Consider the following 72,089-nt stretch of genomic DNA (forward strand, 5'->3'; position numbering starts at 1 on the left):
AAATCTATAATGCATGCCCTCAACATGTCCTCTAAAGTCTTAATGGTGCGTTCCGCTTGACCCCATCCGTTTGAGGGTGAAAAGTTGTGCTAATCTTCACCTTGGTACCTAGCCCCTTTTGGAAAGACTTCCAAAACTGTGAAGTAAATTTGGGACCTCGATCCGAAATTATAGACAAGGGAACCCCATGTGACCTCACTATCTCTCTCACATACAGTTTAGCATACTCTTCTGTCGAGTAGGACACTTTGATGGGAATGAAATGAGCGGACTTAGTCATCTGGTCCACTATTACCCATGATATCGAGTCATGTTGTCGTCTAGTACGTGGCAAGCCTACAATAAAATCCATGTTCACATCTTTTGACTTCCAAGTAGGAATAGCAATATCTTGTACCAAGCCTCCCGGTCTTTGGTGCTTAACCTTAACTTGTTGACAATTAGGTTATTTGGCCACAAATTCTGCGATGTCCTTTTTCATCCCATTCCACCAATAGACTTCCCGTAGTTCAAGGTACATCTTGGTGGCTCCCGGGTGAATAGAATATCGAGAACTATGGGCTTCTTCTTAAATTTACTCTTTCAAGACACCTTATTGACAAATTAAGCAACTATACCTTATTGACAAATTAACCACGAAAATCTGAGTTGAAACCTTGGAGAGTTGGTCTTCGTCTTGAAGATCCAATCTTCTTCAATCGAGTTCTTGAGGAGAGAAAGAGTAGAGAGAAGGAGGAACTTTAGGTTTTGATCTTTGGGGTTTTGTGTTTGGGTGATAAAAGTGAGGTAAATTGACTTCAAAATCATTATATACACGTCCCCTAAAGTACCCTAAATACCCCTCACTTAGTTGGACTCTTTAATGAAGTAAAAATTGATTTCTGAATTTCTGCATTTTCATCGCGGAACAAGTCTGCGACGCGAAGCTATTCCCTGAAGATATTTGGAATTAAATTTCGAGACAGTAGAGTCCGCAACACGACCGCGTCGTGAACTAAACTTTTTTGCTTCTTGGGGGAGCTAGTCCGCGACGTGAACCTATTCCCTCCAAGTGCATTTTGCAAGCTGCCTTGGCAGCTTGCTTGGCCAAGGTTGGGGTCCTCCTCGGGGTCCCTTAGGGTGGCCCCGGGGTGTCTTATTCGAACGTTTTGACCCTATAAACATATATTTACCTAATTTAAACCTTTTTACAAGATTATACCATCATACGACACTCCCAAACTTGCCCAAAACCTAAGGACATACTAGAACACATTCTTCTCTAGTTTCCGGACGTCGTGGTCGTTTCTTGACGTTTAGACAAACCAAATCAATTGCATTACTTTAGGTTTAGAAACATCATTTAAACTATTTTTGAGTCATTATTCATAAGGTGAGGCTCTAACTTAAGTCATAGAATTTCCGGGGTGTTACATTCAAGCTCTAAGTCTCCTCTAAAGATTTCAAGCTAGGTTTTCATCAAGGTATGTGGTAAATTCATCAATGGGTTCCTCTTCACCCATTGAGTCCCAAAGATATATCAAATTCTCTTTATTATTCTTACCCAAATTCTAGGTTTTTATAATTTATATGTGGGTTCAATTGATTTAAAGCTTATTCATCATAATTGATCTTATTATTCACCATTTGATCATATTTGAAAGATTTTAAAGATATTTACATGAATCTTTGTTATACAAGTGATTTTGATATGAAATCAAGTTTCGAATATATGCATATGAATTGAAGGATTTATAAATCAATGATGCTTTTAGATAAAGTATCAAACATGTTTTACAAAATTAGGTTGTTTCCGAATGAACTATTCTCATTAGGAAAGATTAACATGATTTAGATACTTTCAATTACGTGTCTATTATTAATTGATTATGTTAATAAATTATGATATTTTAAAAGAGTTATTCTTATGATTATGAGTCTTCATGAATGATTTGGTACTACTAGATTCTTACCATTTCAAAAACTATGAATGATATGATTATGCATGTTTTCCATTGGGAGTTTACTTAGCATTGAGCGAAAGGTTCACCCGTTTGTTGCGGTATGAAACCTGTAGTAGCAATCCCTTTTTTTCGAAAACTATGTCCCACCGTAGGATGAGAAGGATCTCCTATTAGTTGAGGCTTGACTCCTTAGTGTGTCACCCGTTAGTAGAGAATTGACTTTAGCTAGTGGATTCACCTAAGCTTAAAATTATGGTCCTTACCTTGGTAAGTAGGACACTCTCTTTTTGGAATGGAATTAGTACACTAAACTTCATGTTATATCTAACATGGTTTATGTCGCTTAACGGTATCTCCCATATATCTTATGCCTTCTACTTATGATATGATTTTCAAAATATTACATTGTCCTTGTACTATGTTTTACGATTTCAACTTATCAAATTATGTCATGCTTTACTTCATCATGCATTATCATATTTTATGACTTTTCACCTGATTATGCTTATACTCATGCACGTTTCCTCATATGCAGTACCTTCCAAGTACAGATTGCATACATCTCTTGTTCCTGTATTGCTTTATAATATAGGTTCTGAAGTTCCATATCCAGCTTGCAGTAGCACAAATTCTGATCCATTTTTCAAGACTTGGTGAATTGTCATGCTTCGAGGACATGAAAACTTTTATACTTTCTTGAAGTCATTTCAGACTTGACCTTTAGTTTTTAGAATATTTTGTAGGTTAGGACTTGTCCTAGGCACACCTATGTAGTAGACGCTCATGTCAGACTTAGTATGTTTACAAATTTATGGTCTTTGTACTCAGATTTTCTTTTATGTATCGAGATTTCCATTTTAGATTTATCTTCCGTTAATCTCTTTCTTTCATTCTTGTTGTTATCTTAGGTCATGCTATGTCAAGTGGTTCGTGTAGAATTTTTCAAATTCTATTCGCCATGTCACGTATTGGGGGTAGTTTTGGGTCGTGACAGATAGTTTGTTCATCAATGAATAATTGTATAGAAATAATAGTATTATCCTATATTTTATTATTCTACTATTTAATAAATGGAAGTTGAAATTACTATGAAGGGATATGTCGACATTAGAAGACACATTTGATGCTTTTTCACTATTATAGATGATATTTCTTGACCAACAATTATGTTATTTAATAGTTTTTAGGGAAAATGGTTGTATTTTCTCTTGTAATATCATAAACAAATTATATTTACCTTTCTTTATACTTTTTTGATATATTTGTCTTTCTCATCATATTTGTAACACCCCAAAATCAAAAGAGGTAAAGTAGTAGCTTTTCAGACCTTCCAGGTGTCATCCACGATGACCCAATCCCGGCCCGTGGTGTGGGCCACGGACCGTAGGTGGGTCCATGGATGGACCCCTTAGAAAAGGTGCGAGCATGGACCACGGTGGCACCTATGGACCGTAGGTGGGACCATGCCCCGTAGTCCAGTGGTTGTTGTTTCACCCAAAACTCTCTGACAAGGAACCACGGCTGACCAGGACAGACAGTAGGTCAGTTGGGGGTCCATGGATCTAGAGCTAGCAGTTAGTTAAGGGGCACATGGGTCTTTTCCGGTTTTAATTAAATCAATGTGGTGTCGTTTTGCCTAAACCTAGACAACCTATATAAGTATTTTAGACCCCTAAACTCAATAAATTAATTCATTCTCTCAATTCCCAACAGAAAACCCAAACCCTCTCTCAAATATTCTCTCTCTAAAAGGTGGAAGAAGAAGAAGGAGGTTGAAGCTAGGTCAAGTTTAAGTCTCCCAATATTCAAGATTTTGGTAGGCTTTGTGACTAATATATGATGGCTTTTCATCCATGGGATCCTTCCTCCTATGGAGTCCCCTAGAATTCCACAATTTGAAGAAGAATTTCCCCAATTCTATGGAGTACCCATGATCCTTATGAAATGATGTGGAGGCGAGTACTCGTGTCATGTGATGTGATTGTGGAGGCGAGTACCTATAATCTTAAAGTAAGTAAGGCAAGAGGTGAATACTCATTAGCCTTTATAATCTAGGCATAGAGGCGAATCTCCATGTCTTTAAAAGTAAGTATGAATAATATGATTATGTTATGAAGATGATTTGCTTGGAGTGTTGCTAGATATGTCTTCCATGATGTAAGCTTGACTAGAGGCGGATGGCCGAAGTCTTGGCTAAGGTTAAGTGAGGTTACTTAAGGAAGTGTTTCTCTTTCATTATGATTCTTATTATGTCTTTATTATGCTTATGCCTTATGTCTTATGTTGACTAATGTTTATGTTATGTTGTTTATGCAGGCTATCATATTTAGTACATTCTTGTACTAATGCATACTCTTGATTACATTTCTTATCAAAATGTACGGTCCGGCGCTCTTGATTCACACACTTGTGGCTAGGTTCTTAGTTGATCAAGGAAGTGAAGATTTGGTGAGTCCTCAAAGCATTCGAGGATTGTATCACCCCTTTTCTCTTTTATGTCTTTCTTTTCATGTTGGACTATTGTATGGGCTGCGTCCTAAGATTTTATCTCTTCTGTTAGATGGTTTGAGACAATGTTGTTAGACTTCTGCTCGTTTTATGAAAGACTTTGATTTTTTGAATTTTTTTAAATTTCCGCACCTTTTCTATTATTTTATGTTATGATATGCTAAGTGGCTTGTATGAGACTCCTGGGAGTCTCATACGCCTTGTTACATCTAATGGGTTACCCCTGGGCCGTGACAAAACTTTTGGTACATATTTCTCCTTGGTTGTTAAGTCTCATGTCAACACATTTATTAACCTAAGTGGCACCTTCGTGGATACATTTTTTACGTCAATTGGAAATATGTTTCCTAATTAAATATTCTACCACTCAGCTATCTGATTTGAAATTTTAAAAAACAAAATCCCATTCATGAGCTTGGATCTCAGTTTACACATTGATTTTTTTAAATTAAAATTGAGATTACTTATTTTTTTATTTCTGTAGAAGAGTTTAATCATTTAAAAGGGGTTGGAATACAATAGTGAAACCTCATCTAGGTTTTCTCTAATTAAAATTCTGAAGTATTATTCTGATGCATATGGCCTAATTACATGATTCTTAAATTGGGTTTTGGAATTTACTTTTAATATAATAGTGAGAAACTATTGTGATTTCTTAAGTTTCTAGGGTGTTTGATAAGCCACATTTAGTAGAGTTTTGTTTATGGATGTGAAGCGTGATATATTTATGAATAGGATGCTACGAGACGTTGAAGACATATGTTACTTCTTTCATACTCTTAAGTTGTCAGATAGAATTGAACTCTATAAAGTTCCCTTCAAAAACTTGTTCTTTGCGTTTCAGAACAAATGCCTCCAAGAAGAAGAGCACCATTCAGAATAAACTTAAATGTGGTGCCTGAATCTCGATAAGTTCCAATTGTACTGCCTTAAATTGCCGATATTTCTAATGCAAAGTTTCGTGATGACATCTAGCCATTGGCTCGGGATATGACCGCTTAATTGAATAAAAAATGGTAGTCCCTGCAAATCCTTGTGGCAAGAAGAGAAAATGAGAGAAAAAAAGAATGGTGTTGGGAAATAGTAACTCTAAGAGTTAAAAGGTCCTTTGGAGAAATGATCTATTGGGCCCCAAAAGTTAGGAGGGTTAGGATCATCATCTACTAGTACTTTGTCTCTGACTTCTAAGTATCGTTTTGATTGTAAGGGGGAAGCATTTGACTCTTATTTTTGGAAGGGAATTGAAAAGGGAAAGTCTCACCTCTTTACAACAAATGTGACAAGCACCATCTGAGAGATTGCTTAACCAGTACGGGTATATTCTTTGGATATGGAAAGACAAAACATAAAAAGAGGGATTTCTGTGAGGGTTCTAGCCGAGGAAAAGATATCCATTAGCAAGTTAAGCATAACACTCCTTAAGGTTGCTCGGCTCAACAAGGTACTCCATCTGATTTTTGTGGTCAACATTAATTAGAACATGTTTTATGCTCCTCAGACTCGACTTGATCAAGATTTTTCCCCTAATATGGTCACTAGTATGTTAAGAGTCTTTTAGTTTGATGTTTATGCATTGCTCGACCCAGGTGCTACATGAACTTATGTGACTATTTTTGTTTTTATGGAGTTTGATGTTAATCCTAAAATCCTTTGTGAACCTTTATTAGTTTCTAGCCTTGTCGATGATTTTATTGTTGCAAAATAGGACTATAGGAGTTGCCCAGTCTCAGTTCATTACAAAATCACCTCAGTCGATTAGTAGAGTTAGATATGATTGATTTCTATGTTATTCTTAGTCACTAAAAATTCATAGTAATGTCATTTGGTCGAACAAATGCTCATACATCTTTCATAGACCTTATGAACAGAGTGTTCAAGCAATACTTGGATATGTTCATGATTGTATTAATCAATGATATATTGATCTATTCTTGTAGTGAGGATGAGCGTACCAATCATCTAAGGATCATCTTGCAAGTTCTCAAGGATCGTTCATTATTTGATAAGTTTAGCAAGTGTGAATTCATATTGAGGTTGGTTGCATTCCTTGGCCATATTATTTTCAATGAAGGTATTTAGGTTGATCTTAAGAAGTCCGAGTCAAGTGAAGAGTTGTCCTAGACCCCTCTCTCCTTCAGATATGTAAAGTTTCTTGAGTTTATCTAGTTACTATAATAGGTTTTTGGAAGTATTTTCCTCTATTTCTTTGACTTTGAATACTTTGACTCAGAAAAAGGTAAAATACCAATGGTCAAAAATATGTGAGAAGAGTTTTCAAGAATTGAATACTCGACTAACTTCTACCCCATTTTTGAAGTTGCTAGAGGCTTCGATGCTTTTATGGTATATTACAATGACTCACAGATTGATCTTAGTTTTGTTATGATGCAACACGGTACGGTGATTGCATATGCGTTGAGGAAACTTAAAATACATAAAAAGGACTACCTATTCATGATTAGGAGTTGGCAGCGGTATTTTTTGCTTTGAAGATATGGATACACTATTTTTACTGTGTTCATGTGGATGTGCACTGATCATAAGAGCCTTTAATATGTGTTTAAACAAAAGGATTTGAATCGTCATCAAATGAGGTGGCTATGAATTCTTGAAGGATTATAATATGAGTGTTCTTTACCAACTAAGTAAGGTAAATGTGGTTGTCGACACTCTTAGTAGATTGTCAATGAACAACACCACTCACATTGAGAAAACGAGAAATAGTTAGCTAGTGATGTACATAGACTATCTTGTTTTAGTGTTTGTTTGGTTGATTCAGAGGATAATCGGGTCATTGTTCAAAATGGTTCAAAATCATATCTTGTGTCAGATATTAAGGCAAAGTAAAGTAATAATCCAACTTTGGTTGAGTTGAAGAAAGTGGTTCTTGAAAGAGCTGTTGAGGACTCACAAAGAAGAGATGGTGTGCTTCGCTACCAAGTTCGGTTGTGTATCCTCAATATTGATGAGTTGAGGCAACAAATATTATCAAAAGCTCATTGTTCTCGTTATTCTATTCACCCGAGAGCCACAAAGATGTATTGTGATCTACGGGAAGTCTATTGGTGGAATGGAATGCCGAAGGATATTGCAGAATTTGTGGATAACTATCCAAATTGCCAACAAGTGAAGGTTGAGCATCAGAAACTAGAAGGTATGACTCAAGATATTAGTATTCCTATGTGCAAGTGGGAAGATTTGAATATGTATTTCATAAGGGTTCACATCGCACCCATCGACAACACGATTCTATTTGGGTTGTTGTGGACCGAATGGCTAAGTTGACATATTTCTTCTCGTGAAAACTTATTATTCAGCAAAGGACTATGGTATGCTCTATATTGACAGATGGTAAATTGCATTCTGTGCCCTTATCCATCATATCAGACTGACGAACTCAGTTTACTTCTCAATTTTAGAGGTCATTACTCAAGTGAAGCCTAGTAGGACCCTCAATCTGTAGACTAATGGTCATGCGAAATGAATTATTCACACCTTGGATCATATGTTGATACCTGTATAATTTATTTTAACGGTAATTAAGATAATCATTTTCTTTGATTGAATCTGCTTATAATAATAATTATCACACAAGTATTCAGATGGCTCAATTTAAGGATCTCTATGGTAGGAGTTGTAGATATCCTATTAGTTGGTTTGTAGTTGGTGAGTTCGCTTCTATAGGGACCGAGTAAGTTCATGAGGCTAGGGAAAAGTTTCAACTTATTATAGAGAGGTTGAGAACAACTCAAAGTCGACAGAAATCATATGTGGATATGAGAAAAAAAGATCTTCAATTTGTTGTTGATGGTTGGATTTATTTGAAATTATCACCCATGAAGGGTGTAATGATATTCAGGAAGAAAGGGAATCTTAGTCCCCATTTTATAGGCCCATATCAGATTTTTAAGGGTTTTAGTAATGTAGCTTATGAATAGAATTTGCCTTTAGATTTGGTGGAGGTGCATCCGGTGTTTCATGTTTCTTTGTTGAAAAAGTGTATTGGTAATCCTTCTGCAGTTGTGCCATTAGAAAGTGTTGGTGTGAAGTAAAGTATGTCTAATGAAGAGGTTCCAATAGAGATTATCGATCGCCAAGTCTGGAAGTTGAGGACTAAAGAAGTTTCTTCCATAAAAGTTCTTCGGAGAAATCAGCTACTTGAGTTTCTGAGGGCTATGAGTCTAGATACTCTATCCATCCGGGCACAGCGAAGATGTATCGTGATTTGAGGCAGCATTACTGGTGGAGTGTCATAAGAAAAAATATTGCTGACTTTGTTTCCCGTTGCTTGTGCTGCCAACAAGTAAAGGCCGAGCATTTGAGGCCTGGGGGTGAGTTTCAGAGATTACCCATTCCGGAGTGGAAGTGGGAGTGTATAACTATGGACTTCATTGTGGGGTTGCCTCAGACTTCTAGAGGTGTTGACAACATTTGGGTCATCGTTGATCGATCGACCAAGTCAGCACAATTCCTTCATGTTCAGTGTTCATTTAGCATCGAGAGGTTGTCTCGTATCTACATTCGGGAGGTGGTTAGACTTCATGGGGTGCTAGTTTCTATTATATCAGATCGGGGTTCTCAGTTCACGTCCAGCTTTTGGAGGACATTTCAGGATGAGTTGGGCACTCGAGTTGAAGAATTGTTTATTAGTTGTCACAATTAAACTAAGATTTTGGAGAACTAAAGAACTAATAAGTAATCTAGAGATGCGGGGATTAGAAATTAATGTCACATAGGGGTAATTGTACTGCACTGTAGTGATGAACATTTATGAATAAGCACATTCATGAATATGCTAGGTCATCTTCTATGATGCTAATCTTCTTTCAATTTCATAGATTCCTTTCATAGAATATCCTTTCGGTCTCATCCATGTGTTATACTTAAAGAACCCAATACCTTACTCTACTCTCTCCTTGGATGCAGAAGTAGGGAAAATGGATATGATCCATAACCTCTATTTTCAAGCAAGTTAGAGACATCAAATCTAAATTGCTAGTATCAAACTAATTACCCACTCCAATCAATCTCTTTTGAGCATCGACCGGAGATCGGAAGTAGGATTTAAGTTTGTAACCTTAACTCATAAGTTAACCCCATGCTAATTATCCCAACTTCATGTATGAACAACATCAAAACATAGCATGACACAATATCCACTACATTAAATCAACACCATATTCCATACTTGCACCCCTAGATCTTGGGGTTTTAGCCACCCATTAGAAAAATCAAAGAAATTATACCTTTCATGAAAGCAACCATGGGTAACATAAAATATTGCAATTACAAGCAAACTCAATTCAAATTCAACTTCAATTTTTCTATTTCAAGAACAAAGTGAAAAAACCCCAAAAACTAGAAAGTGTTCTTCACAAGGTAAAGATGTTTCTTCAATAAAATCTCTCACTATCCAATTCTAAACTCGCCAAAAACTCTTTTTTCTCTCTCCTATGAGCTATTTATTATTTCCAAAAAATTGGCCCAAATCTCAACACGCTACTCTTTGGGCAATGTTTGTCGGGTTTTGTCAAAATCATTCGGTGAGTAGTCATTCATGTTTCAGTTCGCCTTTTCATTATCTAGGCTTCAGGTGTTTGAACCTCAGTCGCCGAGCTCATTCTAGTCTGCCTGTCACATTCGGCGTATCACTGAGTACCACCTTAGTTTGCCTTTCATGCCTTCAATTTTTCTCCTTGCGCTGTCGCTTTCAGCGATGGTCAACAAGGTCACCCTTCTCATTCAGTGAGTTTCCTTTTATTTTGGAGTTCACCAACTTGCCTCGATAAACAGATGTGTTGTGCACTATCACATTGGGTGAGGTCATGCTCACCAGGCGATCCGTCTTTCTTTTTGGTGATCATCAATTTATAGTTTGCACTTCTTTTTACGTTTTTGGTCATTCTTTCAAACATCTATCCTCGCCTTCTGAATTAGCCTTCATAGTTGCAAATCATCAAAATATCATCATAATAGGACATATTTAGGCATTCAGGACACTAATTATTGAGCTAAATTAGCCTCAAATGAGTGCATATCTACCACTCATTACTTTCAAAATTTATTGAAGGAATTTTTTCTAATTAATGGATACAAACTGAAATAGATAATGGGTAACTGCGGTGTTTTAAAAGGCTGGGGCGTGAGGCGAGGAGTTTTATACAGTATAGAGCGAGGCATAAGCCCCAAGACACGGGGCATAAGTTCTATGGATCTACAGGGTGTAGCCTCATGTATATTCAATTTTATAGTTTTATTACTAATAAAATAAGCAGAAGTAAACATTTTAATGATTTTATGAATAATATTTTATAAATAACCTATAATTTATAGAAGTTATATTATTATTTTATTTTTGATAATTATAAACAATCAATAATGAAGAAAAAAAGTATTATATTTACTATTTCAGAAATATCATTACACCAATAATAAAAAATATTATTTAAAGTAAGAAAGGCTAAAAAATAACTTAGAAATGCCTGAGCCTACGTTTTTACGCCCATGACTTACATTTTTATGCTTGAGGCTTATGCCTCAAATTTTAGAACTTATGACTTAGGGATCTACATCTTTAATTTATGCCCCGAATCATTTTTGGTACGCCCCGCCCCGAGACTCGCCCTGGGACTCGTCCCAAAAATGTTTTTGAAGACACTGGGTAAGAGAAAGAGATGGAGGTCTCATATCAATAGTGTGACAGGCATTGTTATGAGTACAAGTGTTATAAAGGAAAAAAAAACTACTAAGTAATAATGGCATTTAATCTTAGAATTTCAAAGCATGCATGCATTAACTGATATATTATTTACTTGATTTGTTTTGTGTTGTTGTGTTCTTATTTGACCTCTATATTTGTGATAGTTGATGTGATTTTATGTCATACTAACATTTGATTGATTGATATATATTATCATCCTCTATTGTGTTGAGATTATATTATGCACATGCATTGACATGAGATTGAGTATGAGTTGAGGTCTAACAAGTGGAGATTGTCCATGTTGAGATCAAATTATTATTATAAGTTGGGCACATGGAGATCATCCATGCTGAGGATTGTGTGACTTTATGATAGTGTGTTGAGATCATCCACAGAGACACATGGAGATCATCCATGTCAATATATCGACCTCGTGAGTCCCAATGGGTCACAAACTCTCGATGTATTTTTGAGAGGTATCATATATATATATATATATATATATGATTTATAGAGTACTTGTCATCTGATGAATATCATTTCATGGTGTTGCATTGCATCTCATTATATCTTTGTTGTTTAATTATGTGATTGATAGGTGGTTGGACATTAGGTGACATTTGATTATCCATATTTGATTAAATTTTACTAATAAGTATAATGTAGACTTGTAAGATTAAGAATGATTTTCTTATATACTCGTGTCACTACTTTTTCATTGTCGGTCCATGAGACATATTGGGTACACATGGTTTCGTACTCATACTACACTTGTTGCACTTTTATTGTGGTATAGATCCTATTCTGAATATGAGCACATCTCGTGGAACTTTTTGAGTATAATCATGGATTATCTTGGAGTTGTGGTGAGATGCTTGGTTGTTCTGCGGATCACACCTTCCTCTATTCCATTATTTATTCTATTGTTTTAGTATAAATGCATGATATTTCTTATGTTTAGACTTGTCATTTTAGTTTCAGACTTGCAGTATTTTTTTGATGATCTTGTACTTATGAAACAAAATTCTTTGGTGGTATTTTAGCTTTTCGCATTTCATACTTTGAAATATTCTACTTGTTGTTTATCTTTTCACCTTATTTATTTAGTTAAATTGGTAAAACTACTAAGTTGTCTTACCTATCGGTTAGGAACATAGTTTCTATTAGGATATTTGAATTTTGGTTAAGATAATTTAGTATCCGACTAGGAAAAAGAGTTATGCAGATCGAACGGTTCGTGATTGGAGTTCATGGTTGGAGAATACATTTTATTGAAGGTTTCACTCACGTAGGGCGTCATAAGATTTGGAAAGAAGGGCAAGTTGAGTCCCAGGTATATTGGTCCTTTTGAGATTGTTGAACGTATAGGTAAGGTGGATTACGACTTGGTTTGCCACCTGGTTTATCAGGGGTTCATCATGTATCTTATATTTCAGTGCTAAAGAGGAACCATCGGGATGGTGCTCGTGTGGCTCAATGGGACTCAATGTTACTTGATCAGAATTTGACTTTTGAGGAGGAACTAGTAACCATCTTGGATAGAAAAATTCAAAAGTTGAGGTCGAAAGAGAAGGCTTCTGTAAAGGTTCAACGGAAGAAACTTCCAGTGTTGGAGGCTACATGGGAGAACGAGTCAGACATGAGAATCAAATATTCTCAGATTTTTGAGCGTTCAGGTACTTCCCATTATTTTATTGTTCAAGGATGAGTATTTGTTTAAGTGGTAGATGATGTAATGACATGTTAGGTCATTTTGAGCAGTAGAACTATTTTGACTCTTCCAGTAAAACTTTAGATTAAATTTTGAACTATTCATTTAACTAAGATTATTAAGTTTACTAGAAATTTAAATTATTAATATAAATAGTAATTAATGAGCCAAGTCTAAAATTGTTTAATACCTTATGTCACTTGACCTATATACATTAGACTAAGTTAGTGAGGATTTTCAGTTTTAGTACATAATTAAAAGAGGGGGAAAAGAGGAATGGCTGAAAGCATTTTGCGGCATCATCAAGTTAAGAGTGAGTTGGTACCCGTTTTATCAAATTTCTCCAAATCTTATTTACCCAGATAACTTGCTTGAATAGTGGATAAAATTAAAAATTATATATATATATGAGAGATAGAGAGAGGGGGAGAAATTTATTACTAATTTACTATAAACAAATTGAATGAAAGTTATTGTCGATAATTTACTGCTGTAAGCTGGGGCAGGAAATTGCTGCAGATTAATGAGTTAACCATTAGCTATCATTCGCTAATGATTACTACTATGATATTTAGGTTTGGGGAGAAAAAAAATCAAATTTTAGAGCACTCTTGCTGCTGCAATTGCAATGTGTAGGTTTTCTTTCTTTCTTTGGGATAAATAAATGGTTAATTAGGAGTACTAATCATACAAATGATCAGATGTTTATTAGAAGGGTAGAAAGGAGCTAAAGTTTGATTGAAATTTTTTAATTTTGTTAGAATTTGTTTTTGTTTATGTTAGATTTATTTTGGTTAGAAAAACTGAGACCTAATCCTAATCTTGAATTTTAAGAAATATGAGGCTTGACATATTAATTGGCATCAAGATTAGGGACTTGATTATCGATTTGGGAGATTTATTTTATCAATTCTAGACATATAATAATATGGGTGTCTACATACACATTTACTTACGAATATTGCATATTTGATAGATTGGGAATGTTCTGAAGCTTTACAAAAGGGAAAATCAAAATTTTGAGGATTCGTGACACATGTTCGCCATTCAAGGTTTGTTAAGAATTTCAAATTTCGTTGAAAGGAATTTTTCGCATTAAATATTAAAGTTGGAATAGATATTTAATGACCCTCCTTGTAATTTATATGTTTATGCTTTCTATTTGTTGTTTAGAGAGTTCCTATAGTGACCTCAAGTCATTTACGACTTGCCATGGGACTAATAGTTCAGTCACCTACTTGTTTGTTTGGTTTTTGTTCGAGTTTCTGTGTTTTGGAACTTTAGATCCTTGAACGGATATTTTTTATAAAAAGTTCAAGAAGATGACCTCAAAATCAAATGTTGATGATTCCATCAGCTCCGGAAGAGTCAATTTAGGCTAGTAACATAGTCAACATGTATCATGACCAAAAGAACACCCTAGATACGACATGGCGTATAAGACCCCAAGAGACCCTACACAAGACACTTGAAATACATATACACATAGTAATATACAAAAGTAAAGCATTAAATTTCATGAAAAAGAGTTTCAACATGAAGCGGGAACCTAACATAGTATTGAGAAGCTTTTCTACCACATCAATAGAAGTGGTTGGGACATAAATCGTACACCACGTACAACATCTGAAAAGATAATAGACAAATGAAAGAAATAAAGTGACATAGTCCTCGAAACATGAGTACTCACCACGTCTTTGAATCTCTATGTACTCACTAGCCAATAATGGAGAGAGGAGTCGACAAGCCCTACATTAGTTAAACATTGTAGGCACAAGTATGCATTAGTACAAGGAATATACTAAGTATGAGGGGCATGCATGAAAACGTAAAACATGATCATAAGGGTAAATACTCAAAAATATGTAATGCATGACCAAGCTAAATGATAATGCTCAAATGTCCTCCTAAAACCAATTAAAAGGGATAGCGGTCGTAGTCAATAAAAAACTCAATGAAGAGTCGGTGTCGAATCCCGCAGAGAATGGTATATCATAGAGAATTCCTATCAAGAAATTTTGATTTTAAGATTTCTCATTTGTAAGAGTAAGAACAAGTGGGCAGATAATTTCACAAATTTAATGTAAAGCTTTGGTTATCAATTATCGCAATTAAACTAAATTATCGAAGAAATCAAGAGTTAACAAGTTATCTGGGGGTACGGGGATTGGAAATCGATGTCACATATGGGTAATTGTGTTTCTCTATAGTGTTGAACATTCATTAGTAGGCTAAATCATCTTCATTGATGCTAATCATCTTTCGATCTCAAAACATCTATGCATAAAATCTCCTTTTGGTCTCATTTAAATGTAAACCTAAAAAACCCAATACCTTACTCTATTCTCTCTTTCAATAATAGGGAAAATAGATCTAACCAATAACGTCTATTTGTAAGAAAGTTACTGACATCAATCCTAAATTGCTAGTATCGAACTAATTACCCACTTTTATCAATTTCTTTTGAGTTTCAACCAGAGATCGGAAGTAGTAATTAAGTTTAAAACCTTAAACCATAAATTAACCCCATGATAATTAGACTGAATTCATATATGAAGAGCAACAAAATATAACATACCACAATACCCACTATATTAAATCAACACCCTACCCCATAATCGAACCACTAGATCTTGGGGTTTAAGCCACCTATCAAAAAAAGTAAAGAGATTATACCTTCAATGAGAGAAGCCATGGGTAACATGAAATTAAGCAATGAAAATAAAACTCACTTTGGATTCAACTACAATTTGTCTATTTCAAGCACAAAGTAGTAAAACCCCAAAAGCTAGAAAAAGTGTTCTTCAAAAGTAAAGTGTTCTCTCTCTAAACTCTTCACACACTCTCTAATTTGATATTTTATTTTTGAACTATCTATATTCTCTCTCCTTTGGGCTATTTATATTTTCCCAAAATTTGGTCCCAAAATCCAATACGCGACTCTATCAGCAACATTAATCGGGCTCTATGAGCTCGTTCGATGAATCTCCAATTGCTCCTCAGCTTGCGTTTTAGTGCTCTAGGCTTTAGGTTTTTGAACCTCAGTTGGCAAACTCGATTGAGTCAGCCTTTCAGGTTCGGTGAATTGCTAAATTCTACCTTGGTTTGCCTTTCTAGCTTTCATTCTTTTCTTTTCACACTATCATTTTTGGGCGAAGTTCATTAAGGCGGACTATCGCATTCGGCGTACCGCCTTCTCTACTGTAGTTGGCCAACTTGATTTGATAGATACAAGTGTTATGCACTGTCATTTTTGGTGAGGTCGTTCTCAATTGGTGATATGCCCTTCCTGTTAGGCGATCAACAATATATAGTTTGCACTTCTTTTTACATTTTTTGTCATTCTTTCAAACATCAACCCTTGCCTTTTCTAATTGCCTTCATAGCTACAAATCATCAATATTTTATCAGAATTGGAAAAAATTAGGCTGCGAGGATATTAATTATTGAGCTAGATAGACCTGAAATGAGTGCAAATCTACCACTCATCACTAAAAATAGTAACACTTTAGAGAGATATCATAAATCATAAGCATGGTCAATGCATCCTAAAATTATCATGCAAGCTTCTTAAATCATTTGAAAGCAACTTAGTTCATTTTGTGGGATATTTACTATTAGCGGGCATAGACCATGTGAGCTATAACATGGAATTTGGTGCCTTGCTCCCACATCGAAAAAAATGTCCTTACTTGCCAAGTCAAGGACCATAAACTTCTAGCTTAGGTGGATCCACTAGTTATGTCACCTTAGACAACCTATAGGGTGACGTAGTTAAGGGCAAGGAAACTACTACTAGATACCCGACATCTACTAATAGGAGAGCCTCCATCTCAATATCTTCTCGATGCTAAGTAAAAATCCCAATGGAATTAGTCATAAAAATAAGCATGTAATCATCCATGGTAAAGTATAATTAAGTTACTAATCCAAGCTAAAAATATCATATAATAGCTCCTTAAATCTTTGAATCATGCATGAGTGAGACAACCTTTCACCAATCCATGATCCCATAAATGTGAGAAAACCTTTCATAACTTCATTGATTGCATTCTTATAGAAACCTAGATCATAAGACAATTATTTTTCTTAAACATGCGTGTCTTTCATGAAAATACCAATCATAGATTCATAACTTGTTCATAAATTCATATTCCTATAGGGTTCATAGTCAAAATCATAGATCATGCGTGGGTTCATATGAAATTAATTGAAAAGCATGTAATTGAGTTAAAACAATCATAATATGATTAAATTCATTCAATTTAATTCATACAAATAAAATTCATGAGGAATTAAATGAAACATAACCAATTTAGAGATACTGAATTGGAGAATCTTTGGGGATTAAATGGGTGAATGGAACCCAATGATTAACTCTCTACATACCTTGGTCTTGAATCCCTAAGTACTTGATGAAGAAGGGAGACATAAACTTGAAGAACCCGAGAATCGCTTTTCTTTTTCATTGAGATTGAGAGAAAAACTGGGGGGGATGAATTTTGTCAGAATTTGTGAATTAAGGGAATGAATTTAGAGTCGGCAGATTTAGGACTTAAAATCTTATATAAGGCATATGATTAGGGTCAAAACAACATAGTTTAGGTACAAAGTTGTCATGCCCCAAAATAGGGAGCTGTAATTGGCACTCGATAACATATCTGATCGAGTTGGCCACTGAAGCATACTAACCAAACTATGAGACAAATATATCAAGCAACACAACATCTAGAATGTGAAGACTGGACAATGAATGTCCTGACCCGTATAACAATTACCCATACGAACAATGGTAGACAAGCCAAAAAAATAAAGGTGTACTAGCTAGCCGACGAGGCCGCAACTGAAGTTATACCTACATACACACACATATAGACATGACAAGTGTATCGACTGGAGATTGAAACTTACAAAAGAAAACTCAGAATACTGTGTCCACAATAGCCTCTATGAGTGACATAAGCACTATCGAGAAAAGGTGTCACGCCCCGAGGCTACCCCTTAGACGTAACACGGGACCTAGAATCATGAGTGACCCCACGCTAACCCCTACGTCTGGCATATCACAAGCATACTGCATATATAACAAAGATAAGTGGAAGCATAACTAATTACTGAGTCAAAACTAAGGACTTCAAATGAGAATAAATCTAAACATGTCAAGGGTAAATAACGCCAAACAATCGAATACTGACTCTATGCCTGAAAGACTCTACTACTGATGAGCTATTGGGACAAGTCCCTAGCCAACTCTAAACATACCGAAAGGAGTGAAAGTAACTAATTAAATCAAGCATAATGAAATGTCCTCGAACTATGAGAACTCACCACGAAAGTTGTTGAGTATAAGTTGAGAGTCGAACTATGCTTGATATGGATGCTGAGTGCCTGCACCTACATCATCAAAATGATGTAGCGCAAAGTATACGTCAGTACTTGGAATGTACTGAGCATTCAAGATATAGATACTAGCTTGAACAATGATATAACTGAGCAACATAATAATTAATATGGAAATAAACTGTAAGAAAGTTTAACTGAAATCTGAGCAAAATGCAATGACCAAGTACTAATCATGTAAATAATATCTTGAACTGAATACTGAAGTGAATGCTAATAACATGGTCAATGCAATAAGAGTATGATTGTGGGAGCTACAATTAACTGACATAAACCACTTAGAAGAAAACCCTAACTCAAATTGGGGAATTTCTACTTTTCTATTGGAGAACTTAGGGGCTCCATGGATGCAAGGATTCCATGGATTAATAAAGTTGTCATACCTTGATATCAAAGCCCACAAGCAATTGGAGAATGGATCCTTGACCTTGAGCCTTAGCTTCACCCTTCTTCTTCTTCAAGTTTCTAGAGAGAAAAATATTTGGGAAACGAAGAACCCAATTTCTTTTGGTGGATTTAAGAGAATGACTTGAATGGGTATGTTTTGGGGTTAAAATCAGTTATATAGGGGTCCTAGGCATGGGCAAAACGACATATCTTTGTATTAAATAAATCTGGAAAAGACCCAACTGCCCCATAACTTAAAACAGACGCAGCCTCATGATGGAGGCCCACACGAGCTGTCAAGGACTTCACGGCCCGTAGTGGAAGTCGTGGTCCTTGACCGGTGGCTAGGCTTGCCTCCCCTGAAACTACCTTCCCCTCACAACCCTTCCCATGACCCATCTTAGCTTTCACGAGATGTCATGTGGATCGTGTGGAAAGTCTGCCTCAGAGTGGCTACTGCCTCCCTGTTCATGGGCATCACCACATGCGGTGGTGCCCACCACGAGCCGTCTTGATGCTTGTGGGAGGTGGCCTTCCCTTGGCTAGGTTATGTGAGCCACCATAGGCAACCCCACACCTCGTGGTCCCCTTCACGGTCCTTCTGGGCCCTCGTGAAGGGTGCCTAGGCTCCAAAATGTTGGCTTGTTACTTGTTACCTCACCCCTTGCTTATTCTACTAGATTCCAAGGTGTTACATTATCTCCCGCTTGGTAACTTTCATCCTCGAATGGGATTCTCATCATCTTATGAAAGAAAAGACACAAAACTAGCAACCCATCATGCATGCAACTTCATCTAAATTCACACAACCAAGCAGGAACTTCGACTCCAAGGTAGAACATATTCAAAGCATCATAAGGAAGATAGGAACTAGACCTAATAGCCCAATATGCATGCAATCACATAAATGCACATATCGAGGAGAAAACATATACTCCAAGCTAACATTCGAGGAGGAAACATCAACTCCAAGCTAAAACATGCTCATATCATCATATCATGTAGTGTATATGTAATTCATACTCAAATGCACATAAACATGTACAAATCAATCAAATTGACTCTTTTCTCAAAACTTAGGCTTTTCATGACCATGCACAAATAAGGAAATCATGGGAATATCTAAAACACATAATACCAACACAAAGAGTAAACCATGAGGAACTAATTACCTCAAGCTAGAGTAGGAGTAGCACGAAAGATATGAGGATATCAGGACATCATAACGGCCTCGGCCTTGGCCTCCCAAGTAGCACCTTCAGCTAACTGGTTCCTCCACAACACTTTCACGTAAGTAACTTCTTTGTTTCTCAACTTCTTGATTTGCCGGTCTAAAATTTCAACCGGAACTTCTTTATAAGAAAGATTCTCCTTAACTCCCAAACCTTCTAAGGGAACTATAGATATCAGATCTCCAACACATTTCTTTCAGATAGAGACATGGAAAATCGGATGCACCGATGCCAACTCATTAGGCAAATATAGTTCATAAGCAACCTTACCAACACGTCTCAAAATCTGATATGGGCCTATATAATGGGCACTAAGCTTCCCTTTCTTACCAAATCTCATTACACCTTTCATGGGTGAAATTTTCAAATAAACCCAATCATGAACATCAAATTCAAGATCTCTTCTTCTAACATCGGCATATGACTTTTGTCGACTTTGGGTTGTTTTAAATCTTTATCTAATAAGTCAAAATTTATCTAGGTCCTCATGTACCAATTCAGAACCTATTAGGGCAACTTCACCATCCTCAAACCAGCCTATAGGAGATCTACACATCCTACCATATATTGCCTCAAAAGGAGCCATACCAATACTTGAGTGATAGCCATTGTTATAGGCAAATGATCATCCTCATTACCCTTGAAGTCAATCCCACAAGCTCTTAACATATCTTTCAAAGTTTGGATAGTACGCTTCGCTTGTCAATCAGTTTGGGGATGAAAAGATGTGCTCAACTTAACACGAGTACCAAGGCCCATTTGGAAAGATTTCCAAAACTGAGAAGTGAATTGAGTACCTCGATCGGAGATAATGGCCAATGACACTCCATGCAACCTTACCATTTCCTTCAAATACAACTTAGCATAATCTTCTGCCAAATAACAAACTTTGATGGGAATAAAATGAGCGGATTTCGTCAATCGGTCTACTATAACAAAACTTGAATCATATTGTTGCCATACGAGGCAACCGTACTATGACGTCCATATTCAAATCTTTTCACTTCCAAGTAGGAATGCTAAAGTCTTGAGAAAACACCTCCCGGTTTCTAATGCTCAACCTTCACTTGTAGGCATGTAGGACACTTGGCCACAAATCCCTCAATATCTTTCTTCATCATGATCCACCAATAGATCTCCCGCAAATCACGGTACATCTTGGTGGCTCCCAAGTAAATGGAATGCCAAGAACTATGGGTTTCTGACAATATTTGTTCCAGTCACGACCCGTTCCTACACCCCGGACATGACATGGCGTACAAGACTACGAAGAGCCTCATACAAGACTAATAACATTCATAACATAAGACATATGAAATAGTGCGGAATTTAAAACTTTTCATTAAATCCACACCATCAAAACCATCATTTAAAACAGTGGAAGTCTACTATTCTCACATGGCCATCTATAAATATCTTGAGTCAAAACTAGGGTCACGGCCCTTACAATAGAGAGTTCTAATAAGTGTCTAGTACAATGAGGAAATAAACTAACAATAAAGCACTTTTCCTCGGATCCATGAGGACATACCACAAGCTTTGGAAGAACTCAATCCAAGCCCTTTGAACTAGAAGGAATAAACTCAAATGCCGAAACCTACACTTTGTAGAAAAATATAAGAAATATGGGTTAGCACACAAAAATGTACGAAGTATGATAGCCATGCAAAAACCATGCTTAAAAAGGACATTTTGGTTAAAACCATGCATTATGCCACTTTCTTTAGAAACGTTATGAACATTAGTATAAGAGGCATAAGATACAAGTATAATCATCATATAAGTCATTACATTACATTAGAACATTCACCTTAAATAACCCTAAGCTATACTTGTGCAATGTAAGAATACCATCCCATACTACTATTCCTACTAAGTACCACTTTGAGGCCACTTTAGATGAACTTACCATTCTTCATTAGTCATTTTTAATCAATACTCATGCATAAGGAACATATACATTTCATAAGACATGACAAGTAAAGAAACACATAATACAATCCAAGTAAAGCATGCATCATTACATTAAGCATTTAAGTCATCTTTCTCATTAGCTTCATTAAGAGCACTTTCATTCTTTAGAAATTAAGACATTGGAGAATCAAACCATAGCCCTCTCAAAGCATACTCATGCAATGCATGGATGAAATCCCATACTACCACCCACACTTCATAGAACTTCTCAAGTAACCATAAAACGTCTCTCACATGATGGGAATAAGCATTAATTGACATAGACCATGAGAGAAAACCATGGAATCCGGTGTCATACCCCTACACCGTAAAGAGGTGGTCTACTTTTCTAAGGTAGAACTGGTAACATTTTACCTTAGGTGGATCCACTAGATGATATCCTATGTGGACACATAGTTATGGGATAAGAAATAAGTTCATTGAAACCCGGCCTAACGTAGGGAGAGCTTCCCTCTTACCATATCCGCTTGGTACTTAGCCTCTATTCCCATAGAGTAGTTCATTAACATTAACATTATAGTACTTAAGAGGGCTACCAACATTAGGTCTACCGACCCAAAGTACATTACCCATGAAAGGGCCACCACCATTAGGACTACCGATTCAAGGTAGATTATGAGGATAGCTCATTGAATCTTCAAGAAAGGACCAGTGCCATTAGGTCTACCGATTCAAGGTTTGTCATTATATTAGTTCCTAAACTAATCATGAATGGCCACCACCATTATGTATACCGGTTCAAGATATGGCCTTAGGATACTTCATTAACAATTATGAAAGGGCTACCAACACTAGCTCTACCAATTCAATGTACATTAAGTCAAGATACATTAGTCACAGAAGAAGAGAATGCCCTAATCCTACCAATTCAAGAGGTAACATTACATTGGAGAAACCTTTCACATATAACATCATCATTCTTAAGTGTATAATTGAGAAAAACCTTTTGATAATAACACAATTTCATTATAGACATGATCACATTGCATTCATTGAATTCATATGCATATTCATAACATCATAATCATACATCAATCCTTCATACATTGCCCTTCAAGGCCATGAATAACAACTCACCAACACACCTAGAATACTACAATTTAGGCATGAATAATGACATAATTCAATACACTAAATTAATATAGACTAAAGCTCTTTAGATGCTTCCATAATCAATCAATCCCAAATCACAATTCACAATTTAGTATTTTGGGGAAATCAAGGGTTCATAGGGAAATTTCATCTTAAAATAACATTAATTAATGAATTCAATCACAATGCATCATAATTCTACCTTTGAAAACGTTTAGAAATTGAACCCATGACTAAGAGTGAAAACCCTAACTTTTGGGGGATTTTGGAAACTTTGAAATCATCTTTTGAAGATGTTCCATGGATGCAAACTAACCAAGGATGAAAACTACCATATCTTGATGGAGTTTTCCTAGAAATTTGAGAATAAACACCTTGGTTCTGCAGGCCCTAGCCGCCACTCCTTCTTCTTCTTCAATGGAGGTTTTTAGAGAGGGAAATATTGTGAGGGATGAACTCTTTTGGGTGTTTGGGAATAATGAAGTAAATGGGGTGTTTAAAGACTTAAAATCATTTATATATGTGAACTAAAACAATTAAAATCGACCACATAAAATAACTAATTAAATAGGAAATTACCAATTGACACTCGACAAGGTAGCCCACTCCCAGGCACCACGAGAGGGCCTCACGAGTCGTGGTCCTGCCCGTGGTCCTTGGGCAATGGCTATGACTTGGGGTCTTGGCCTTTAAAAATAGGAGGCATGACCACGATACCTTCCACGATCGGTGGTCTAGACCACGAGTCGTGGTCTTGAGGCAGTACCTAGGCTTCATAGCCTTGCCTCCACACGCCGAAGAGGTCTTCACGAACACCCTTCAGGATTCGTCAAGTGTACCACGGCTCGTTGTCGTGACCGTGGTCCCTTGACCAGTAGCTCCTTCAATCTGACACAACTCCCATGAGGCTAGGGCAACCCCACGAGCCTTCCCATGGCCCGTGGCCATGACCACGAGCAATGAAGTGGTTCGTGAAGGGAAGCCTTGGCTTGGCCAATTTTTGGGGCATACTGCCTCACCAACCATGGGTGGCACCCTAATTCAAGGTGGCCACCACGGGTCGTGAAGTCCCTCCTGGTCATGGTAGGCAGCGACTAGTCTTAGTTTTAGGCAGCCTTGTCCCCCTAGCCATGGCCTTCACCCAAAACCCTTGGCCTTTGCCCTTAACTCTTGACGTTAACCCCTACGTTTACGCTCTAGTTCAACGTACTCATTTCTGAGGGGTTACATTATCTCCCCCTTGGGAACATTCATCCTCAAATGACACATTAGACACCTTACGAAATTATAGACTCAAGACTAGCAGACCATCATACATGACACATCAATATAATGTAGAAATCATAGGAGGAAATATCAACTCCACATCAATAAGCTCAATGCAACACAAGGAAGTAGGAACTACATCTACAAACTCATTAGGCACGAAAACATCAATATTTCTGATTTCATTGGAGGAATTTCCTTCTCCAACTCACATCATGCTCATCACAACATCATTAAGTAAAGTATGCAACTCTTATCAAATACACATTTAAGAATGTTCAACAATTCAACTCATGAAGCATTTAGGCAACTCATTATAGATGCATATCAGCATGAGGAATAAAAATTATGAAAACTCAATTTCTCATTAAACATAGATTCATCAAGAACATCATATCATAAGGAGATGATGTAAACACATAAATCACATATGACTCCAAAACATGATACAAGTCATAAGGAACTCTTGGTCTCAAGCTTGAATAGGAATAGAAGAAAGTGATAAGGATATCGGAGCTCTCAACAACCTTACTATCCAAATATAACATCTCCATTTTGGGAGTAGAGCCATACTAAGATTAACATCAAAATAGCATGGGGACCTCAATAAAAAATTTACAACTTTAAGAAACTATCAACATATCAGTGACTTCATCCGGAAGGGCTCCTTTGTCATCTCTAGACCAAAGTGCATAGAAACGACTATTCTTTGGAGCATTAGGATCCGGGCCATTAAGAGAAGCTTGCTTGGCCTCCCTTTCTTTGGCTATGAGAGTAGGGAAATCTTTCACTTGATGATCAACCTTTCCACAACAATAACACCCATTTGTACCGGCTAGGCACTTCACATGGTGCTTCTTTCCACAATTGTGGCAAGTAGGTTTAGAAAATGGAGGTCCAACACCTTTATCTTGGCTAACCCTAGGAGTGCTTGAAGTATCTTGGTTTGGAGCTATTTTTTTGAACCTTGGTTGAATAACTCTCTTCATCTCCCTATTCTTCCTTTTAAGTTTGGACTCCTCAATCAATTGAGCGTAAACCATAAGCCTAGAGATGTTCATGTCTTCATGGAGCATTGACGTACGACACTCTTCCTCAACTAGGTCGGAAACACCCGTCTCATATCTACTCATCTCATCCCTTGGGTTAGACACCAAAGCTGAAGCATACTTAGACAAAAGGGTAAATTTCATAGAATACTCTTGAACATTTGTGTTACCTTGCCTAAGGTTGATAAACTCCTCCACCTTAGCTTCCCTCTTTTCATAGGGAAAGAACCTACCAAGGAATGCTTGCTTGAACACTTCCCAATCTATAGGCCCCGCTTCTACCAGCCTATTACTCTTCCGTTGAGTGAACCAAACTTGTGCAACATCCTTCAATTGATAAGCGGATAGTTCCACTTTTTTTTTTTATAGAAGTCACCTCTATAGCATTAACTACCTTATACACCTAATCCAAAAACTCTTGGGGATCTTCTCCCACCTTGGAACCAAGACACACCGGAGGGTTCATCCTCACAAAGTTCTTCAACCTAGAAGCCATGGTGCTTACAATAGGGTTCATATGAGTTTCAACATCCCTTTTGGCTTGGGCCGTCATTGCTTGGGATTGAGTAGTTACGGCTTGAGCTATCATTAAATGAGCTAACCTAACATTCTCAATTGTCATGGCCAGAGGATCAACTGGAACTTGATTGCCTTGAGGACCTTGAGGCTCTTGGGGACCTTGGGGTCCTTGGGGAGGAACTCCCTCATTCACATTCTCCTCTTACATCCTTCTTGCAGTCGCCCTTCTTGTATTCATATCCTATAAACAGAAGAGCAGGGTTAGGAACAGACTACATAAAGTTAAAACTCCAAGGCACGACTTAAAGAGTAATGAAAGAAGTGAAGTTTCCTAATGTCTTATAGCCTATCATTCATAAATGTGGCGTGCTTCACACTATGAACAAGATTCTACTCGACGTGGCTTGTGAGACATCAATCCTAAAAACCATCCCAACATCTTGTGCTCTGATACCATGTTTGTCACGACATGAGCCTACACTCCGGACGTGACACGGCGTACAAGACTCCAAAGATCGTCATACAAGCCTCATAGCATTCATAACATAAGACATATGAAATAGTGCGGAAATTAAGAGTTTTCTTTAAATCCATACAATCGAAAACATCATTTAAAACAATAGAAATCTACTAGTCTCACATGGCCATCTATAAACATCTTGAGTAAAAAATAGGGTCACGACCCTTACAATAGATAGTGTAATAAGTGTCTAGTACAATGAAGAAATGAAATGGCAATAAAACACTTGTCCTCGGATCCATGAGGACATACCACAAGCTTTTGAAGAACTCAATGCATGCCGTTTGAACTAGAAGGAATAAACTCAAATGTCGTAACCTACACTTTGTAGAAAAATATAAGAAATATGGGTTAGCACACAAAAATATACTAAGTATGATAGCCACGCAAAAACTATGCTTAAAAAGGACATTTTCGTTAAAACCATGCATTATGCCAATTTCTTTAGAAACATCATGAACATTAGTATAAGAGGCATAATATACAAGTATAATCATCATATAAGTCATTACATCACATTAGAACATTCACCTTAACTAACCCTAAGCTATACTTGTGCAATGTAAGAATAGCATCCCATACTACTTTTCCTACTAGGGACCACTTTGAGGCCACTTTAAATGAACTTACCATTCTTCATTAGTCATCTTTAATCAATACTCATACATAAGGAACACATACATTTCATAAGTCATGAAAAGGAAATAAACTCATAATACAATCCAAGTAAAGCATGCATCATTACATTAAGCATTTAAGTCATCTTTCTCATTAGCTTCATTAAGAGCACTTTCATTCTTTAGAAATTAAGACATTGGAGAATCAAACCATAGCCCTCTCAAAGCCTACTCATGCAATGCATGGATGGAATCTCATACTACCACCCACACTTCATAGAACTTCTCAAGTAACCATAGAACGTCTCTCACATGATGGGAATAAGCATTAATTGACATAGACCATGACAGAAAACCATGGAATCCGGTGTCATACCCCCACACCGTAAAGAGGTGGTCTACTTTTCTAAGGTAGAACCGGTAACATTTTACCTTAGGTGGATCCACTAGCTAATATTATATGTGGACACATAGTTATGGGATAATAAAGATGTTCATTGAAACCTGGTGTAACGTAGAGAGAGCTTCCATCTTACCATATCCGCTTGGTACTTAGTCTCTATTCCCATAGAGTAGTTCATTAACATTAACACTATTGTACTTGAGAGGGCTACCAACATTAGGTCTACCGACCCAAGGTACATTACCCATGAAAGGGCCACCACCATTAGGTCTACCGATTCAAGGTATATTATGAGGATAGCTCATTGAATCTTCAAGAAAGGGCCAGTGCCATTAGGTCTACCGATTCAAGGTTTGTCATTATATTAGTTCCTAAACTCATCATGAATGGCCACCGCAATTAGGGCTACTGGTTTAAGATATGGCCTTATGATACTTCAATAACATTCATGAAAGGGCTACCAACATTAGGTCTACCAATTCAATGTTCATTAAGTCCAGATACATTAGTCACACAAGAAGAGGATGCCGTAAGCCTACTAATTCAAGAGGTAACAATACATTGGAGAAACCTTTCACATATAACATCATCATTCTTAACTGTATAATTGAGAAAAGGCTTTCAATAATAACACAATTGCATTGTAGACATGATCACATTGCATTCATCGAATTGACATGCATATTCATAACATCATAATCATACATCAATCCTTCATACTTTGCCCTTTAAGGCCATGAATCACAACTCATCAACACAACTAGAATACTACAATTTAGGAATGAATAATGACATAATTCAATACACTAAATCAATATAGACTAAAGCTCTTCACATGCTTTCATAATCAATCAATCCCAAATCACAATGCAAAATTTAATATTTTGGGGAAATCATGGGTTCATAGGGAAATTTCATCTTAAAATAACATTAATTCATGAATTCAATCACAATTCATCATAAATCTACCTTTGAAAACATTTAGAAATTGAACCCATGACTAAGAGTGAAAACCCTAACTTTTGGGGGATTTTGGAAACTTTGAAATCAACTTTTGAAGGGGCTCCTTGGATGCAAACTAACCAATGATATAAACTACCATACCTTAATGGAGTTTTCCTCGAAATTTGAGAATAAACACCTTGGTTCTGCAGGCCCTAGCCGCCACTCCTTCTTCTTCTTCAATGGAGGTTTTTAGAGAGGGAAATATTGTGAGGGATGAACTCTTTTGGGTGTTTGGGAATAATGAAGTAAATGGGGTGTTTAAAGACTTAAAATCATTTATATATGTGAACTAAAGCAATTAAAATCGACCACATAAAATAACTAATTAAATAGGAAATTACCAATTGACCCTCGACAAGGCAGCCCACTTCCAGGCACCACGAGAGGGCCTCACGAGTAGTGATCCTGCCCGTGGTCCTTGGGCAATGGCTATGACTTGGGGTCTTGGCCTTTAAAATTTAGAGGCATGACCACAATACCTCCCATGATCGGTGGTCAAGACCACGAGTCGTGGTCTTGAGGCAGTACCTAGGCTTCATAGCCTTGCCTACACACGCATAAGAGGTCTTCACGAACACCCTTCAAGATTCGTCAAGTGTACCACGACTCATGGTGGTGACCTTGGTCCCTTGACCAGTAGCTCCTTTAACATTACACAACTCCCATGAGGCTAGGGCAACCCCACGAGCCTTCCCATTGTCCATGGTCATGACCATGAGCAATGAAGTGGTTCGTGAAGGGAAGCCTTGGTTTGGCCAATTTTTGGGGCACATAGACTCACCAACCACGGGTGGAACCACGATTCAAGGTGGCCACCAGGGGTCGTGAAGTCCCTCATGGTCATGGTAGGCAGTGGCTAGTCTTAGTTTTAGGCAGCCTTCTCCCCCTAGCCGTGGCCTTCATCCAAAACCCTTGGCCCTTGCCCGTAACTCTTGACGTTAACCCATACGTTTACGCTATAGTTCAACATACTCATTTCCGAGGTGTTACATAATCTCCCCCTTGGGAACATTCATCCTCGAATGACACATTAGACACCTTACGAAATTATAGACTCAAGACTAGCAGACCATCATACATGACACATCAGTATAATGCAGAAATCATAGGAGGAAATATCAACTCCACATCAATAAGCTCAATGAAACACAAGGAAGCAGGAACTACAACTACAAACTAATTATGGACGAAAACATCAATATTTCTCATTTCATTGGAGGAATTTCCTTCTCCAACTCACATCATGCTCATCACAACATCATTAAGAAAATTATGCAACTCTTATCAAATACACATTTAAGAATGTTCAACAATTCAACTCATGAAGCATTTAGGCAACTCATTATAGATGCAAATCAGCATGAGGAATTAAAATCATGAAAACTCCACACCGTAAATAGGTGGTCAACTTGCCTAATGTAGAACTGGTAACATTTAGCTTAGGTGGATCCACTAGCTAATATCCTATGTGGGTACATAGTTATGGGATAATAACGATGTTCATTGAAACCCGGCCTAACATAGAGAGGGCATCCATCTTACCATATCCCCTCGGGACTTAGCCTCTATTCCCATAGAGTAGTTCATTAACATTAACATTATTGTACTTGAGAGGGATACCAACATTAGGTCTACCTATCCAGAGTATATTACACATGAAACGGCCACCACCATTAGGTCTACCGATTCAAGGTTCGTCATTATATTAGTTCGTAGACACATCATGATTGGCCACCACCATTAGGTCTACCGGTTCAATACATGGCCTTAGGATACTTCATTAACATTTATTTAAGGGCTACCAACATTAGGTCTACCAATTCAATGTTTATTAAGTCAAGATACATTAGTCACATAAGAAGAGGATGCCCTAAGCCTACCACTTCAAGAGGTAACATTACATTGGAGAAACCTTTCACATATAACATCATCATCATAAGTGTATAATTGAGAAAAGCCATCCAATAATAACACAATTACACTGTAGACATGATCATATTGCTTTCATTGAATTCACATACATATACATAACATCATAATCATACATCAATCCTTCATACTTTGCCCTTCAAGGCCATGAATCACTACTCACCAACACACCTAGCATACTATAATTTAGGCATGAATAATGACATAATTCAATAAACTAGATGAATATAGACTAAATCTATTCACATGCTTCCATAATCAATCAATCCCAAATCACAATTCCCAATTTAGTATTTTGGGGGAATCATGGGTTCATAGGGAAATTCCATCTTAAAACAAAACTACTTCATGAATATAATGACAATGAATCATAATTCTACCTTTGAAAACGATTAGAAATTGAACCCATGACTAAGAGTGAAAACCCTAACTTTTGGGGGATTTTGGAAACTTTGAAATCATCTTTTGAAGCGGCTCCATGGATGGAAACTAACCAAGGATGAAAACTACCATACCTTGATGGAGTTTTCCTCAAAATTTGAGAATAAACATCTTGGTTCTGCAGGCCCTAGCCTCCACTCCTTCTTCTTCTTCAATGGAGGGGTTTAGAGAGAGAAATATTGTGAGCGATGAACTATTTTGGGTTTTTGGGAATAATAAAGTAAATGGGGGTGTTTAAAGACTTAAAATACTTTTTATATGTGAACTAAAAATATTAATATTGACCCCGTAAATTAACTAATTAAATTGGAAATTACTAATTGAACCTCGACTAGGCAGCCCACTCCCAGCCACCACGAGAGGGCCTCACGAGTTGTGGTCCTGCCCGTGGTCTTTGGGCAGTGGCTATGACTTGGGTCTTGGCCTTTAAAAATTGGAGGCATGACTACGAGACCTCCCACGATCCATTGTCAAGACCACGAATCGTGGTGAAGGTCGTGGTCTTGAGGCAGTACCTAGGCATCAAAGCCTTGCCTCCACACGCCTAAGGGGTCTTCACGAACACCCTTCACGATTCGTAAAGGGCACCACGGCTCGTGGTGGTGCTCGTGGTCCCTTGACCAGTAGCTCCTTCAACCTTACACAACTCGCATGAGGCTCAGGCAACCGCACGAGCATTCCCATGGCCCGTGGGCATGACCACGAGCCGTGAAGTGGCTCGTGAAGGGAATCCTTGGCTTGGCCACTTTTGGGGGCACACTGCATCACCAACCACAGGTAGCACCACGAATCGGGGTTGACACCACAGTTTGTGAAGTCCCTCACGGTCATGGTAGGCAGTGGCTAGGCTTAGCTTTTGGCAGCCTTGCCCCCTTAGCCACGACCTTCACCCCAAACCCTTTTCCCTTGCCCTTAACCCCCGATATTTACCCCCATGTTTAGGCTCTAGTTCAACCTACTCATTTCCGATGTATTACAGTTTCCTCAAGCCATCAACATTAGGAACACACAACGACCTTGATATCTAAGTACACCATCTCCCCTCGAGAGAAAGCCTGAACGGAATTTCTAAGCACCGCTTCTTTCAAGTCTACTAAGGTCGGATCAAGACATTGCTTGGCTTTCACAGCTGCCAAAAAAGACGATTCTGAACCATAACACAAACCTTGGTGGATTCCATTAACTGAACACCCATTTGGGCCAATCTGTGTACATCTCGTATATATTTTCTTTTACCTTCCTCTATATGGGCAAAATTACCCACTGATAATCTGCTAAGAGCATCCTTTACTACATTTGCCTTACCGGGGTGATAGAGCACACTCATATCATAGTCCTTAAGTACCTCAAGCCACCTTCCTTGGGGAAGATTAATATCTTTATGATTAAACACATATTACAAAGTCTTATGGTCGGTGAAAATATCAACATGAACATTGTACAAATAATGCCTCAAAATCTTTAAGGCAAAAACTACCGCCGCTAGTTCAAGATCATGGGTAGGATATTTCTTCTCATAGATCTTAAGTTTTCTTGAAGCATAAGCAATAACTTTTCCATTTTACATAAGTACACATCCTAACCCAATTCTCGAGGCATCACAATAAAAAACAAAGCCATTTTTCCCTTCCGCTAAAGTCAACACCGGAGCGGAAGTAAGCCTATCATTCAATTCTTGAAAACTCTTCTCATATGCTTCAGACCATATGAACTTAGCCTTCTTTTGAGTCAATGTAGGAAATAGAGAGGCAATCGAATAAAATCCCTCAACAAACCTACTATAGTAACCGGCTAAAGCCAATAAACTTCTGATATCTGAAGGTGATAAAGGTCTAGACAAACTCTTGACTGCATCCGTATTCTTAGGATCTACCTCAATACCCTTACTTGAAACAATATGCCCAAGAAAAGCTATGGACCTTAGCCAAAACTCACATTTGCTAAACTTTACAAAGAGTTGTTGGTCCTTGTGAATTTGCAATACAATCCTCAAATGATTGATGTGATCATCCTCACTTCTAGAATAAATCATTCTGTCATCAATGAACACAATCACAAACATGTCAAGGTGTTTTCTAAAGAGTCTATTCATCAAATCAATAAATGCCTCCGGGGTATTAGTCAACCCAAAAGACATCACTAAAAACTCAAAATAACCATACCGGGTTCTAAAATCCGTTTTCAGAATATCATCTTCCTTCACCCTCAATTGGGGATAACCCGACCTAAGGTCAATCTTAGAAAAGTAACTCACCCCTTGAAGTTGGTCAAACAATTCATATATCCTTGGGAGAGGATACTTATTCTTAATGGTCACCTTGTTCTATTGCCGGTAGTCTATACACAATTGGAGAGAACCATCTTTCTTTCTAACAAACAAAACAGGAGCACCCCACGAAGAGATACTCGGTCGGATGAAACCCTTATCCAACAAATCTTTCAATTGTATCTTTAATTTCTTAAGTTCTATCGGAGCCATTCGGTAAGGAGTAATAGAGATAGGTTACATATTTGGTAGATAGTCTATACTGAAGTCTATTTCCCTTTAGGGAGGAATACCCGGTAGATCATCTGGGAACAGTTCCAGAAACTCACTAACAACTGGGACCGACTCAAAAGTAGGGGCTAGAATCCATATCCCTTACCCTAACTAGATTGTACATGCAACCATTTGATATTATATTTCTAGCTTTAAGACAAGAAAGAATGTCGTCCAATTTTGTTGGTGTTGTGGGTCTTAGTCTTCTAATGTTTAGTTCTATGGATACCGACCTTTCGGCATACAATTTCCCCCATTCCACTCTAGACAGGCTTATTTGGGAACTGAAACTTGACTACATGAGTTCTACAATCAATAGAAGTATAACATGAATATAACCAATCCATCCCAGGAATGACATCAAAAATCTAACATATCAAGCTCTACCAAGTCAAAAAGAGTAACTCTATGGGACAAGGAAAAGGACACTTTCTATAGACCCTCTTAGCCCCAACAGAATCACCCACAGGGGTAGAGACAGAGAAAAGATCTAACAACACAATAACAAGCACATCAAATCTCATAGCCACATATGACGTCAGAAAAGACGAGGTAGTACCGGGACCAAGTGAAGCATAAACATCATGTTGAAAGACTTTCAACATATCAGTAACCACATCGGGAGAACCCTCTTGTTCATCACGAATTTGAAGTACATAGAGCCTATTTCGTTTGGGAGCATTCAATCCCAAACCACTTGGACCGGATGTAGGATAGGGTTGAGCTCTACTACTATTATCTCCTTCATTCTTAGCAACTGAAGGGAAATCTCTTATATTGTGGTCCATCTTACCAGAACCAATCAATCATTGGAACCCGCTAGACATTTACCCTCATGCTTCATTCCACACTTAGCATAATTTGGCAATGAAGACCTATAACCACCTCCTTGAGGTTTAGGGTCAGACACCCTATCTTTGTAGAACTTACAAGAATGTGAGGAACCTTGACTGGAAAACCTTTGTCAAAACCTTGAACGACCACGTCCACCGAACCTTGAATATGAAGAGTTAGCATCATCGGTTCTTGTCCTCTTTGTCTCCCTAGACTTCTCCTTAAGTTTTTCCTCTTCAATCTATTGGGCATGAACCATAAGACGAAAGATATCCATGTCATGTACAAGCAAAGCAGTACGAGATTCATTCACCACCAATTCGGACACACCCGAAATGAACTTGCTCATCCTTGCCCTAGAATCGACAACTATAGAGGGAGCATATTTTGAAAACTGTGTGAATCTCAAAGCATATTCTTTCACACTCATGTTCCCTTGTCGGAGGTTGATAAACTCAAGCACTTTTGCCTCCCTCTTCTCAAGAGGAAAGAACCTATCAAGGAAATCAGACTTGAACCTTTCCCATTCTAGGGGACCTGCATATTCCGGTCTTGCTTCCTTCTATTGGTTGAACCAAATTTGAGCAACACCCTTAAGTTGATAAGCAGCCAATTCCTCCTTTTCCACCATCGTCACTCCCATGATAGCCAACACCTTGTAAACCTCATCAATGAATTGTTGAGGATCTTCCTCAACCTTAGAACCATAGAATTTTGAAGGATTCATCCTAGTAAAATCCCTCACTCTAGATGCCGTCGTACCAACATTTAGGTTCACGGGGACCACAACCTCCCTATTGGCTTGGGCCATCACGTCTTCAGCTAACACTTGGAAAGCAATCCTAAACTTTGCATTTGTCACTTAATTGACCAATGGGTCAACCGGAGCTTTAGGAGGAGCTTCTCGAGTCATATTCTCTCCCTCATTCCTTCTAGCAAAAGCTCTTCAAGTAGTCATATCTTGTAGACCATCGGGTAAGGATTAAGAGAGAGCCCTTATAGAGTTGAACTCTATCGCATGACTTAGAGTGAAGAAAGAAGTGAAAATTCCTAAGCATCTTGTAGCCTCTCATTCATAAATGTGGTGTACTTCACACTCATGAATGAGACTCTACTTGACGTGGGTTTGAGACATCCTAGAACCTTTCTAAACATTGTGCTCTGGTTATCAAGTTTGTCAAGACCCAGTGGTACCCCTATATGTAACATGGCGTACCAGACCCCGAGAGTCCTCATACAAGCCACTTATCTCTCATAGTCAAGATAATATAAATTGGTAAGATTTAAAAGATTTTCAACAAAATAAAAGTTTTATAAGCAAAGTGGAAGTCTAATACACTTTTCTGGAAAACCATCTAATACAATAGAATGTCAGGACATAGCCCATACATCAATGTTCAAAACTCAAACTGAGGAGAAAATAAGGAAAGTAGTGGCCATATCCTCAGATGAATGAGGACTCACAAATCTTCAACTCTTCTTCTACTATAGATCCTAGCCATGGGGATGAGAATCGGGAACACCGAACCCTATATTTGGATATGAAATATAGGGAAGAGTATGCGTTATTACAAAAATGTACAAATATGATAGCTTGTATAAACATAACATAACATAAACGTTATACAACCTAAGTCATAAAGTATAAATAATACACATCATAGATCATCTCAACATATAAGGAATACTTCGTGAAGTAACCTTGATTCATACTTAGTCAAGACTTGGGTAACCACCTCTAGTTTTACCCATCATTGAAGGCAAACTCAAGCAACAATCCAAGTTCATCACCTACAATAACATATTCTAGCTTATCTTTTAAAGACATGGGGAATCACCTCTTTTCTTACTATAAAGGATCATGGGTAATCGCTTCTTATCCTTCTTAATAAGGGTCATGGACTGTCGCCTCTAGCCCTTTTTACTTTAGGATCATGGGTACTCGCCTCTAGTCTAACATTGTGTGACACACGTATTCACCTCCTGTCTTTCTATAAAGGATCATGGGTATTTGCCTCTTGTCCAACTTGCATTATAGGAACATGGATAGTCGCCTCTTGTTCAACTTAAAGGAATAAGGGTAATCACCTTTTATTTTATTCTAAGGAATATGGGTAATCTCCTCATATCCTTTTCATTTGGAGGTCATGGTTAATCGCCTCTAGCCTCATCATTTTCCTAGTTTCGTAGCTTAGATTCATTATGGGTGACAAATCCTTTAAACCTTGAATCATTCAATGGAGAAAGCATTTCGCATTCATACATAAGAAAATCATGTGGGTAAATCCCTTCCGCAACAATCATATCAATAATCAACAATTAACAATATATGGTTCACTCTCAAAACAATTCATATCATAAATCGTCGCATATGCTTCAATCTCAAAGAAACTACTATTGTCTCTTATTTATCCTATAAATATACACATAAATCCATAAATTCTACTTTCATAGAGTAAAACCCATTTTCATGCAATATCATCTTAGAAATATGGGTCACGCATGTATACATGGAGTTTCATCATAAAAAGCATAGAATCCTCTCAATTCATGCCTAATCCATCATAATTCAATAAATTGAACCAACATTCATAAAGACCCATTACTTAGAAGAAAACCCTAACTCAGATAGGGGAATTTCTACATTTCTTTTGGAGAACTTATGGGCTCCATGGATGCAAGGATTCCATGAATGAATAAAGCTATCATACTTTGCTATCAAAGCCCAAAAACAATTGGAGAATAGAGACTTGACCTTGAGCCTTAGCTTCACCCTTCGTCTTCTTCCTGTTTCTAGAGAGAGAAATATTTGGGAGAGGAAGAACCCAATTTCTTTTGGTGAATTTAATAGATTGACTTGAATGGGTATATTTTGGGGTTCAAATCACTTATATAGGGGTCTTAGGCATGGACAAAATGACATATCTTCGTTTTAAAGAAATATGGAAAAGACCCAACTGCCCCTTAACTTAAAACTGACGCAACCTCATGATTGAGGCCCACACGAGATGTCAAGGACTTCACCGGCCCGTAGTGGCAGCCGTTTTCCTTACCCAGTGGCTTGGCTTGCCTCCCCTTAAACTCCCTTCCCCTCACGACCCTTTTCACGATCCATTTTACACTTCATGAGTCGTCATGTGGCTCGTGTGGAGGTTCTGCCTCATAGGGGATATTGCCTCCCTCTTCATAGGCATCACCACGTGTCATGGTGCCCACCTTGAGCCGTATTGGTGCTTGTCGGAGGTGAGCTTCCCCTGGCTAGGTTTTGTGAGCTAATGCGGGAAACACCACGCCTCTTGGTGCCCTTAAGCGTCTGCCTGGGCCCTCGTGAAGGGTGCCCAGGCTCCAAAACCTTGGCTTGTGACTTCTCACCTAAACCCTTGCTTAGTCTACTAGATTCTGAGGTGTTACACTCTATTAGTTTTGGTGGCAACTTTAACTCATAAGTCACATTACCAACCCTTTTTCAGGATTCTGTAAGGACCTACTTACTTGGGACTTAGCTTCCCTTTCTTGAAAAATCTCATCACCCCTTTTATGGATGACACTTTTAGGAAAACCCAATCATCAATTTCAAACTCTAAGTTCTTTCTCCTCACATCTGCATAGGACATCTGACGACTCTAAGCTCTCTTTAGTCTATCTATGATGAGCTGAACTTTCTCCATATCCTAATGAACTGAACCTGGCCTAATCAAGGCTGCTTCACCTACTTCGAACCAACCAATCGGAGACCTGCATCTACTCCCATACAGTGCCTCATAAGGGGCCATCTCAACACTGGAATGGAATTTGTTATTATAGGCGAACTCTATGAGAGGTAGGTGATCATCCCAACTACCCTTGAAATTGATCACACAAGCTCTCAACATGTCCTCTAAAGTCTGAATGGTACGCTATTCCTGACTATCTGTCTATGGATGAAATGTTATTCTGAGATTTACTTGAGTACCAAGACCTTTGTGAAACGATTTCCAAAATAAGATGTTAAATGAGGACCTCTATCAGAGATGATTTACAAGTGTCACTACCCAGGGGTACACCCTACATGTAACATGGCATACTTGACCCCGAAGGGGTCTCTTACAAGCCACCTAGTATATCATAACATAAGATAATAGAAAAGTGCGGAAATTTAAAACATTTTTCCATACAATCAAAGTATTTCAATTCTAGCAAGCGGAAGTCTATAACTCTTTGTCTAAAACCATCCAATACAACTTTGAATAGCTCTTGGGATATAGTCCATACAATAGTCGTAAAACATAAAAGAAAGATATAAAGGAAATGTGATGAATCCACAATGCTATGAGGACTCACCAAGTCTTCAACTCCTTGCACTTCTAGAAACCTATCCTCAAGAATGGAACTCAAAATTGCCGAACCCTTCATTTGATGAGAATGTAGGCAAGAGTATGTGTTAGTACAAAAGTACTAAATATGATAGCTAGCATAACATCATAAGAGCATAACATAAGGGTTAGTCAACATAATACATAAGCCACAATCATAAGAGATAATAACATACTCAAAAGAGTAATTTCCAACATAGACATGATGTAAGTATTAGTCATCATAAAGCATAGTCCATATACATAGTCAATACATTGACCTTCATATCATAAGAAAATCACTTCATGAGTAACCTCCAAGTATACTTGTACAAATCATGGATAGGATCCCATAATCCCATATGCTAAGTATCCCCTTTGGTCATGATAATCATACTTACGATCTTATAGTCTCCTTAGCTTAATTCTTAATAGACAGGGTAATCTTCACCTTTAGTTAACATATCAAGGAAGACAACTATGGCAACAAATTATATCTAAGCATATATCATAACCATATTTCATAAGCATATTAAACATATAGATCATCATAACATAAGAGGAACATACCATGAATAAACTCAAAGCATACTTGTGCAATGCATGAATAAGATCCTATAATCTTACCCATACAAAGTAAAGCTTCTTGAGTAACCATAATTCATAATTCATATTCTTGTTGTGGGAATTAGCCTTAACCGACATAGACCATGTGAGCTAACATGGAATCCAGTGTCTACCCGACACCGAAAAGGGGTTGTTCTACTTTTCTAAGGTAGAACAATCTTTTTTGCTTAGGTGGATCCAATAGCTAAGTAACCTACGAGGGCACGTAGTTTATGGTATAAGGAGATTGCTACTAGAAACCTGGACTCAACTATCGTAGAAGGTTTCTATCTCATGAGATATCCTTTGGGAACTCGGACTCAACTAGCGTAAACCCATTGGGAAAGGCAAACTCAACTAGTGTAAAAGCTTTCATTGGGAAGCCGGACTCAATTAGCATAAAAGCTTCCATCTCATATTCATATACACTCGGTGCTAAGCGTATTCCCATTTGAGTTCATATTAAGTCTTGACTTAAGTTCATAATTATGGAAGAATATCTTGACACGCAATCCAACATAATTCATACTATATCTCATTGATTCAAGGGGTGAGAATAGTCTTTCAACCCTAGAATCATCATATTGTAAGGGAACTACTCACATCATATTATATTCATGCATGTCACACTCCTTTTGCGCACGGCGGGAGGGTTTTTCCAATTTAAGTGACGATATTGATTTAGGGATTATTTCATATTTTTCAGAGTTGTCACTTGGAATTGAGTTATGTTGTTCCAAGTCACATTTTTGTTTAATCCCTAATCAAAAGGAAATGAATCTTTGTTTGGTCTGCGAACTAGAAATTTGGGTAAGGAATTATGTTGACTGAGGGGAAGGTATTAGGCCTCCCTCGAGTCCCGTGGTTCCAGCACAGTCGCTTTTATTAACTTTTACTTATTTTAAATAATGTTTGGATATATTTTTTGTACTCCATGATTTACTTATTTTTATTTGTTGAACTTTTACTTGGTCTCAACCTAGATGTGTAACCGCATTCTTGGTCTTGACATTTAGAGGCATAACTGCCTTCTTCCCATCACACTTAATAATGTTGTCTCTGAGTCTCTACTTTAAATTAATGAAGTTAGTTATATTATTGGACACGGTACGTCACCGTATCCTTGAGTTTATATTTTAATGTCTCAAAAAAAGATGTGTTCCCACATTCTTAATTGAAACAAATATTTTTAACATGCCTAAAGTTCATCTAGTATTAAAGATACTTACTCTTATTTTTGTGAACTGAAAACTAATCTTTTATTTCATTATTTTATTAATCGATGATATTTTTAATCAAATAGTCCTCATAACAAAGAATTCAACAAATCTGAAATAGAGTAAATTCTAGTTTAACAACATAACATATTTGTTCGTATAATGGGTAATGACCCGTTTATTATACGTAAATTAAATAGGCAATGATATAAACATTAATCTATGACAATGCTATAAAAAACAATAGGTTAGGAACGATAAAATTAAACAACAACAAAAATTCTTACATAATGGTAGGATTTTATTCATCTTATAGGTATTTTCACTAAGAAATAACTTAAATATAACTCAAGATGTCAATATTCATTTCAATCAAATTATGAATGTAACAAAATATAAGAAAACATATCATATAGTTACAGCAAATTCCATGAATAAATTAAAGATTTAAGGCAAAGTTATACGTCAAATGAAGAAAATAAGTACCGAAAAACCTTGATCGAAGCTCGATTAAAACAACCACAAATCTTTGTTTGTGTGGATGTGTATTGTTTTCTCTTTTCTTTGGTTGCCGATGGTTGTGTATTTGGAGTATGTTATTGTATGTTGTGGATATTTTTCCAGAATGTTATGCGTGTGTGTTGCTTTTTTCTGATTTTTCTTTTTCTTTCCTTTGTTGTGTGTCGTATATATATGTTGTTCTTTGGTATTGTGTTAATATATATATAAGGTGTGTGGTACGTATTGGTAGTATATGGGTGTATGTGTGTGTTGTATCTCTGGTCGTCCCTCTGTGCTTATATGATGGATGTAATTTATAGTGTAGAGGCATTCTTTTGTAGGCTTTTTCGTGGGTGTGTAGTTGCTAGTGAGTAGGAATGTGTTGTTGCTAGTGAGTAGGAATGTGTGTAGTGAGTGGAGTGGTGTGAGGGTAATGTGAGGTGAGTATGGGTAGTGGGGTAAATGTGGGTAAAAATGGGTAGATTAATAAGGTTTATCGGTTAGTTTAAGTTACTAATTGTTTTTTAATTAAATTATATAAAAAATATTAACTTACTTTCTTGAAATAATAGTTAAATATAAGATAAGTTAAATAGTTAATTAAAAATAAGAAATACTAGCTTATTTGTTAAATTTAAATTAAATTAAAACATATAGTTTTTTTTTTGTAGTTTTCAAATGTTTTAAAATAAACTTAATAAAATAAGATAAACGTAAAAAATATTTAATTTAAAATTTTAAAATATTTAAACTCTAAAAATGGTGTAAACGTTTAGGTTCGGTCAAAAATTATGTGTGTACAGTTTGCCCCTCTTTGACTGAAAACACGAAGTGTTTGTCAGACTAAACAAATCGACAAGTTATGACCGACTCTTATTTGAGAAGAGAAATTTGTGTGGCCGAGTCTTGGTTTTGGACATCCTACATATCCCAGGTTATAAGGGAATCATGTCACGTGTAGTTCAAAGGATGAGGTTATGAGTTTGAAGTTGATTGAGGTTCCATCCAGGCTCCAGGTCGCAACTGCTATCCTTACATAAAAAAAATGAAAGTTAATTGTCAAACGGAAAATAAAAGTACAAGCTCCTATATATGCAGTTTCTCTTGAGTCTTCACTTGAGTCTTGAGTTTGAGATATCACCTTGATTTTAGTGAGTATCTTGATCTTGAATGGATTCGATACTTAATTTGCCACTTCGAGTGAGTTTTTGACACTCTTCAAAATGACAATTTGAATATGTTCTTGAATGACTGCATGTTTTCTTGCTCGGAAGCTGAATTGAAATAAATGTCAGGAAGTCAGGCTGCTACATGCATTGAAGAAGTTGATTCTGGCTATCATGGGATTGATTATTCTGAAAAAAGTTGAAACATTGTTTTTGAATTTCAAATCCATATTTCGCTTGAAGAAACCTGAACACCATCACAAACAAAAGAAATAAACAAAAAATTTTGCCCCAGTTTTCACTGGTAAATTTTTGTGAGTTATTAGCAAATGTGAATTTTCAAAAAAATAAACTCAGACTAGGAAGTGTTTATCCTAGGAGAAAATAAAAAATAAAAGTCTCAGACTAGAAAGTGTTTATCCTAGGAGAAAAATAAAATATAAAAGTCTCAAACTAGGAAGTGTTTATCCTAGGAGAAAATGAAAAATAACAGTCTCAAACTAGGAATTGCTTATCCAAGATAAAATAAAAATACCATCTCAGACTAGGAAATGTTTATCCTAGGAGAAAATAAAAAAATGACGGTCTCAGACTAGAAAGTGTTTATCCTAGGAGAAAATAAAAAATAACGGTCTCAGACTAGAAAGTGTTTATCCTTGGAGAAATTAACTAAATCCCATTATATAAGGGGGTCCTGATAATCCCATTGTCCAAGAGGGTCCTGCTAATCTAAATCTTATTATACCTGAGACCAAAGCAAATTACAAAAATATGACAAATTTTTTCCCTAGTTAAGTAAAAAAAAATTGTTAATAAGAATCAAAGATGGTGCTTAGATTGTGTATTGAGACTTTTAACAACACTCGAGCTTTATAGCAACGTATCCACATGGCTTTTGATGATTGAAAGTAAACTCCATTTTCATGCAAGTTATGTTAAACTAAATCCTATTAATTAGGAGGGTCCTGCTAATCTAAATCCAATTATGTAGGAGGGTCCTGCTAATCTCATAATGTAGGAGGGTCATGCTAAACTAAATCCCATTATGTAGGAGGGTCCTCCTAATCTAAATCCCATTGTGTAGGAGGGTCCTGCTAGTCCCATTGTCCAGGAGGGTCCTGCTAAACTAAATCCCATTATGTATTAGGGTCATGATAATCCCATTGTCCAGGAAAGTCCTGCTATACTAATTTTCATTGTCCATGAGGGTCCTGCTACTCTTATTCCCATTGTTTAGGAGGGTCCTTCTACACTAATTCCCATTGTCCAGGAGGATCCTACTACACTAATTCACATTGTTTAGGAGGGTCCGTGCTTTACTACGTCCAATTGTTAGAAAGTGTTTATCCTAGGAGAAAATCCATATTGTCAGGATGGTCCTTGCTATACTACGTCCCAATTGTTCAGAAGGGTCCTTGCTATACTACGTCCCATTGTTCAGGAGGGTCCTTGCCATACTAGGTCCCATTATTTATGAGGGTCCTTGATATACTATAGCCCATTGTTCAGGAGGGTCCTTGCTATACTACATCCCATGATTCAGCAGGGTCCTTGCTATGCTACGTCCCATTATTCATGAGGGTCCTTGCTATACTACGTCCCATTATTTAGAAGGGTCCTTGCTATACTAAGTCCCATTATTCAGGAGTGTCCTTGCTATACTACGTCGCATTATTCAGGAGGGTCCTTGCTATACTACGTCCTCTTATTCAGGAGGGTCTTTGCTATACGATGTCCTATTGTTCAAGATGGTCCTTGCTATACTACGTCCCATTGTTCAGGAGGGTCATTTCTATACTACGTCCCATTATTCAGGAGGGTCCTTGCTATACTATGTCCCATTGTTCAGGAGGGTCCTTGCTATACTACGTTCCATTTTTAAAGAGGGTCATCCTATTGTTCAAGATGGTCCTTGCTATACTACGTCCCATTGTTCAGGAGGGTCATTTCTATACTACGTCCCATTATTCAGGAGGGTCCTTGCTATACTACGTCCTCTTATTCAGGAGGGTCTTTGCTATACGATGTCCTATTGTTCAAGATGGTCCTTGCTATACTACGTCCCATTGTTTAGGAGGATCTTGGTTAACAAAATCATCAAATAAAATCACCACAATATTTATTTATTTTTCCTAGTTTACACCAAAAAAATATCATTTAAGCTATTAGCATAAATAAGAAATGCTTATACCTAAAGAAAAATGTAAGACATCATTGCAATTGGGGTGTTTGTTCCCTAGAAATAGAAATGAAAGATTTTTTTTGACAACTAAAAATATGCCCCAGTTTTTAAATTGAGAAACTTTGAAACTCTTTTTAATTTATCATTTTTTCGATAATTTTTTTTTAAAACAAAAAATTATCCAATTTCATTCCTTCAAGGATTTAAAAATTTATTATGTGAGACCGAGTCCATTGTAGGACTGCCTACGTATCTTGTATAGAAAGAATCAGGTCAAACGTAGTTCATATGAATAAGAAATTATTTTTCTTTTTTTAAAAAATAAAATCTTTTGTGAAAGGAATCGGTTCATGTTCGATAATGCGTTGACTTTAGTTGGTACCAACAATTAGTATTATGCATATGAACCACATTCAACTACTTTCAAACAAATATGAGGTCAACTATGAGTAATCCATATAATTTCAAATGGTATCTCAAACATATTTAAGTATTTGATCAGTTCATGTTGCAGAAATTAAGGGATTAGAATTATTCATATCCTCATATTTCAAGTGCTCTCGCAACAAATGAAGTCCTACTTTACACAATAGAAGATCTTAGGACGATTTAGAAGTCACTCACGCTCGAAAAGATATTCAATGCATGAGATTGAGATACCATATGTTTGGCCCTTATGTAAGTATCCACTAATGTGAGAACACCAAAAATGAGATCAAATAGGACTTGTCATTGGCTTGTAATGTAGGCTTAGGGAAAGGTTGGATATTTTTTTGTGATAAAGTGACTATTTCCTCCTTAAATATTGTCCAATGCTCTCAAATGTTTTCATTTTCGCATTTGACCTTTGTTTTTTTTAAAGCTCCTCCTCATTTATTTGCCTATTCTTTTTTTCTCATTTTCTCTTCCTTTCGTTGGATTTTTTTTCATTCTTCTTTCTAGCTTTGTTTTTGTCATTTTTTTTAACTTTCACATAATTGGCCATTTCACTTTGTTACCCAACTTAGGTCTTTGGTGTTGTGTAGCTAATTGATAGTGCGCTCAGAGGGGTGGGACAAAGGAATAGTGCATTTATGCACTCAAAAGGATATATACTGAAATACAATTATTCAAATAAAAATGTTTCAGGCTCAAAATGAAAGTTCTATGGATAACATGTCATTTGGTAGGCTTGAAAGGCACAATCGGATCAAAGGAAGCCTATAATGATTTCTCAAGTTAAATGTTGCTCAAAATTTCTCCTCAACCAAAATTTAGGCCAAGTTCTAGATCAAAAGTCATTCCATTGAATTTTATATGTAAAACTCACCACACAATGCACAGGAAACAATGAGGTCAAATATGTTTTAACCTTAACTTTAAGCAAAATAGTTTCTCAATTATTAGATAAATATATCAAGAGATACCAAAAGAAGTCTATAGGTCACAACAAAGTTGGTATGTCTTGTCAAATAATTTAACATCTTTCTTTCTTATGCACACTTCTAAGAATGTTGGTAACAACCAAGCCATTTTTTTCTAAATTAAAAAAAATCCCAAAAATTTTCCATACTTTTTATTTTTAGGTTGCCCCAATTTTTGTGACGAGGACTTTTTAGATTTTTCCTTGGTTGGACCGAACCTCAAAATAAGGTTGCCTACGTATCTTGTCAAAACAAAAATTAGGTCAAACATAGTTAAGGAAGATTATGAACACAACATTATATTTAACAAGAAAATAATTTAATTTTTTAAATTTTATTTAATAAGTATCACCGAACCAGAGTAGGGTTGCCTACGTATCACATCGAGTTGAGAATTAGGTGTGCGTAGTTCCTTCAGTTTGTACAGTTAAAAAAACTTTAAGATATTAAGACTTTACTTGGAAAATGCATTATTATTCAATACTTTCTAAACAAATACATTTTTCATGTAGCACATAAAATGAGCTAATTGGGCAAGTAAGAGAGGGATACTTGTCTTGGGTGGACCCAACTCTTATTTTGAGGTTCATTAAGTCAGATACAAATGATGCAAATAAGGGGAGTCTTATAGATAACCATGTCTATGCTTTAGTTTTACTAGGTTCAAACCTGAATAAGATAGGTATCTAGACTGGCTTACCCGAACGGACAACTCGAGCCAAGGAGGGGCAACTTAACGATAGCAACGCTTTTCCGACTTCATTGTTGATCCAACCTCGTCTAACATGTGCTACTAATAATCCTTCACCAGGTGCCAAAACACTCTAGCTTTATCTCAAGGTAAAATAGGATGCACAATGATGAGTCCACAGTTTGGACTCATTTAGGGCTTTATTTTGATAGAAATAGTGTCCCTCGAATACTTATTTTTTTCTCAATATCTGATGAAAACTCTTAAGTTTCAGGTATTTGAAGATTTAGTAGAAGCATGGACACTTAGGCGCAAAAAGGAACAAAAAGGCAGGAAAGAACGAAGAAGTTGAAGCTTGAGCATCGCCAAACATCTTTGGCGATGCACAATTATGCCATCCCAAAATGACTCGATCCTTCGCCTTGCCAAGGCAGCCTGTCTGGGTTGCATCATAGAGGATACTCAGATAAACTTGGGTACAATTACTGCTTCAGAGATATTCATGCGTGCAAGACAAAGCCGAACCTCACTTCCATTCCCAGTCTTGAGCACAGAATTGTGCAAATGAGCCCAAGTGCCTCAAGATGTCAAGAAGGATGTAGAAGTGATGCCCACAACATGTACTGATATCCGTAGGATCGAAGTCGAGTATCTTAAGGATAAGGCAGAAAGAAAAAAGGCAGCATCGATGAAGCTAGTAAACACATAATCATCACCTGTAGAGACACATCTATCTACTCCGACCCCTGGACCTTCAGGTATATCTATTGCCACTGTTACTCACGCTGATTCTCCAGGTTTTTCTATAGCTGAACGATTGCCAAGACCCAACACTGTTGCTAATGATTCCCGACGTCCACTCACCCTGGCGTCTCTACTTTGGATGGGACAGTTGGCTCTTTCTGCTGATCGTCAAGCTGCTAACCTAGAGGCCTCTGTTCCAGACATTATCCAAATTGACTTGACTGATGCTGTGACACATTTGAACACTACCGTTGATGCCCTAGCGGCCAAAATAGCGGTGTGCGACATAACCAATGGTCCATAAGGGAGGTGAAAACTTTAAAATATGCCATTCCTGAACTACGAAATGATATAGACCACATGAAGTCCACCGCTGTATCCATGGTCTTTCGAATAGTAGAAACTCCATATATGCCCAAAATACCTCAGATATTCGTAGGGTATGGAGATGGAAGACAGCATACAACCGATCCTGAACCAAAGGCAGAAACTGACGAAGAGCTATTTGAGGAAGCTATAGTGGATGACATAGCCTAGACTGAAGAAATCATGATAAATGCTGATATACAAGCTTCTTTAGCAAAGTCTCCTACTACGGGATCAAGTGGAGTTGGTCCTTCTGGAGGTCACTCCGGATACTGATGCCATGATAGATGAAGCAACCTATTAGCCAGGATCACCTCTTTACCTCCCTCTCTGTCTTATTATATTTTCCAGTTTGGATTCCGTAATACCTGTATTAGAGGACAAATTGCTTTTTATTTGTGGTGGGGTGAGACCCATACTTTTGTGTGTTGTTTATGATTCGTGTTTTGAATACATTTGGGTTGTCTGTTTATAATTGTGTTACTAACTGCTTTTCTGTGGATGTATGAGCTCGTGGCTCCGTTTACTTTTAATTGCAAAATGATTTTGACCATTCCAAAAAAATTTAAAATTTGTCACACATTTTTTTTACCACCCCTTGTGAGTTGAATGTGGATGTTCTTTTGCAAAAAATTGAGCCTCGATTTCAATCAATACCGATGACTTGAATAGTGCTCTCAATTAAACGAACATGAATGTATGGCTACGATGAGGCCAAATGAAGTTGCATAGACAATATGTGAACTCTTTGTATCATTTTGTGTTTAGCCATTTATCAAATTGATTCTCTTGTTATGACCGTTGCGCACTAGCGAAAGTGTGTAGTCTTGTTTGACTTAAGTGTCGATGCCTTGTATGATTGGCTTGCTTTGAACCATTCATGAATAAACCTAGAATTTGCCGTAAATTTGCCATGTTAGTCTGATTGATTTAGAAAAGTGTGCTCTTGAAATGATCTTAGGCAACTTTAAAGAGTGTGACCCAATTTGACATATACCTCTTTTGTGGCCTACTCGTGAGCGTGTGAAACTCTTTTGAACACCATTTTAGCCTTACCTTTCTTTGAAAGAACCTTGGTGAACCCTAGACCTTACTTGACCCACTACCTATAATCCTCTTGATTTGTGGTTTAGCGAATAGCCAACTTAGGCCAAAAACCTAAGTTAGGGGTGTGGTGAAAAGGAAAAGGAAAAGGAGAAGTCAAGAAGTGCAAGAAAAGCCCCCCTAACCCATGGTATTTCATGAAAATGGAACCCCTTCAATTCAAAAAAAAAAATTACGAAGGAGATCGGGTTCCAACCAATCCATGAAGGTAAATAAAAAGGTGACTTGGAAGCACTAGAAAAAGAATTGATAGAAGAAAAGAATGGAATGCCTTGAGAATACCACATCCCACGAGAACAAAGTCACTGAGCATAAATGACCATACCTTTGCACTCAGTTCCATTAAAATCCTTAGAAAGACCTTTTTGATCTTGAGTAAGCCAAATCGAAAGTCGATTGGAAAATAAGGGCAAACCTATGGGTGAAAACATGCATTGTGTTCCTCTTTTTGAGTGTGAGCATTGCATCTGATTCCTGATCTTGAATTGATTAACCTCTATGTGTGAATATGGAATCATTCTTTATGTGAGGGAATTTAGATACTTTTTGTTGAACTTGAACTTGCACAGGTAGCAAGTATTGCGAGCATGAGAATCTTCGGTAATGGTGTGTCACAACTTGAATCTTTTAGTACACAGGTGATCTTTGCATAAGTAATGTGAATCTTGTTGTGTATGTTCATTATTGAGCCTTGTGTAGCACTGTTTGAGACACCCTTTTTGAATAGCTGAACTTGAGTTTGCTTGAGGACAAGCAAACGTTTAAGTTGGGGGTGTTGATGAGTCCACAATTTGGACTCATTTAGGGCTTTATTTTGATAGAAATAGTGTCCTCGAATGGTTATTTTGTCTCAATATCTGATGAAAACTCTTAAGTTTCAGGAATTTGAATTAGTAGAACCATGGACACTTAGGCGCAAAAAGGATGGAAAGAACGAAGAAGCTGAAGCCTGAGCATCGCCAAACATCTTTGGCGAATCGCCGAAACGACAGACTCCGCCCTTTGTTCCAGTTTGCTAAGACCCTGAAGGAAGAGGATCAAGAAGGCGATGAGATGAGCAGTCGACGCTTCGCCGAATAGTTCCGCGAAGCACTACTATACCGCCCAACGGTCCAGAACGTGAAGACGCTGAAGGCAAGCACTAAACAGCGATGAGAGAGAAGATGGGCGAGTCGCTGAGTCACTCGCCGAGCTATCCGCTAGCACTAATTTCTTATGCCTATTAATACTAAACTTGTTATTAATTTTAGAAGTTTTTGAACCATTATTATATTGTTCACAATAGAATAGTACTTTTTAGATAATTTTTCTCTCAAGTTTGGAGAGGATTTTGTGAGAGACTTGAAGAGAGAAGGATTTCATCTTCCCCAAAATTGGAAGTGGGTCTTCTCCATTATTTTTCCTTTGCCTAAATCAAGGTTTAATTTCTTATACCCATTTGATTTTAGTATCATTTTAGGTGTATTTTGTTATTTCTTGATGTGTGGTTAAAAACCCCCTTCTTGGGGTGTAATTAGCAAATATGTGTTGATATTGTTGTTGGGTTTTGCTTGCTGATAGGCTAGATGTATTTTAATGGTGATTTCACCTAGTGGTTGTGTTTAATTATGGGTTTTGTAGATGCAAATACAAAACCGCCATGTGTTTCGCTTTCCCGAGGAGGGAGGTCGCGAAACCAAGAACACTAGACTGATGGCCTAAGGAGTGGGTCACCATGAGGTTCAGCCCGAGAGGGTGAGCCCTAGTCCCATATCCTAACACTCAGCTCGAGAGAGTGAGTGGGGTAAGCCGTAGGCTGGTCTTCATGCGGCAAATGGGTGTCCGAGAGGAACCCATTTGAAATGGGGTAAGTTGCCCGAGAGGGAACTTATTTCCATTTAAAGCTTAGCCTAGTCACTATTATTTGCAAATTTCCTATCGAAAGCATGTACCCAACGATTTATCTCAACTTGTATTGCGGTCACACCCCAAGAACGTCTCTTTATACTTGATTTGTTTGTTTATTTTGTTGTTTTAGTACTTGTTACAAAACCCCCATTTGATATTTGACACTTTCGTGTCTCCCCCTTTAATTTACTATGTTTTTGTTCGTTAATATCTTTATCTATGACTAGTTAGAATGTAATTTTATTTTTCTATCATTTCTTAAAACTGCTCCCTTGGGACACGACCCCAACCCTTGGTTGGGTTACTATATTATTGACGATCGTAGACACTCATACCGTAGGATAGTGTCGTTGATCACGATAAGCATCACATAACTGCATTCATGTGAATGTGTGTAAGTGTATTCAAAGACTCATAAGATATGCACGAAAGAAAGAATTTTAGTATAGTTCAACAATATAAGTATAAAAAACAATAAATGAGGAACAAGTAGAATATTAGGCCATCAAACACAATATAACCAATAAAATAAAATATTAAAATCAAGTATCAGCAGAGTTGCCAAATATGTCAAACCCCTTTTTCGCACGGTGGGAGAGTTTTTCAAATTTAAGTGATAGTATTGATTTAGGGATTATTATATATTTTTTCAGAGTCGCCACTTGGAATTGAGTTATGGTGTTCCAAGTCACCTTTCTGTTTAATCCCTAATAAAAAAGAAATGACTCTTTGTTTGGTCTGCGAACTAGAAATTCGGGTAAAGAATTATGTTGACCGAGGGGAAGGTATTAGGCATCCCTCGAGTCCCGTGGTTCCAGCATGATCGCTTTTATTAACTTTTACTTATTTTAACTATTTTTTGGATATATTTTTTGTAGGCCATGATTTACTTATTTTTATTTGTTGAACTTTTACTTAGTCTCAACCTAGATGCGTAATCGCATTCTTGGTCTTGACATTTAGAGGAACAACTGCCTTCTTCCCATCACACTTAATAATGTTGTCTCACAGTCTCTACTTTAAATTAATGAAGTTAGTTATATTATTGGAAAAGGTACGTCACCATATCCTTGAGTTTAATTTTTAATGTCTCAAAAAAAGATGTGTAACCACATTCTTAATTGAAATAAATATTTTTAACATGCCTAAAGTTCATTTAGTATGAAAGCTGCTTACTCTTATTTTTGTGAATTCTCGACAACTAATCTTTTATTTCATTATTTTATTAATCGATGATATTTTTAATTCAATAGTCCTCATAACAAAGAATTCAACAAATTTGAAATAGAGTAAATTATAGTTTAACAACATAACATATTTGTGCGTTTATTGGGTAATGACCCATATATTACACGTAAATTAAATAGGCAATTGATATAAACATTAAGCTATGACAATGCTATAAAAAACAATAGCTTAGGCACGACAAAATTAAACAACAACAAAAATTCTTACATAATGATAGGATTTTATTCATCTTATAGGTATTTGCACTAAGAAATAACATAAATATAACTCAAGATGTCAATATTCATTTCAATCAAATTATGAATGTAAAAAAATATAAGAAAACATATCACATAGTTACATTAAATTGCATGAATAAATTAAATATTTAAGGCAAACTTATACCTCAAATGAAGAAAATAAGTACTACAAAACCTTGATTGAAGCTCGATTAAAACACCCACAAATCTTTGTTTGAATGGATGTGTATTGTTTTTTTCTTTTCTTTGGTTGCCGATGGTTGTGTATTTGGAGTATATGATTGTATGTTGTGGATATTTTTTCCAGAATGTTGTGCATGTGTGTGGTGCTTTTTTCTGATTTTTCTTTTTCTTTCTTTTGTTGTGTGTCGTGTATATATGTTGTTCTTTGGTATTGTGTTAATATATATAGGGTGTGTGGTACGTATTGGTAGTATATGGGTGTATGTGTGTGTTGTGTCTCTGGTCGTCCCTCTGTGCATATATGATGGATGTAATTTATAGTGTAGAGGTGTTCTTTTGTAGGCTTTTTCGTGGGTGTGTTGTTTCTAGTGAGTAGGAATGTGTTGTAGTAGTGGGTGCAGATGGTGTGTAGTGAGTGGAGTGGTGTGGGTAATGTGAGGTGAGTATGGGTAGTGGGGTAAATGTGGATGAAAATGGGTAGATTAATAAGGTTTATGGGTTAGTTTAAGTTAGTAATTGTTTTTTAATTAAATTATATAAAAAATATTAAATTACTTTTTTGAACTAATAGTTAAATATAAGATAAGTTAAATAGTTAATTAAAAATAATAAACACTAACTTATTTGTTAAATTTAAATTAAATTAAAACATACAGTTTTTTTTGTAGTTTTCATATCTTTTAAAATAAACTTAATAAAATAAGATAAAAGTAAAAATATTTGATTTAAAATTTCAAAATATTTAAACTCTAAAAATGGTGTAAAGGTTTAGGTTCGGTAAAAAATTACGTGTCTACAATGCATAAGTGTGTATATGAGAATAGCCTTTCCACAACACAAGAACTAGATCATGAGCATATTCATTTTACTCTCAAAGTGTTTCTAAAGCATGTACTAAACTTCATAAAACATGCATAATATCATATCTTAGACTTTTTAAGGGTCAAAGCTCATATCAAATCAACATATCTAGAATGACAACATTATACATGGATATAATAATAATCATATCAAATCAACATATCTAGAATGACTACATTAGACATGAATATATTCAAGTAGTTCAATTACTACAAGCATAATCTCATACTTCACCTCCTGGAGGTTCAGAGCTTACTTTCAATCATCACACCTAGGGTTCATGTACTAGATATGGACATCATCCTAACTCATATGATTCTATCAGTTTATGCATTCAAACACTCATGAGGTAGATTAGGTGGGTAAAGTCCTTCCACAACAATTCTATCTATTAGTCTACCATCATCAAGTCAACTTTCCTCTTTGGGCCTTAACATACATAATTCATCATATTAGCTTTACCTTCAAAACCCTAGAAGTCAAAATACATAACTATGCGTCTTTACTCTTAATATCTCTACTCCTTAAAAGCATCCTATGAACCTAGATTACAAGGCATTCTAATCACATGTTTTATTATTAAGCAATTCTAGTCATAAATCATCATAAAGGTTCAACTTCAAGCTTTACTAGTCATGATACATCATATTTACTATGATATAATTTCATTCGTGTCTACTTGCTTTTATTCTTGAACAATTACTATAGAAATCATCAATTCTAGAAGATCATCTCTAAGTCTTCAATTTCCCTATTTAAGGCACAAACCCACATTATTTCAATATCATCAATTAAGATAGGGTGAACCATGGAAAACATATAATATCATCATAATAACACGTTTGAATCATGATTGTTGATCGAGAAATTGCTATTGCATATAGAGTCTAGCCTACTCACTCAAATTAAATGGTTTTCAGTAATTAGTAAACACCCATATAGCAAAATTGGCAATTAATCGATCACATCCCGAAGGATCCTCTTCTACTTAATTACTCCCCTATTTTCGTAGTTGTTAATTTACAAACATATTCCCCTCATTTGACATTTATTGTCAACCCCTGACATTTACTTTAATTTTTTCGACAAATTGTATTCCTACAATCGATTAGAACACGTCTTTCACTTCCAAATTAAAATCTCTACCGTATTACTCCTTGTGGGATCGACCCAACTCTTTGTTGGGTTTATACTAGATTGTGATTGCCTACAATTAGAATTGGATGAAGTGTGGTTGAGCGTTATCAAAAATGGTGACCCTACCAGGGAGTGGTGTTTATAATTCTTTTAGTGAAGTCTAGCTGTAATCTAATCTTTTTTTTAGTTGAATCAACTTACTTTGTTTTGTGTTTTTTGTTGGCTACTGTTGAACAGGTGACGAGATGAGTGTGAATGGGAGAAACGGTAGCCAACTTGGACATCAAGATGACATTGGTAACTTGAACGATATCAATGAAGCTCAATTAGGCAGTGTGGGTGCTATTCGGTTGCCTCCAGTTGTGGGCAATGTCGTATTCCATGTGAGTAGCACGATGTTGCAGCTATTGCAAATGAAAGGCTTGTTTGGAGGGCTGGCTCATGAGGATCCCCATGACCATATACAAAATTTTGTGGACGTGTGTCGTCTATTTTTGTTCAAGAACATCTCCTAGGAGTCACTCCGACTTCGATTGTTCCCTTTTTCTGTAATGGGGGAGACAACTAAGTGTTTAGCCGACCTACCAAGGGACTCGACTACATCTTGGGAAGAGATTAATGAGGTGTTCTACATAAGATTTTTCCCACCTTTGAAGATGATGGCATTGGGAGATAACATTCAGTGTTTCAAACTTTAGATGGTGAACCAATCCATGAAATTGCTGAGGTTTTAGAACTTGTTACTCCAGTGTCCAACTCACGGACTCCCGAACAATGTGTTGTTACAACATTTCTATCGGAGTTTAGATTCAGTCAACAAGGGTGTGTATGATCAACTTGTCCAAGGAGGAATTATGAAGCAACCATTTGAAATAGTGTCAATTCTCCTTGATGGAATGACTAAGATCAACCGTGCTTGGTACACTAGGGAAGATCAAATGTCTCCTTTGACTTTTAGGATGACGAATGAGCAAATAAGAAAATACCAAGAGTGGGATGAAAACATTGCGAAAATGATGACCCAAATGGATCTTTTATCAAAACATGCCATGGGTAGTGGTTCCTAGGCTGTGAACGCAGATGGATTTAGTTAGGTGAACCACGATGATGCACACTTTGAGGCTATGTACAATGAGGAAGTACATTTTTTTCGCAAATCAAGGAGGAGGTTTTGGTCTGAACTATCCAAGGTTGGGAGGGAACCAAGGTTGGAATAGAGAGCGTGATAAAGGTTGGATAGACCGCGATAGGGAATGACATGACCGTGTAACTAACTGGAAGGAGCGAGATGATGACAAAGAGAGATATATACCTCCACATGAGCATCAAAAGCCAAAAGAGCAAAGGGTTGACCTAGAGAATTTCCGCACTGAAGATATGCTTGCACGCATTCTCAGTAAAGTGGAAGGGTCGGATAAAGAGCTTACATAAATGAAAGAGGATGTCTAAACTTTAAACCAAATGGTTACTTCTAACTCGGTGTCCATTAAGCAGCTAGAAACACAAATGGGTCAAATCTTGACTCATTTGAACTCAAGGCCAAAATGAGGATTATCGAGTGACACCATGGCCAACCCTAAAAATGAACTTTGAATGAGTATATTCATCATGTCACAACATTAAATAAGGCGCTTCTTGGGAGGCAACCTATGTTTTTGAGCTTTTCTTATTGTTATTTAAATAACGGATATTGAATGTGCAGGTTGAAAAATCAAAATTTCGGGAAAATGAGCAATTAGGCAAGCCTAGGTACCAGTCGATGACTCGTCAAACAGGTTGGCGAGCCTAATCTGGATCACCATTTGGACCAACTAGTTAGCTATAGGTTCTGTAAAACTCGGTGGATAAAAGAACCATTCGGTACATTGATGAATGGGTCGGCACCATAAGTGACCATCGCTGACTAGTGCGCGAAATGAAGGGTCAAGAAGGGCTAAACCGTTTTAACTTCAAAAACCTCCCTCATTTCATATTTTCCAACTTTTACACTTTCACAGTCGCATATTATATTTCCGTGCTAGATTTTCTTGCATTTGTGTGGGGGATCAATTGCTCGGGAGAGTTTGTGCTTTTTGCGTGTTTATTTTCTAGCCTAGCGTCAGTTATCTACTCTTGAGGTTCATTTTCCGAATCCCATCATTAAAGGTTCATAACCTTGAATGCATGATCGTTGTCGTATTGTGTTGTTTGCATAATATTAGTACTTGTTTGGAATGATTGTTGCTAATTTGTGCCTATGAGATCCCAAATTGTGTTTGTTGGCCTATATTTATGAGATCCCGATTGTTGGGTCTATTTTTGATGAAGTCTGAGTAACCCTAATAGTGTCTATTCTCTAACTTTGCCCAATGATAGAGCGGTGACGTCATTCTTAAAGGAAAAAGACATCAATTGGTCAATTTTGGGCAAAACGGCAGAATTATGAGTACCCTGAGGTCATGGGTCGTATGGGTCTGGGCTTAATTGCATAGAATAGGTGTAGAATTTTTTTATCATGGGTTGTGGGTTAGAAATTGATGATCGACGTTAAAATCTAGCACATTGGACTGTTCGGCGAGCTGGGTTGAGCTCGACGAGTTGTTTGGCGCTTCACCTAAAGACCCTTGGATCGCCTTTTTATCCTTCAAAATTTTGAAAATTAATTTCTAACATTTGACGATACGCTTGAGCTCTCTAAGTTCACTTCACGACTCATCGAATACCCCTTAAGATCTCCCTTTAACGCCCCAAATTTTAGAAAATGTTCTGTAACATTCGGCGAGCTACTTTTAGTTTGTCAAATGGTGTCGACGATTTACCGAAAGGCCCTGGACATCACCGACATATGCTAATTTTTGAGAAAATTTTATTCTGGAATATTCAGCGAGCGCGACATGGATCGCCAAATGGGTTCGGCGACTCACCGAACTACTCGACGAGCTTTCCTGCACATTCTTACAACTTTGAATTTTTTTGAATTTAGTCTAACCTATTTGTTTGTGTTTTGTAGGATTGGCTAGACCCAAGGTACAGGGAAGGAATCAACTGCCCCAAAAGTGTGCACGGGGCATTGTTATTAATGATGGTGTTGCACCCTTCCGGAATGCACAGACAAAACTTCCTCCAACAGGGGGGAAAGGAAAGGGGAAGGGGCTCGTAAAACTGAGTCCGGTGGAGGAGAGCTCTGAGGTGAGGGCAACTCAGGAGATAGTTCACTGGTCTCTGCATCTAAGCTGGAAGACGATCAAATTTTCCAGAGTAGGAGAGTGGAGCTACTCTCCAAATCTATGCATGATCCATCCAGGATCCTAGTGCCACCTACTCCTCTTCCACCTCTAGCTCTGATTGTTGAGCAGGTTCCTCCGGTGCCACCAAATCAGGCACCCCCACCACAGTCATTGAATAGACTGAACGTCGAGGGTTTGAGGACCATTTTAGAGGAAAAGTGTTTGTCTTCTGATGGAGTAATAGACCGGTACCCTGAGGTGTAGACCACTATCAAGTTCCATATGTTCGAAATCTTCACCAAGCCTCAAGGTTCCTACATTCCTTCCTAGATGTAGGAGTTTTATGCTGAATATGGGAAGCTGGTTCCTAAAGGGAAGAAGAAGGCCATCTTGTTCAAGCCAGTAGATCATATGGTAGTGCGGGTAAGAAGGTCAAATGTAGCAGGACTGACATCAATGAGGTTCTAGGATGCACTCGGAATATCATCCACTTCTTGGGGGTCAGATATAGAAGAAGACCCTAGATGACTTGAAGGGTTGGCTGGCACCGTTGTTCACCGACATTACTCTGCGATGGATTGAGGCTAGTGTTCCTATAGAGAAGAAAGACTTGAACGTGGCTACCACATATTGATTTGGGTTTATCAACAACACTTTGATGCCATCCCAGAATGAATCTATTATCAGGCATCCGAAGACTATAGTATTTGGTTGTATCATGGATCAAGAGAGATTTAGTCTCGGTCTTATTATCGAGCAGGAGATGGTCATGAGGGCCAAGGAGAGTCAGACTTCACTCCCATTTCCAGTCATGCTCACGGAGTTGTGCAGGCGAGCTTGGGTACCATTGATTGAGAAGACGGATGTGGAAGTGACTCCCATTGCCTCTACTACCATCCGGAGGATAGAGGCAGAGTACATGACTGATGAGGCTGAGAGGAGGAGAGTTGCACCGGTGGATACTTCTCCTGTAGTTGATGTGAAGATGTTGCCGATAGAGGCAATCCTTCCTACTCAGACTAGTGAGCCTACAAGTACCCCTGACACTTCTACTTCTGTCCTTTCTATTTCTACTACTGCTCCCCCTCCAACTGCTGATGTTGTTGCTGCTTCTTCTCAACCCCCGATCACCCGGGCTATGTTATATAAGATGGGCCACCTAGCCCAGTATGTTGATGCTCGTGCCTCCCAGGTAGAGGCTGATGTGCTTGGGCTTATTGAGAGGGTAATTGTTGCTGTGCTAGCCCCGATCGGGGCTGAGTTGAGAGAGCACAGAGGTATGATTGATGCCCATAAACTGGCACTAGATGCCTTCACCATACGAGTGGAGGCTTGTGAGCAGGGACAGAGTGCCTCCGAGGATGTGACGTCCTTAAAGGCTAATATTTTTGGGTTGAGGCGAGAAATGGATGAGCTAAAATTCACCGATGTCTCGATGTTATTCGGCACTGTGGATCTTCCGGAGGTTCCGAGTATAGAGTTCCCAGCCAGTTGTGAGATCCCTCGGCTACTACGACTGGAGATGTTATTAGGGATGATGCGGATATTGAGTCCGAGGATGACACTGGTGAGGAGGAGCTGGGTGTTCGTGATCCAGTTGTATATGGATATTTAGAAGACCTCGAGGGGGCTATGATACAGACAGTTGTGGAGGCATCATTGAGGGACACAATTACTATGGGCTCCAGTAGAGAAAAAGATGTTATCGAGCCAGGCACTGATGCCCAGACTGATATGTAGAGTTCACCGCCAACTTAGGTTGACAAAAGGATTTTGAATCTTTTCATTATCTTATTTAGACGTGTTTTATTTATTTCGTTGTATTTGAGGACAATTGCTAGATTAGTTTAGGGGGGTGAGGTGTTTCCATACCTACCTCTTTTGGGCTGATTTATGGATATAATTTTTGTTTGTTTTTTGTTTTAATTGCCTGCATGGATGCTGAATTTTGTTTGTCTATATATTGGCTTTTCATCCATTGTTTTTAATGTGAATGTTGGTTTTGACCCGTATTATAATGTTTAGCCACCTCTTGATGTTTGTGAATATGGTTGTTCTCTTACAATGTTGAGTATTGGTTGTGATCAATACCGATGACCTGAATAGTGCTCTTAATTTCACGATATGTGTGTGAGAATTTGTTGTTTACATAATCAAGGACACAACTTTCAATGCAAGTGTCTACGATCGTGCAATAGTATAATAACCCAACCAAGGGTTGGGATCATCCCAAGAGAGTGGTTTTGAGAATTTATAGAAAAATAAAATTTCGTTCTAACTAGTCGTAGCTAAAGACATTAACGAGTAAAAATATTTTAAATTAAAGGGGGGACACAAGAGTGTCAATTAACAATGGTGGGATTTTTGTCACAAGTAAGTAAAAACAGCAAAATAAACAAGGGTTTCTAAATAATGAAACGGAATCCTTGGTATGTGATGGGAATACGTGTTAAGTTAAATTATTAGGTACATGCTTGTAATAGCAAATTTATAGAGTAATAGTGACTAGGCTAAGCTTTATGTGGGAATAAGTTCTCTCTCGGACAACTTACCCCATTTCAAATGGGTTCCTCTCGGACACGCACTTGCCGCATGAAAACCAACCTACGCCTTACCCCACTCACTCTCTCGAGCTGAGTGTCAGGATATGGGACTAGGGTTCACTCTCTCGAGCTGAACCTCATGTCGACCCACTCCTTAGGCCATCAATCTAGTAATCTTGATTTCGCGACTTCTCTCTCGAGCAAGCCGAAATCACATAAATAAATATGTATTTGCAACTACAAATTTGTTAAATTCATCCACAACTACTAGACGAAATCACCATTAAACTACATCTAAACTATCAGCAAACAAGACCCAACAACAATCTTAACCCATATTTGCTATATCACACCCCAAGAATGGGGGTTTTTAGTCACACATCAAGAGATAGAAATTTATACCTAAATGAGCTTGCATTTAATTGGGTAGGAAGATTTATGTCTTGTTATAGGCCAAGAATGAAGAAATCAAGAGGCCCAAGTCCAACTCCTTGGAGATAAAACCCTCTTCTTCTTCAAGTTTCCAAAACCCTCTCAACCTTAGAGCAAAAATATCAAAATGTACTATTCTCTAAGTGCAAATTATAATAAAAGTTCCACACTAAAACTAAAACTCTAACTAGTATTTATAGTTATCACATATTTGTGCTGCAGCGGATCGTTCGGCGTCACTAGTCGGAATCGCCGATCAACTCGGTGATTTGCCCTTTGGTGTAGTTCATCGCCGTCTTGTACCAACCTTCAGCATCGTCGTGCTCTGGGCCATTGGGCGGTATGGTACTTCTTCGTGGAAGTACTCGGCGATGTGCCGACTGCTCCCTTTTTCCACCGACTTGATCCTTTTCTTCGGGGCTCAGCACACTTGAACAAAAGGGGAAGTAAAACCCTTCGGCTATCCTCAGGCCTTCATTTCTTTATTCTTTTTAGCCCTCTTCGTTCCTTTTTAGCGACGTAGTGTCCATGGTCTCTTTCACTTCAAACACCTTAAACTTAAGGGTTTTCATCAGATAGTAAGATAAAATAAGCATTTGAGGACATTCTACTAAAATATGGCCCTGAATGAGTCCAATTTGTGGTTGTTGAGTTGACCTCTTGTGATGATCGTTGCACGCAAGCTGAGAATTGTCGAGTCTTGTTTGATGATTGTGTTGAATGCCATGTGTGGTGAGATTTTCTTAAAATATGTGCTTGGTAATACCTAGAACTTACCCCGTTAGTCCAATTGACTAATCTAAGGGAACGATAGAGATGATCTTAGTCACAATTTCTGAAGAGTGAACCAAAATTGCTTTACTTATTTTTTATCGCCTTGTGAGAGTGTGAACCGAGATTGGCACCATTTGAGCCTACCCTTTTCATTGGATGAAACTTGAACAACTTTAACCTCTTTGTCCCATCACTTATAACCTTCATGAAGCATTGGTTCGTTTGAATAGCCAACTTAGGCAAAAAGCCTTAGTTGGGGATGTCGTAAAAAAGGTGGAAGGTCAAGAAGTTTGAGAAATTTTCCCTTGAAGGATCATGTTGAAAAAGAAAGAACCCCTCCATGTAAAAGCTAAAAAAGAGAGAAAATAGAAATGTGAAAGTAGAAAAAGATTTAAAAAGAAAAGAATTGTTGAGATAATGTTTGTGAAATGGACACAAGAAATGGGGTATCCAATGAGTCATGCTAAAAAAAACATAGGGTGGATTATGAAAATCATAAAGTGTGAAAGAGAAGGAGAAAAAGTTAAATCCAGGCCATGCTTCATGAAGGTAGAATTCACTAAACCAAAATGATTATATTCCTACCCTCAGCCCCGTTACAAGCCTTGAAAGACCTTTGTAATCTTAAGTGAGCTGAAAGTGATGTTGGTTGGAAAATAAGGGAAAGCCAATTGGTAGAACCATGAATGTGTTTATCATTCAGAGTGTGAGAGTTGCTTTTGATTCTGAAAATTCTAAATTGGAGATGAGTTTTGTGCGAGCATTGAATCATTCTTTGTGTGAGGGCATTTTAATACTTTTGTTGAACTTGATCTTAAATTTGAAGCAAGCAATGTGAGCTTGAATTCTATTTGATAATGGTTAGTCAAAATTTGAAACTTAGAGTACACAATTGAACATTGCATGAGTAGTTTTGAACCTCTTGTGTGCATTCATGTTAAGTCTTGAGTAGCACTGGTTGTAGACATCCTTGTTGAACTGATTGATCTTGTGTTTTACTTGAGGACAAGCAAAAGTTTAAGTTGGGGTGTTGATGAGTCTGGGAATTCGACTTATTTAGGGTGTATTATTCATATTATTGTGTCCTCGATGCATATTTTGTGCTCTAAACTGATGTTCTAATGTTAATTTGCAGCTATGAAGGAAAAAGAGCAAGGCAAGGACATTACCGGGCAAAAAGTAGTGGAAAAACTGAAAAAGCTAAAGATAAGGAAAGCAGATGATTGCCAAGACCACTCGATGACTAACTGAGTGGTGCTTCTGCTCGCCAAAAGTTACAGCGTGCTAGTCCTGGGGAAAAGCCAACTTCACGATGGAAATGGACCTTCGAAGAATCGTTGAATTGATCGACGACAAGGATTCTGATCTCCTAAAGTTAAAAGGTTTGAATGATTAAGAGGCAAGTCAGGATGGCGATAAAGAGAGACACTTAGCGCATCACCGATCTGGTCGGTGATGCTCGACTAATACCGCTGATAGGTCCAAAAGCAGAAAATTTGGAAAAGTATAAATGCGAAATTATAAAAGATTTCAGGAGTTCTTAAATTTGGAGAGATTATTCTGAGTGTATAAGAGTTCTTACCTTAAGTTATTTTCCCAAACATTATTCTTAGAGTCTTTGATTAGAATTTTAAGTGGGTTTTGATTTCTAATTGATTTGAAGCATTGTGAAGAATTGGAATTCATTACCTAACTCATGGAGAACATAGTAGGTAATAGTTTTCTGCTTTTCATAATGTGTGGCTAAAAGCCCCATTCTTAGGGTTGTGATTATGTGATTAATTTTCTTAATTATGTTATGGGTGTTAGTATTTAATGATTTAATTGTTGTTTTGAATGGTTCGATTGATAGTTGAGTTTTAACTCATGAATTGTATTGCAAATGCAGTTCTAGCTTAGTATTTTATGCTTGCTTGAGAAAAAGGTTTTAGAATTAAGGTTATCAATTGATGATTGTAGTGATTGGGTTGTTGTGGATTCGGCTTGAGAAAGGTAATCTTAATTCGATCCTACCAATCTAGCTCGAGGGAGTAGATTAATTGAGGTTTTGGACTGTTCATAATTGGTATGATTGTCGAGGTTCGAGAGAATTTGATTGAATTGTTATCGTTGATCGAGAGATGACTATTGCATCTAGAGTCTAGCCTACCCACTAAGATTAAATGATTTTAGTAATTAGTAATCACTTGTATAGCTAAATTGGCAATTAATCGATCACATCCCCAAGGATCCTCCTCTAATTGACTACTCCTCTGTTTTTGTGTAACAACCTGAAAACTAGTAGGCTTAACTAGTGCTTGTCGTAGGGGTTAAAGTCGTAAAATGTGCTTCTCATACTTAGAATGAAGGGTTTAGGATTTAAACGCCAAGGTGCAACTCCCCAAGGACCAACCAATGGTCCTTGAGGAGGACCCTAGAATTACCCTTAAACCTGCCCAAAACAGTGACCCACAGATGGACCTACACCTCGTAGGGTGGTCCACGCTCCGTGGGAGAGGGTCTCGTGGCTCAAGGGAAAAATTTTAAAGTTCCAGACCCCAACCCATTCCCCACCAGTACGGTACGTGGGTCAGTCCACTCCCCGTAAGTGGGGGTTGTGGATGGGGAAATCTGAATTGTCTTAGGGGCAGTTAAGGTAGGGGTAGTTTAGGTAATTCCTATTTTAATTAGTATTAACTGAAGTCATTTTGTATAGTTTAAATTCACCTATATAAGCCTTTTTAAGTTATTAACCAACCTATTCACTTCATAAAATCCCAAAACCCAAATCAATAACCAACTTTTTCCCAAAATCCCCTCTCTAGAACTCCAAGGAGGAAGAAGAATAAAGGTGAAGCTAGGGTTAAAAAATGAAGCTTTTCACCTCAAATTTGTTGTAATTCTTCAATAAGGTATGGTAGCTCTTCATCCATGGGTAGCTTTCACCCATGGAGCCCCTTCAAACCCCCCAATTTCGAAGCTATAAAACCCAAAAGTTAGGATTTGACTTGAATCTCATGGATTCCTTTCAAATTCATTTTTAATGATTGAAGTATTTTTGTTTATGGATATATTGATGATTTTATATGATTTTAAGTTAAATTCCTCAAGAATCCATGAATTACCCTATTTTCTCAAATTGGATCTTAAAGTGTTGGAATGGATTGATGCGAGTAGAATGTTATAGAATTATGAATGTAATGAATTGATTACTTTATTTATGTTATCATCTATGTCTAATGTAGTAATTCTAGTCCTTGAAGGGCAAAGTATGAGAATTATGCATGATTATGTGATTTACGTATATGCTTTATGAACACTTTGGGGGTAAAGTGAATATGACTATGATGTACTTGTGGTGTTGTTGAAAGGCTATTCTCACACACACACACACTTATGAATGAAGTTTTCATGATTATGATAATGTTGATGTGTTGATTGAAAGGCTATTCTCAATCATACACTTGTGAATGAAGATGACATGTTGTGAAAGGTATTCTCACAGTATGGGACTTCTTAGGTTGAAAGGCTATTCTCACCTATTGAATCTAGGAGCTATATTATGAATGAAGTTGGATTGAGTGTTGATACATTCTTCCATAATAATGTACTCAAGTAATGAAATGTTAAGTAATCCATGGGGAATAATGCTAAGCACCGAGTGGATATTGATTGAGATGGAAACTCATACGTGAGTTGAGGTGGGGTTTCTAGTAGCAATCTGTTGAGATGGATGCCCATACTTGAGTTAAGGCGGGGTATCTAGTAGCAATCACCTTATCCCATAACTATGTGCCCATATAGGTTATTCGTTAGTGGATCCACCTAAGCTAAATTTATCAGTTTTACCTTAGGCAAGTAGACCAACCCTTTCGGTATGGAAGACACCGGATTCCATGTTCAGATCATATGGTCTATGCCGGTTAAGGCTTACCCCCACAATGAATGATTATGAACTATGGGTTCTCAAGAAGCACTACTTGGTGTGGGTGGGAGTATGGGATCCCATTCATGCATTGCACAAATAGGCTTTAAGAGTAGTTATGGTGTGTTCCTTTTATGTAATGATGTATTCTTAATGTGGATTGTTTATATGAGTTTCTTTCCTTATATATGAGTATTACACTAAGGATGAAATGAAAGAATGGTAAGTATGATTATGGTGGCCTAAAAGTGATACTTCGTATAGATGGTATTATGGGATCTTATCTATAAATTGCACAAGTATAACTTAGGGTTACTTATGAGATGGTTCTATTATGCTATGATGATTTATATGTTGAATATGTTTATGACTTATGATTTTACACTAATGTGCATGATGATTCTCAAACTTGGTAAAGTGCATGCTTTTCAACTAAAATGTCCTTTTAAGCATGTTTTCAAGGTTTTTATGCATGGCTATCATACTTCGTGCATTTTTGTACTAACCCATATTTTCCTACATTTTCCCACAAGTGTAGGGTCCAATGTTTGAGGTGATCTTCATTTGGTCAAAGCTTGCATCGACTATTCTCCTAGCTTGTGTTGAGTCCTCATGATTCAAGGACGTATGAGTCATTTGTAGTTCCTTTCTAATATTTTATTTTTGAACTATGTTGTAAGGGTTGTGTCCCTATTTTGATTCCAGTACTGTATTAGATGGCTATAATGAGACAAGTCTAGACTTCCACTTGCTTTTATGAAAGACTTCAATTGTATGGATAAATTTTTAAAATTTTGGCGTCATTTCTTTTATCCTATGTTATGATATGCTAAGGGGCTTGTATGAGACCTTCTGGGATTGAGTACGCCTTGTCACATCTAGGGGGTACTCCTGGGTCATGACATTTTGTAGTTGTTAATTGACAAACCTAATCCCCCTATTTGACACTGTCATGACCCGAGGTTACCTCCTAGGAGCAACATGGCGTACTTGACCCCGAAGGGGGTCTCATACAAGCCCTTAGCATAATCATAAACATAAAGTCATAGAATGATGCGAAAAATTTAAAACTTTTACAATTGAAGTCAACTTCTTTTTCATAACGAAAATAAGAATCTAGACCTTGTCTCAATCACCATCTACTACAATAGAGAATACAAATAGGGTCAAAATCCCTTTACAACAATAAAGTCTAAAAATTAGAGAGTACAATAAAAGCTAGAAAGAATAACATCTTGTCCTCCAACTTGAGGACTCACCAAGCCTAGGGAATAGTCAACCCAATCTTCACTTGAAAGAAGTAGTACGTCTCAACGACCGGAACCTACACTCATAGAATGTAAAAAATATGGGTTAGCACAAATAATGTACTAAGTATGGAAGCCATGCATAAAAATCCTTAAAACATGCATAAAAGGGACATTTATTTGAAATCATGCCTTTATCAAGTTTAAAAGCCAAAATGCACATTTATAAAGAAACATAAGACAAACCAACATACAAGAAACCCAAAACCATACTAGTTCAATGCAAAGGTAAGGTCTCATAACCCTACCAAATGCTAAGTATCACATTTAGGCTACCAACAACATACATATCTTACTTTTGCCTCATCCATAACAAACATACATAAGTAAGGAGTCATTAATGTTCATAGCTTGTAAAAAGTAAATTCAACCTTAACATTCATACATATCTTTCATACATAATCAATAAGTCTTCATTACATAAGAGAACCTCACCATAACCCCTCTTAAAAACTACTTGTGCAATGCATAAGTGAAGTCCCATACCCCCACTCATACTAAGTAGTACCTCTTAAGAAGTAATAATAAAGTCCATGTTCTTATCATAGTTCATATTCATATCATATAGTGAAAATATCATTAACCAACATAGACCACGTGAGCGACATGGAATCTGGTGTTCTACCACGACACCAAAAAGAGGTGTCCTACTTGCCTAAGGTAAAACGTACATATTAGCTTTTAGGTGGATCCACTAGCTAAAGACCTATGTGGGCACATAGTTATGGGATAAGGAGATTGCTTCTAGAAACCCTAACTACTAACGTGGAGGTTTCCATCTCATGAGATAACCATATTGGGAACCCAACTACTAGCGTGAAGAAACCCATCTCATACTCAGATCCACTCGGTGCTAAGCATAATTCCCTTTAGAATTCATATTATTCTTTATTTAAGTTCATGGTCATAAGAGAATGCAATAGGCACTGAACCAACATACATCATAATAGCTCATAGATTCATTAGGTGAGAATGTCCTTTCAACCTTAGAACCATCAACATGTGAGTAAACCTTTCACATAACATTCATAGTGTTTCATGAGAATAGCCTTTCAATGAACACAACAAGTTTAGCATAACATACATACATTCTTCATACATAATCAAGTGTAAGGGTATAGGGAAGATGGATCTTGCATCAATACCACAATTACACAATAGTCATAGGATCATCACTATCTAAGTGAATCATTAGTTCATATACATTCTTCATCAACATATACAAACCCTAGGTATTGACCTTCAAGGCTAGGAATCACGATCAACCCTAACTTCTAGAATTATCACATTAGATAGAGCGATTTCATGATTCAATAACTTAATAAATGTAAATATAATGAATTGTCAAGCTTCCATGATCAATCAAGTCACTCCTTAGTTCACAATTTAGGAAGAAGGGAAAATCATGGGTCCAAGGGAGATTTTCATCAAAATCCAATAATACTACATTAATCTAACCATAAATCATAATAAACAATAATTAAACAATAGAAATTGTTTTGGAAGAAGACCCATGACTTGAGTGAAACCCTAGGTTTTTTAGAAGTCTTAAAACATAGTTTGAAGGGGCTCCTAGGGTGATAGCTACCCAACAATGAAAAGCATCCATACCTTGGCTTGATTTCCACACTAAATTGGACAAGAAAGGCTGGTTCTTGAACCCCTAGCTTGACCTTGACCTTGCTCTTCAATGGAGTCCTAGAGAGAGAAATTTTGGGACAGGGAAGTTGGTTTCTAATTTGAGTCTTGTGAGTTATGAAGTGTTAAGTGGGGTTTAATGACTTAGAAGAATTTATATAGGTCTAAAATAACTAATAATAACCATCCCCGCCCTTAATTAATTGAATAAGAATTTACGAAACAACCCAACATATGGCTAAATTATGGCAACTTTGGCAGACCCCATCCACGACCCCCCACCTACGGGGCGTGGATGGTCCCACGGACCGAACTGGTCACTCATGGGTTAGGTATGTGGCTTTCCTTTTGGCCTTGGTCTAGGCCTCACTCACGAGCACCCAACTGGGTGTGATTTGGTCCACGAATCGTATGGCATGGTTGTGGTTTCCTTCAGAGATTAGGAGATTTGGGGTAGTTTAGGGATGACTAAGTCTTGACTAACGACCACCACCTACGGGGAGTGAGTCCACCCACGAGACATGGGTGCCCATTTCGTGAGTCAAGCTGTTTTGACAGCTTTTTGGGGCAGTCCTTCGGCCCTCCTCAAGGACCCTTTAAGGGTCCTTGGGGGGGCCATGACTTGACGTTTAGGCACTACGACCTTAGTACTAACTTAGGGAAGTTATTTTAGGACACAAATCTTCATATTAATCCTATTTAGGACACTAGACTACAAGTTAGGCTCTAGCTTAGGTCATTAGATCTCGGGGTGTTACAGACACATGTTGTCAACCCCTGAAATTTAATTATTTTGACAAATTCTATTCCTACAATTGATTAGAACACGTCTTTCACTTCCTAATTGAATTCTCTACCGTATCACTCTCTGTGGGATCTACCCCAACTCTTTGTTGGGCTTATACTAGATTGTGATCTCCTACACATAGAATTGGATGAATTTTAGTTGTGCGTTATCAAAACTCCATGAAGATCTTCTGGGAATACTTCTGGAAAATCATTTACTACTAGGACTGACTCAAGAGTTGGAGTTTCAAATTTTTAATCCTTAACCTGAACAAGATGATAGATATACCCTTTGGAAATCATTTTCTTTGCCTTAAGGTATGAGATAAATCGCCCCATAGGCACTAGGCTACTACCTTTCCATTCTAAGACTCGCTCATTTGGAAATTGAAATCGAACAATCTTAGTTCTACAATCGACTGAGGCATAAAATAAATGTAACTAGTTCATGCCTAGAATCATATCAAAATCTACCATTTCTAATTGTAATGCCCCGAGGATACCCCCTTGATGTAAACACGGGACCTAGGATCACGAGTGACCCCAAGCTAACCCTGAGTTGGTATATCTTAAGCATACTAAAACAACTGAATAAAGAGATACTATACGAAATCTTAAATCAGTAGATAACTGAAGAGTGGGGAATACACAAAATTGATCTTAATATATATAATACTATGAGTTTAGTGATACTAAACAATCACTCATAAACTAAGGCTGAATCTAATACTATGTCTAGAAAAGCCTCAAACTGACTAAAGTTGTTGGGACGTGCCCCCAACTAACTCTAGCAAAACTCAAACTGAAAAAAAAGACTCAATCTGAAGAAAAAAACATGTCTATTGTCCTCGAAGTATGAAGACTCACCATTTGAAGCTGTTGAATACGGAACAAGAACCGATCTATGCGTGATTTAGATTCTTAGTACTTGAACCTACATCATGAAATGATTTAGTGCAGAGTATGCGTCAGTACTTGTAATGTAACTGAGTAATGATATAACTGAATATGAATGTAAATATTGCAAGGAAAAGAACTGAACTGAATGCAATGACCAAGTACATAACATGCTAAGACTGAATACTGAAGTATAATTAAAAACCTGGTCAAATGCACTAGAGTCTGACTATGGGAGCTACTATTGACCGACATAAAACCATGTGAGCTAAACATGGATTTTGTTGTATACTCCACATCGAGAAGACCCAATATACCTTGCCAGGGGTATAAAGGCATGATTGTTCAATGTATATGCTCCGTCGTGAGGACCCAATATACCTTACCAAGGGTATAAAGGCATCAATGACGTGATCACTAAATCTGATTCCCAATAGAGGTGACTTATAAAACTATGGGGGCGCGTATTTCTAGGACTATATGGGTATGCTGAACCCTAGTCCAACTCGGTGCTAAGTCTACTCCTAACTGAATAAGTATATGACACATTATGACTCAAACACTGAAATGTTGAATAGCTCAAAATACTAACATGCAAAATCTGAGAATGCAACATTTAACTAGTGACAATAAAACATTCGAAACTTGAGCATGTATATCGGTTTAATTGACCTAGAAAGTGTAGTTCATGAACTAAGAGAATCTACACAACTAGGGTTCTGATTTTCATGCAAAGAACTAAGCAACGATTTCACGAAAAGATGATAATCTTATTAGGAATACTATAACATCTAATTCACAACAATTCTCTAAAGTTCTAGAAACCCTAGGAGTAAACAATATATAGGGAATCAAGAATCTAACTGAATTTTAGGGATCTAGTGGACGAAAGGAACCCACTAGTGAAATCCCACATACCTCGTGACGAATCTACTGGAGAAATCTTTCAATTTCGGGGCTGGAACTGAAGAAAACTTGTTGCGTGTTCTTGAGAGAGCTATCGCCGGTTTTCTCTTCGTTTTGTTCTATGTTCTGGTGAATTTTGGTGAATAAAGGTTTTGGTTATGTTGTGACAAGTTTATTAGGCTTAAACTGAGTAAAATGACGTAGTTTAAGGGCTCCAACGCATAGTAAAAAGACATAAATGACCCTAACTTAAAGGTTGACGAAGGCCACCAACGGAGGGACCTACGGTCCATGGGTTGACCTACCAACTGTAGGTAGGGGTCGTCGGTGAAATGTGCCCGACATGCTTTACTAAAACGAGCATAACTTTTTACTCGGAGATGGGACTTTAGCTAACTCGGTGGCGTTTGAAAGATGATTCAATTATCTTTAATTTGATAGGTCATGGGCCACATAATTCTTTTTTTGCTATACAATAGGACCGTTTGAAGTTGACCCAAAAAGAAATTTCCCTCTAATTGCCTGCTGACCCACACCTACGGTCACAGCTACGGTCCGTAGGTCCAACCACGGACCGTACTGATCGACCATAGGTGGGATCAGAGACTATAAATATTGGGCCTTAACGATAGAACCCCGCCTATGGTTTGTAGTCTTACATACGGTCCGTGGGTGGTTCCATTGGTACTGGCACTAGCTTTTCTGAAAACTCAGATTTTCTTCATTTTGAGACCTTAGGTGTTACATTATCTCCCCCTTGGGAATATTCATCCTCGAAAGAAGTCTAAACAAGCTTAGTATGGAGGGAAGGAGCTGCAATCCCGACCACTGAGTACTAGAAATTGATATCTAACTGAACTGAGTTCCAAGAACATGCAAATATGCTGAAATGCAAGTACGACTGAAGGAACAAGGTAATAAGATTGAATTTACTCACGAGTAAACTGAGAAACTTAAGAGGAAACTATTATCTCAAGCTGAAATGGAATCGGAAGAAAAGAGATGAGGGTACTTGGCCATCATGGCTTCTTCTGCTTCCCAAGTAACTCCCTCTATGGACTAACTTGTTCAAGTTTGTCAAATATCATCACCTCCTTCGTGGGTTATACTTTGAGGAATGTAACCAATCCATGCCTAGAATGATATCTAAATCTACCATTTCTAACTTTACAAGATGTTCTAAGGTTACTTTCTGAGAGACTGTGACATGGCAATTTCTGAATACCCGTCTAGCTATAACTGGGTCACCAACTGGTGTAAAGACTGAGAAGGGTTCTGGAAGAGTTTCTGGAATGACACCTAAGATTACTGCTATAAAGGGAGTTACAAAAGAAAGAGTAGCCTGGAGAGCATACAACCTGTTCTGGCACTGACCAGGTGTCATGTCCCACACTGAAAAAGAGATGTCCTACTTGCCTAATCTAGAACTAAATGTATTAGCTTTTAGGTGGATCCACTAGCTAAAGACCTATGTGGGAACATAGTTACGGGATAGGTAGATTGCTTCTAGAAACCCCAAACCTATTGAATTGACGAGGGAGCTTCCATCTCATGAGACTACTTTAGATGACCCGGCCTTTTAAATTGACGGGAGGGCCTCTACCTCATATTCCATATCCACTCGGTGCTAAGCATTATTTCCCAAAATTTCATGTTTAGTCTTGAATTGAATTTACATGCATGAAGGAGTATCTTACCCTTTATTCAACACAACTCATAAAATAGCTCATAGTTTCAAATAGGTGAGAATGGACTTTC

This window comes from Solanum tuberosum, unplaced genomic scaffold (genome assembly GCF_000226075.1).
Source record: "Solanum tuberosum cultivar DM 1-3 516 R44 unplaced genomic scaffold, SolTub_3.0 scf00081, whole genome shotgun sequence".
NCBI lineage: Eukaryota > Viridiplantae > Streptophyta > Magnoliopsida > Solanales > Solanaceae > Solanum > Solanum tuberosum.